This window comes from Ovis aries, chromosome 3 (genome assembly GCF_016772045.2).
Source record: "Ovis aries strain OAR_USU_Benz2616 breed Rambouillet chromosome 3, ARS-UI_Ramb_v3.0, whole genome shotgun sequence".
Lineage (NCBI taxonomy): Eukaryota > Metazoa > Chordata > Mammalia > Artiodactyla > Bovidae > Ovis > Ovis aries.
Window position 1 is genome coordinate 164,308,077 of NC_056056.1, and position 72,089 is coordinate 164,380,165.

Here is a 72,089-nt window from a genome sequence, read left to right on the forward strand (position 1 = left end):
CTGGTTGGGGCAGATCTCCTGGAAGAAGAAATGGCAACGTACTCTTGTATTCTTGCCTGGAGAATCCCATGGACAGAGAATCTTGGTGGTAGAGCCCATGGGATTGCAAAGAGTTAGACGTGACTGAGCATGCACTGCATGTGTGACACTTAAAATTCCACATATAAAGAAATTGGAGCAACTTATGGCTCCTACTCCTATACTTTCTGAATTTTACATATTGATGTCCTGAACTTGTTCTTGTTTTAACATACAGCATTTATAGGACATAATCTAAATTATGTAATTAAAATTATTTGTCTCTTTTGCAATTATATATAATAGATAATTATATTCATCATTTATTAAATTATTAGCTGCACATTTCTAAGTGTCACATAATTACTCTGCTTTCAATAATGACTACTTCAGAGTCTCTTGTGCAGATTTGTTTATTCAGATATTTCTCATAGTGATTTTAGTACCTAAGAACTCTCTGTTGTATGGTTCATGAGGTCATGTTGATGATTTATGTTTCAAAGTTGCAGAGAGATGATAACTCAATTTTATCTTGTGTTCCTTCTTATCAAAACATAAATTCCTTAATATGCTGCAATAAGATCATGCTATGTAAAGTCTATTACATAAATTCTGAAATATTTAGACAGCAGTTTTTCTTTGACATCAATAAAGAAATTTAACCGAGATAATTTGGCATATTGATAATTTAAGAGTGTATTATCACAGGTAAAGATCTCTCCTACTAGCTGGTGTGTATACTTTCAATTACAGTGTCTTTCAATTACTTTCATTTATCTTTCAATTACAATGTCTTTTCCTGTCCCTGCTCCACCAAAACCACATTGCTGCTTGATAGGTAATGTACTATAGCAGATTAAACATGACTTGAAATTAAAATCCAGACTCCACTGTTTGCTACCTGTAATGTATTGGTTAATTTACTAAGTATTCTTCTGTCTACATTTTAATATAACTGAAACATATTTATGGGATTGGTAAAGGCAGAATTATGCCAATAGAAATAATTTAAAAGAATATTGGTCAATGTATGGCAAAACCAATACAGTATTGTAAAGTAAAAAAATAAAATTTAAAAAATAAAATAAAATAAAACCCTCAAAGAAACAACAACAAAACAGAATATTGGTAATTTCAAAGCCCACTTTACAATTAAAGATAAATCATTTCTGAGGTTTTCATTTAATATTAGGCACATTTTTTCAAATTTTTAAAACAGTTTTTTTTTTTTTTTGTTCCTTAGTCAGTAGAAGTAATTATTTGCTTTCAATGAAAATAATGAAAAAGTGAATGTATTATCAGGGAAGGTTTTCTTTCTTTCTCCATTCCTTCTTTCTTCCCTTTTTATTTATCTATTTATTGACAAGCACACTGTTACTTGCTTCAAATACTAGTTATCAAATTCAGCAATATTATCTTCAATTGTCCCCTTGATCATAATTCCAATATTTACTTGCTTTTGCAACTATTTCTTTTGTTTAGGCTATCTCTGATATCTTTTAAAATCACTCAGTTGCCCCTGTGTTAACGTGTAATTGTCTTATGAGCATTTAAAATTTGATATTCTAAATCACTCATACATCTATTCTAATTTTGTAACTCATAATAAGTGATGTTATTTTAAAATTTATTTTAAATTAGATGCATCCCTTTTAAGTGAGTAGAAACAATATAGCTAATAAATCTTATCAGTGATTGTGAAGATTCTTCCATTTTTTATTTTATTTATTTATTTATTTTTGCTCATGTGTTTACTTATTTATTTATTTTTAATTGTATTTTTACTTTATTTTACTTTATAATACCATATTAGTTTTGCCATACATTGACATGAATCAGCCATGAGTGTACATGAGTTCCCAATCCTGAACCTCTCTCCGACCTCCCACCCCATATCATCTCTCTGGATCATCCCAGCACACCAGCCCCAAGCATCCTGTATCCTGTATTGAACATAGACTGGCGATTCATTTGTTACATGATAGTATACATGTTTCAGTGCCATTCTCCCAAATCATCCCTCCCTCTCCCTCTCCCTCAGAGTCCAAAAGTCCATTCTATATACCTGTGTCACTTTTGCTGTCTCGCATACAGGGTTATCATTACCATCTTTCTAAATTCCATATATATGTGTTAGTATACTGTTTTGGTGTTTTTCTTTCTGGCTTACTTCACTCTGTATAATCAGCTCCAGTTTCATCCATCTCATTAGAACTGATTCAAATGTATTTTTTGAAATGGCTGAGTAATACTCCATTGTGTATATGTACCACAGCTTTCTTATCCACTCATCTGCTGATGGACATCTAGCTTGTTTCCATGTCCTGGCTATTATAAACAGTGCTGCGATGAACATTGGGGTACATGTGTCTCTTTCAATTCAGGTTTCCTCAGTGTGTATGCCCAGCAGTGGGATTGCTGGGTCATAAGGCAGTTCTATTTGCAATTTTTCAAGGAATTTCCCACGCTGTTCTCCATAGCGGCTGTCCTAGTTTGCATTCCCACCAACAGGGTAGGAGGGTTCCCTTTCTCCACACCCTCTCCAGCATTTATTGCTTGCAGATTTTTGGATCGCAGCCATTCTGACTGGTGTGAAATGGTACCTCATTGTGGTTTTGATTTGCATTTCTCTAATAATGAGTGATGTTGAGCATCTTTTCATGTGTTTGTTAGCCATCCGTAAGTCTTCTTTGGAGAAATGTCTATTTAGTTCTTTGGCGCATTTTTTGATTGGGTCATTTATTTTTCTGGAGTTGAGCTGCATAAGTTGCTTGTATATTTTTGAGATTAGTTGTTTGTCAGTTGCTCATTTGCTTTTATTTTCTCCCATTCAGAAGGCTGTCTTTTCACCGTGCTTATAGTTTCATTTGTTGTGCAGAAGCTTTAAATTTTAATTAGATCCCATTTGTTTATTTTTGCTTTAATTTCCAGAATTCTGGGAGGTGGATCATAGAGGATCTGTGATTTATGTCAGAGAGAGTTTTGCCTATGTTCTCCTCTAGAAGTTTTATAGTTTCTGGTCTTACGTTTAGATCTTTAATCCATTTTGAGTTTATTTTTGTGTGTGGTGTTAGAAAGTGTTCTAGTTTCATTCTTTTTTTTTTTTTAATTTTTTAATTTTAGTTTTTTATTTTTTAAATTTTAAAATCTTTAATTCTTACATGCATTCCCAAACATGAACCCCCCTCCCACCTCCCTCCCCATAACAACTTTCTGGGTCATCCCCATACACCAGCCCCAAGCATGCTGCATCCTGCGTCAGACATAGACTGGCGATTCAATTCACATGATAGTATACATGTTAGAATGTCATTCTCCCAAATCATCCCACCCTCTCCTTCTCCCTCTGAGTCCAAAAGTCCGTTATACACATCTGTGTCTCTTTCCCTGTCTTGCATACAGGGTCGTCATTGCCATCTTCCTAAATTCCATATATATGTGTTAGTATACTGTATTGGTGTTTTTCTTCTGGCTTACTTCACTCTGTATAATCGGCTCCAGTTTCATCCATCTCATCAGAACTGATTCAAATGAATTCTTTTAACGGCTGAGTAATACTCCATTGTGTATATGTACCACCGCTTTCTTATCCATTCATCTGCTGATGGACATCTAGGTTGTTTCCATGTCCTGGCTATTATAAACAGTGCTGCGATGAACATTGGGGTACATGTGTCTCTTTCAATTCTGGTTTCTCGGTGTGTATGCCCAGAAGTGGGATTGCTGGGTCATAAGGTAGTTCTATTTGCAATTTTTAAAGGAATCTACACCGTTCTCCATAGTGGCTGTACTAGTTTGCATTCCCACCAACAGTGTAGGAGGGTTCCCTTTCTCCACACCCTCTCCAGCATTTATTGCTTGCAGATTTTGGATCGCAGCCATTCTGACTGGTGTAAGTGGTACCTCATTGTGGTTTTGATTTTGCATTTCTCTAATAATGAGTGATGTTGAGCATCTTTTCATGTGTTTGTTAGCCATCCGTATGTCTTCTTTGGAGAAATGTCTATTTAGTTCTTTGGCCCATTTTTGATTGGGTCGTTTATTTTTCTGGAGTTGAGCTGCATAAGTTGCTTGTATATTTTTGAGATTAGTTGTTTGTCAGTTGCTTCATTTGCTATTATTTTCTCCCATTCAGAATTTTCTTTTTCTGCTCTGATTGCTGTGGCCTAAACTCCCTGAACTATGTTGAATAGTAGCGGTGCAAGTGGGCACCCTTATCTTGTTCCTGACTTTAGGGGAAATGCTTTCAATTTTTCACCATTGAGGATAATGTTTGCTGTAGGTTTGTCATATGCAGCTTTTATTATGTTGAGGTATGTTCCTTCTATTCCTGCTTTCTGGAGAGTTTTTATCATAAATGGATGTTGAATTTTGTCAAAGGCCTTCTCTGCATCTATTGAGACAATCATTTGGCTTTTATTTTTCAATTTGTTACTGTGGTGAATTACATTGATTGATTTGCAGATATTGAAAAATCTTTGCATCCCTGGGATAAAGCCCACTTGGTCATGGTGTATGAGCTTTTTAATGTGTTGTTGGATTCTGATTGCTAAAATTTTGTTGAGGATTTTTGCATCTATGTTCATCAGTGATATTGGCCTGTAGTTTTCTTTTTTTGTAGCATCTTTGTCAGGTTTTGGTATTAGGGTGATGGTGGCCTCACAGAATGAGTTTGGAAGTTTCCCTTCCTCTGCAATTTTCTGGAAGCGTTTGAGTAGGATAGGTGTTAGCTCTTCTCCAAATTTTTGGTAGAATTCAGCTGTGAAGCCGTCTGGACCCGGGCTTTTGTTTGCTGGAAGATTTCTGATTACAGTTTCAATTTCTCTGCTTGTGATGGGTCTGTTAAGATTTTGCATTTCTTCCTGGTTCAGTTTTGGAAAGATGTACTTTTCTAAGAATTTGTTCATTTCTTCCATGCTGTCGATTTTATTGGCATATAATTGCTGATAGTAGTCTCTTATGATCCTTTGTATTTCTGTGTTGTCTGTTGTGATCTCTCCAATTTCATTTCTATTTTTATTGATTTGATTTTTCTCTCTTTGTTTCTTGATGAGTCTGGCTAATGGTTTGTCAATTTTATTTATCCTTTCAAGGAACCAGCTTTTGGCTTTGTTGATTTTTGCTATGGTCTCTTTTGTTTCTTTTGCATTTATTTCTGCCCTAATTTTTAAGATTTCTTTCCTTCTACTAACTCTGGGGTTCTCCATTTCTTCCTTTTCTAGTTGCTTTAGGTGTAGAGTTAGGTTATTTATTTGACTTTTTCCCTGTTTCTTGAGGTATGCCTGTATTGCTATGATCTTTCCTCCTAGCACTGCTTGGTGTGTTTTCATTTTCATTTGTTTGTATGCATATTTTGATTTCTTTTTGATTTCTTCTGTAATTTGTTGGTTATTCAGAAGGGTGTTGTTCAGCCTTCATATGTTGGAATTTTTATTAGTTTTTCTCCTGTAATTGAGATCTAATCTTAGTGCATTATGGTCAGAAAAGATGCTTGGAATTATTTTGATTTTTGAATTTATCAAGGTTAGATTTATGGCCCAGGATATGACCTATCCTGGAGAAGGTTCCATGAGCACTTGAGAAAAAGGTGAAATTCATTGTTTTGGGGTGAAATGTCCTATAGATATCAATTAGGTCTAACTAGTCTATTTTATCATTTAAAGTTTGCGTTTCTTTGTTAATTTTCTGTTTAGTTGATCTGTCCATAGGTGTGAGTGAGGTATTAAAGTCTCCCGCTATTATTCTGTTGTAGTTAATTTCCCCTTTCATACTTGTTAGCATTTGTCTTACATATTGCGGTACTCCTATATTGGGTGCATATATATTTATAATTGTTATCTCTTCTTGGATTGATCCTTTGATCATTATGTAGTGGCCTTCTTTGTCTCTTTTCACAGCCTTTGTTTTAAAGTCTATTTTATCTGATATGAATGTTGCCACCCCTGCTTTCTTTTGGTCTCTATTTGCGTGGAATATCTTTTCCAGCCCTTCACTTTCAGTCTGTATGTGTCCCTTGTTTTGAGGTGGATCTCTTGTAAGCAGCATATAGAGGGGTCTTGTTTTTGTATCCATTCAGCCAGTCTTTGCCTTTTGGTTGGGGAATTCAACCCATTTACCTTTAAAGTAATTATTGATAACTATGATCCCGTTACCATTTACTTTATTGTTTTGGGTTCGGATTAATACACCCTTTTTGTGTTTCCTGTCTAGAGAATATCCTTTAGCATTTGTTGGAGAGCTGGTTTGGTGGTGCTGAATTCTCTCAGCTTTTGCTTGTCTGTAAAGCTTTTGATTTCTCCTTCGTATTTGAATGAGATCCTTGCTGGATACAGTAATCTGGGCTGTAGGTTATTTTCTTTCATCACTTTAAGTATGTCTTGCCATTCCCTCCTGGCCTGAAGAGTTTCTATTGGAAGATCTGCAGTTATCCTTATAGGAATCCCCTTGTGTGTTATTCGTTGTTTATCCCTTGCTGCTTTTAATATTTGTTCTTTGTGTTTGATCTTTGTTCATTTGATTAATATGTGTCTTGGGGTGTTTCACCTTGGGTTTATCCTATTTGGAACTCTCTGTGTTTCTTGGACTTGGGTGATTATTTCCTTCCCCATTTTAGGGAAGTTTTCAACTATTATCTCCTCAAGGATTTTCTCATGGTCTTTCTTTCTGTCTTCCTCTTCTGGGACTCCTATAATTCGAATGTTGGAGTGTTTCATATTGTCCTGGAGGTCTCTGAGATTGTCCTCATTTCTTTAATTCGTTTTTCTTTTTTCCTCTCTGATTCATTTATTTCTACCATTCTATCTTCTATTTCACTAATCCTATCTTCTGCCTCCCTTATTCTACTATTTGTTGCCTCCAGAGTGTTTCTGATCTCATTTATTGTGTTATTCATTATATATTGACTCTTTCTTATTTCTTCTCGGTCCTTGTTAAACCTTTCTCGCATCTTCTCAATTCTTGTCTCCAGGCTATTTATCTGTGATTCCATTTTAATTTCAAGATTTTGGATCATTATCACTATCAATATTCGGAATTCTTTCTCAGGTAGATTCCCTATCTCTTCCTCTTTTGTTTGGTTTGGTGGGCATTTCTCCTGTTCCTTTACCTGCTGAGTATTCCTCTGTCTCTTCATCTTGGTTATATTGCAGCGTTTGGGGTGGCCTTTCTATATTCTGGGAATTTGTGGAGTTCTCTTTATTATGGAGCTTCCTCACTGTAGGTGGCATTGTATCAGTGGCTTGTCAAGGTTTCCTGGTTAGGGAGGCTTGTGTTGGAGTTTTTGTGGGTGAAGCTGGATTTCTTCTCTCTGGAGTGCAATGGAGTGACCAGTAATGTGTTATGAGACGTCAGTGGTTTTGGAGTAACTTTGAGCTGCCTGTATATTGAAGCTCAGGGGTGTGTTCCTGTGTTGCTGGAGAATTTGCATGGTATGTCTTGCTCTGGAACTTGTTGGCCCTTGGGTGGTGCTTGGTTTCAGTGTAGGTATGGAGACGTTTGATGAGCTCCTATTGATTTATGTTCCCTGGATTCAGGAGTTCTCTGATGTTCTCAGGCTTTGGACTTAAGCCTCCTGCTTCTGGTTTTCAGTTTTATTTTTACAGTAGCCTCTAGACTTCTCCATTTATACAGCACCGATAATAAAACATCTAGGTTAAAGATGAAAAGTTTCTCCACGTTGAGGGACACCCAGAAAGGTTCACTGAGTTACATGGAGAAGAGAAGAGGGAGGGGGTAGTTAGAGGTCACTGGAATGAGATGTGGTGAGATCAAAAGAAGAGAGAGCAAGCTAGCCAGTATTCACTTCCTTTTGTCCACTCCACAGTCTGGACCTCTCAGAGGTATTCACGGAGTTATACAGGGAAGAGGAGAGGGAAGAAGTCGACAGAGGTGGCCAGGAGGATAAAAGAGGGAAATGAAAAGGAGAGAGACAAATCCAGCCAGTAACCAGTTCCTTAGGTGTTCTCCACTGTCTGGAACACACAGAGATTCACAGAGTTGGATAGAGAAGAGAAGGGGGAGGAAAGAGACAGAGGCCACCTGGTGGAGAAAAAGGAGAGTCCAAAGGAGGAGAGAGTGGTCAAGCCAGTAATCTCGCTCTCAGGTAAAATTGGGTAGTGAAGTTTGGGTTTTTAAATGTACAGAATTGACAACAAAAACCAAATGCAAAGATTAAAAATCTAGAGTAGAGGTTGGATTTTCAAAAATACAATATTAAAGAAAAGAAGAAGGAAAAAAGAAAAAAAAAGAAAACAAGAAAAAAAAGCCACAAGAATTATTAAAAAAAACCACCACCAACAACCACACAAAGACTACATATGATGTTTGCTTTAAAAAATAGTCTTTTTTTTTTTTGAAAAGTAATAGTAGATTATAGAAATAAAAATTAGAGGAGAAATAGAGGACTTAACAATTTTAAAAAGTTAGAAAAGAAAAAGAAGAAAAAGAAAAGAAGAAAAAACAACCCCACAACAGCATCAACAAAAAACAAAACACACACACACACAAAAAGAAGAAAAAAAGGAATGATTGTAACAATAGTAAAGATATATCTGGCCCTTTCTCTGGTGGTGTGGGCAGTGTGGGGTCACTTCCAAGGCAGTTCCCTATGTTTAACTTCTTCTGTTTGCTGGTCTCTTCAGTGTCTGATTTCCATCCTGACACCGGGGCGGGGGGAGGGGGCGGTGGTGGACACTTTTATTTTTTTTTAGGCTCACTTGTTCAGCCGTGCTGTGGGGAGGGAGGGATGCTGCAAACAAATAGCAATGTCGTGTGCATGCAGTGTCTCAGCCCTGCTGGGCCTGTCCCTGCTAGCGGCGCACAAACCGCTCCGGCTCTACAATGCTCAGCCCAGAACTGTCTGAGGCCGGCCCTAGGCTGTGTGCACCTCCCCGGTCTAAGCCGCTCAGGTTTGGCACTCAGGTAGCCCTCAGAGGCACAGATTCGGTTGGGACTGCATTTTGTGCCCTTCCCAGGTCCGAGTATCTCAGGTGTTCGGCAAGCGCAGTCACTGCGACTTGTTGCCTTTCCTGTCTCTGCTGCTCAGTTTTCTGGATGTACCACTGGCACCCCTTGTGAGGCAGATGGTGACTGTCCAGCAGCCCCAGAAATCTTAGCAAAGAAGCCTCCTTGCAGTTTGGTAGGTAAAGTCTCTCTGGGGCTGCAATTGCCCCTTTCCAGCCTTTACTGCTCTGGCTGCCTGTCCCCGGCGGGGGATGGTCGGCAGCTGGCTATTTCCATTCCGTCCTTTGTTCTGTGTGTGGTCCTGGAGGTGTCTTATGTTCGAGCTTTTCACGTGGTAGCTATCCCACAGTCTGGTTTGCTAGCCCAAGTTAGTTTGTTCTGGTTAAGCATGGGGCATTCCTGCCAGATTCTTACAAAGCACTGCAGCCCTCACCTCCCTGCCCTGCCCCCACTTGTTAGTGGTGGATGCTGACATCTGTGCTGCTTTTCCACTGGGGGAGTTACTGTTGGGCTTGTAATCTGTTGGTTTTAATTATTTACTTATTTTTCCTTCCTGTTAGGTTGCCTTCTGTGCTTCCAAGGCTTGCCACAGACTCGGCAGGGAGAGTGTTTCCTGGTGTTTGGAAAACTCTCTTCTTAAAATTCCCTTCCTGGGATGGGCTTCCCTTCCTGGGATGGAGCTCCCTCCCCACCTCCTTTGTCTCTTTTTTTGTCTTTTATATTTTTTCCTGCCTGTTTTTGAAGACAATGATCTGCTTTTCTGGGTGCCTGATGTCCTCTGCCAACATTCAGAAGTTGTTTTGTGGAGTTTGCTCAGGATTGAAATGTTCTTTTGAGGAATTTGTGAGGGAGAAAGTGGTCTCCCCATCCTATTCCTCTGCCATCTTAGGACAGCCCTTCTCAGTCTTTAAATCTGAATTTATTGCAAAATAAAATCGATGCTTATTCCAATTTTCCAAAAGGCAAGAATCCTCTGAACCATGATTCAGTTTCAGTTCAGTTTATTCTCTTAGTCACGTTAGGCTGTTTGTGACCAAATGGACCTCAGCACAGCAGGCCTCCCTGTCAATCACCAACTCCCGAAGTTTACCCAAACTCATGTCCATTGAGTCGAAGATGCCATCCAACCATCTAATTCTCTGTCATAACCTTCTACTCCTGCCATCAATCTTTCACAGCATCAGGGACTTTTCAAATTAGGCAGCACTTCACATCATGTGGCCAAAATATTGGAGTTTCTGCTTCAACATCAGTTATTCCAATAAACACCCAGGACTGATCTTATTTAGGATGGACTGGTTGGATCTCCATGCAGTCCAAGGGACACTCAAGAGTCTTCTCCAACACCACAGTTCAAAAGCATCAATTCTTTGGCCCTTACCTTTCTTTACAGTCGAACTCTCACATCCATACATGACCACTGGAAAAATCATAGCCTTGACTAGATGGACCTTTGTTAGCAAAGTAATGTATCTGCATTTTGATATGCTGTCTAGGTTGATCATGGGCTTCCCTGGTGGCTGAAAGGGTAAAGCATCTGCCTGCAATGCAGGAGACCTGGGCTCAATCCCTGGGTTGGAAAGATCTCCTGGAGAAGGAAATGAAGCCCTCTCCAGTATTCTTGCCTGGAGAACCCATGGATGGAGGAGCCTGGTAGGCTACAGTTCAAGGGATCGCAAAGAGTTGGACACCACTGGCGATTTCACTTTCATTTTCAGGGAGGCCATAACTTTCCTTTCAAGGAGCAAGCATCTTTTAATTTCATGGCTGCAATCACCATCTGCAGTGATTTTGGAGCCCAGAAAAAAAATCAGCCACTATTTCCCCACCTATTTTCCATGAAGTGATGGAACCAGATGCCATGATCTTAGTTTTCTGAATGTTGAGCTTTAAGCCAACTTTCTCACTCTCCTCTTTCACTTTCATCAAGAGGCTTTTTAGCTCCTCTTCACTTTCTGCCATAAGGGTGATGTCATCTGCATATCTGAGGTTATTGATATTTCTCTCGGCAATCTTGATTCCAGCTTGTGCCTCTTCCAGCCCAGTGTTTCTCATTATGTACTCGGCATATAAGTTAAATAAGCAGGGTGACAATATACAGCCTTGACGTACTCCTTTTCCTATTAGGAACCAGTCTGTTGTTCCATGTCCAGTTCCAACTGTAGCTTCCTGACCTGAATACATATTTCTCAAGAGGCAGATCAGGTGGTCTGGTATTCCCGTCTCTTAAAGAATTTTCCACAGTTTATTGTGATCCACACAGTCAAAGGCTTTAGCATAGTCCATAAAGCAGAAATAGATGTTTTTCTGGAACTCTTTTGCTTTTTCGATGATCCAGTGGATGTTGGCAATTTGATCTCTGGTTCCTCTGCCTTTTCTAAAACCAGCGTGAACATCTGGAAGTTCATGGTCCACGTATTGCTGAAGCCTGGCTTGGAGAATTTTGAGAATTATTTACTAGTGTGTGAGATGAGTGCAATTGTGAGATAGTTTGAGCAATTTGGCATTGCTGTTCTTAGTCATTGGAATGAAAACTGACCTTTTCCAGTCCCATGGCCACTGCTGAATTTTCCAAATTTGCTGGCATATTGCTGGCAGCACTTTCACAACATCATCTTCTAGGATTTGAATAGCTCAGCTGTAATTCCATCACCTCCACTAACTTTGTTTGTAGTGATGCTAAGGCCCACTTGACTTCACATTCCAGGATGTCTGGTTTTAGGTGACTGATCACACCATTGTGGTTATCTGGGTAGTGAAGATCTTTTCTGTACAGTTCTTCTGTGTATTCTCAGCACCTTTTCTTAATATCTCTGCTTGTTAGGTCCATAACATTTCTGTCCTTTATTATACCTATCTTTGCATGAAATGTTCCCTTGGTATCTCTGATTTCTTGAGAGATCTCTAGTGTTTCCCATTCTATTGTTTTCCTCTATTTCTTTGCACTGATCACTGAGGAAGGCTTTCTTATCTCTCCTGCTATTCTTTGGAACTCTGCATTCAAATGGGTATATCTTTCTTTTTCTCCCTTACTTTTTGTTTCTCTTCTTTTCACAGCTATTTGTAAGGCCTCCTCAGACAGCCATTTTGCTTTTTTGCATTCCTTTTTCTTGGGGATGGTCTTGCTCCCTGTCTCCTGCACAATGTCATGAACCTCTGTCCATAGTTCATCAGGCACTCTGTCTATCAGACCTAGTCCCTTAAATCTATTTCTCACTTTCACTATATAATCGTAAGTGATTTGATTGAGGTCATACTTGAATGATCTAGTGAGTTTCCCCACTTTCTTCAATTTAAGTTTGAATTTGGCAATAAGGAGCTCATGATCTGAGCCACAGTCAGCTCCAGGTCTTGTTTTTGCTGACTGTATAGAGCTTCTCCATATTTGGCTGCAAAGAATATTATCAGCCTGATTTTGGTGTTGGCCATGTGGTGATGTCCATGTGTAGAATTTTCTCTTGTTTTGTTGGACGTGGGTGTCTGCTATGACCAGTGTGTTCTCTTGACGAAACTCTATTAGCCTTTGCCCTGCTTCATTCTGTACTCCAAGCCCAACTTTGCCTGCTACTCCAGATATTTCTTGACTTCCTACTTTTGCATTCCAGTCCCCTATCATGAAAAGGACATCTTTTTTGGATGTTAGTTCTAAAAGGTCTTGTAGGTCTCTATAGAACTGTCCAACTTCAGCTTCTTCAGGGTTACTGGTTGGGGCATAGACTTGGATTACGTGATATTGAATGGTTTGCCTTGGAAATGAACAGAGATCAGTCTGTCATTTTTGAGATTGCATCCAAGTACTGCATTTCGGGCTCTTTTGTTGACCATGATGTCTACTCCATTTCTTCTAAGGGATTCCTGTCCACAGTAGTAGATATAATGGTCATCTGAGTTAAATTCACCCATTCCAGTCCATTTTAGTTCACTGATTCCTAGAATGGTGACGTTCACTCTTGCCATCTACTGTTTGGCCACTTTCAATTTGCTTTGATTCATGGACCTAACATTCCAGGTTCCTATGCAATATTGCTCTTTACAGCATTGGACCTTGTTTCTATCACCAGTCACATCCACAACTGGGTATTGTTTTTGCTTTGGCTCCATCCCTTCATTCTTTCTGGAGTTACTTCTCCACTGATCTCCAGTAGCATATTGAGCACCTACCGACCTGGGGAGTTCATCTTTCAGTGTCCTATCATTTTGCTTTTTCATACTGTTCATGGGGTCCTCAAGGCAAGAATACTGAAGTGGTTTGCCATTCCCTTCTCCAGTGGATCAGTTTGTCCAAAATATTGATTTCACCAAAATTTATAACTGAAACACACAGTAATTTTTACCAGAGAAACAATAAATAATTTATTGTTTTACCTCTCTGTATTCTATCTTTTATCACTTCTTAGAAGTATAATTGTCTATTCTGTTTTGGATCCAATATTCTTAAAATATATATATATTCTCCATATATATATATATATATATATATATAAACACATTATGGAATGATCTATAGCATTTCCCTATGATATATCATAATGAAATGGCTGAACTTAGTCTTATATTAATGTAGGTACTTTCAATAGTATTAATTGTGATGGTATTTATCAGAACCTAATTTATTCAAACAGTATATGGCATTAGTATTTTTAGCTATAAATGTATAAAAGGATCATATAAGTGTATTAACTCAATAATGTACCTAAACAATGTGGATGATGACTGAGGCCACAAAATTAAAAGATATTTACTTCTTGGAAGAAAAGTTACAACAAACCTAGACAGTGTATTAAAAAGCAGAGACATCAGTTTGCCAACAAAGTTCTATATAGTCAAAACTATGGTTTTTCCAGCAGTCATGTGTGGATGTGAGAGTTGGACCATAAAGAAGGCTGAGTACCAAAGAATGTATGCTTTTGAACTGTGGTGCTGGAGAGATTCCTGAGAGTCCCTTGGACAGCAAGGATATCAACCTAGTTAATCTTAAAGGAAATCAACTGTGAAAATTCTTTGGAAGGACTAGTGCTAAAGCTGAAGCGCCAATAGTTTAGCCACCTGATGAGAAGAGCCATCCCTTTGGAAAAGACCCTGATGCTGGGAAAAATTGAGGGCAGGAGAAGGGGGAGACAAAGGATGAGATGCTTAAAAGGCATCACTGTCCCAATGACATGAGTTTGAGTAAACTCGCTGAGACAGCACAGGACAAGGAAGCCTGGTGTGCTTCATGGTGTGTCCATGATATCACGAAGAGTCAAGTATGACTTAGAAACCAAACAATATACATATGTACTTACATTGTATATATATATTTACTCATATATTTTTTTATTTATTTACATTAATATATAAGAATACACACACACACACACACACACACACACACACACATATATATATCCACAGCCTAAATTTTTTCTTTAAAAAAACTTGGAACTAATTTATGGAATATAGGAATATCTGATATACAAGCAAATATCAAATTTTATGTGTCAAACAATGTTAACAAGAGAAACATGAAAACAGGAAAAGCACCATCTTCACTATGAAAATTACCTGAGATAATTATCCTAGTGATGACACCAGATATGGAGATTGCTCTTGCAAACCATCCTTTCCACATGCAAGTCTGAAACTGCCAGCATTAGCAACCTATGCCCATCCCATGGGCTTTCCAGGTGGCGCAGTGGTAAAGAATCCACCTGCCAATACAGGAGACTCAAGAGACACACGTTTGATCCCTGGGTCTGGACAATTCCCTGGAGAGGGAAATGGAGACCCACTCCAGTATTCTTGCCTGGGAAATCCTATGGACAGGGGAGCCTGAAGGGTTACAGTTCATGGAGTCAAAAAGAGTTGGACACCACTTAGTGACTAAACAACAACAAACAATGGAAGAACTAGAGACAAAGGAAATGATTGCTGTCCAACTGTTTACTGACCCCATGGTCTGTAGCCTGCCAAGCTCCTCTGTCATATAAAGCTATGAAGTATCAAATTAGTAAGATACAGAAAAAGTGATGACTAGCAGCATATTTGGAGTACAAATCCCATTAGAAAAAAAAAATTAATGCAATCTTGAAGCCAATTATCTATGCATTAATACAAAGGAGATAGGCAAGATATTAAACCTAACTAAACTGCAAAGAAAAAAGTAGTAATAAAGCAGAAATTATAGAAAAACAGAAAAACAAAATAATGAGCAGAAAATGAAAGGCTGCAAGGCAAAAGAAAATAAGTGGATTACTGAGATAATTAAATCATTTTTGAGTGATTTAGAAGAAATCAAAGCATTGTATTGGGAAATAGAGAGCACATAACTGCACATAAATATAGACATAAAAGAAGGATAGTTATAATTTTGCCAGTAAGTTTGAAAATAGTGTTGTTCTATAAAATATATTATAACTGGTACAGAAAAAAATATAAAATCTGAATACTTGTATAGTTATTACAACTCATTAAAAAATCCAGAATCTAATGGTTTCAACAAAGCATTTAGCAAATATATATGAAAGAATTAATAGCTAGTTCTACACAGATTTCCAGGCATAGCTAAAAGAGTATGTACAAATTTTAAAAAATGAAAACTATAATCTTGATATAAGACTTGACAATGATATTACAAGGGGCTCTCAATGGTTAAACAAAGTCAAGTCCACTGGAAAAAGGAGCTTGTCCCTGGTCCTCACAGGTCAGCCTCCTCCAGCACAGAGCAGGCTGAAGAAAAGTGCAAACAGTAACTAAGTGGTCCATTACTTCATCAGTCAGCAGTTGAGAAGGATGTGATTACAGAGGACAAACAGGAGGTTTCTAAGGTACAGGAATTGTTCTATTTCTTGACCAGTAGTATGGATATCTGAATGACTATACACTGTTTTTCATGCAAAATGGAGTTCATTTAAAAATAAAAGTTTCATTTTAAAGCTATACAATAATACAACTCTATGGTAAGGTAAATTCCATTGGTAAATCCATATAAACAAACCATAATTTATTCCTAATATGGTTATATGCTTTTGAAAAGTCTTAGAGCAAAAATATAACTTGTTATAAGATATATTTATTAAGATCATGACCTTTACTATTTGCAAAAATACCGATTTATCACATATATATCACATACATACATTAGTAAAAAAAAAAAAAAAAGAAAAGTAAAGGGGATAAACATAAAATAATAAAATACCCAGAACTAAATCTATGTGTAGTTACGTAATAGTACTTTCTCAGTATGATTCATTCTCACATGAAGTTCTACATATAAAATCATAACTTTTATAAATTTTAATCAAATGCACTGTTTTAACCTCTTATATGTCCTAGACCAAAAATTTGAATAGTTCTTGACATGATAATAGGCAAATCCTATAATATAGTCTCCAATAACATAAATCCTAATAATAAATAAAGCTAGATTAGTTTAGATTGATCAAAAAGTTCATAGATGTTATGGAAAATCCCAAATGAAAGCAAAATAGGTTAATTATTAAAAGCTCATATTTTTAGGAAATGTAGTAGGGGATTAAATCTGTTTGTGTTTCTGTTAGTAAAATGGGAACCTGTCCTCTGTGTGATGCTGTTCTTCCATCTACCCTCTCAAAAAACAGTGTCCCTGCTGTCGTCTGTTTTTCTTGCGTTGCCAAAGTTCATTAAGTGAAAAAAAAAAAAAAGGTTAATTAGTGATGTCAGAACCTAGGTTACTGAGGATTATTTACTTTATTCATTCAGATGATCCCAGGGCACCTCTAGAAGACTGAGCAGAAGACTGTAAATATCCTTAATGTTGGAGTAGGAAAGTCAAATCCCTGCTTAGAACCATCATAGTTCTTCCAGATCCCAAAGGAATTCCTTTTGTTCTCCTCCTTACTTCAGGTACTCTTCCCTCATGACAGAGTCCAAAGGAAAGTGTTTCCAACATTTAAATTAAGAGAGTCTCTAAAGAGAGTCTCTACCTGATATGAAAACAGAAAATGCAGTATTGAAGACTCCCCAAAGATGACTAGAAAGAAAATTTAGGAAAAAAAGTCTGTCTGAGGAGGCCTTACAAATAGCTGTGAAAAGAAGAGAGGCCAAAAGCAAAGGAGACAAGGAAAGATATACCCATTTGAATGCAGAGTTCCAAAGAATAGCAAGGAGAGATAGAAGAAAGGCTTTCTCAGTGATCAGTGCAAAGAAATAGAGGAAAAGAACAGAATGGGAAAGACTTGAGATCTTTTCAAGAAAATCAGAGATACCAAGGGAACATTTCATGCAAAGATGGGCTCAATAAAGGACAGAAATGGTAGGGACCTAACAGAAGCAGAAGATATTAAGAAGAGGTGGTGAGAATACTCAGAAGAACTGTACAAAAAGATCTTCATGACCCAGATGATCATGACGGTGTGATCACTCACCTAGAGCCAGACATCCTGGAATGTGAAATCAACTGGGCCTTAGAAAGCATCACTATGAACAAAGCTAGTGGAGGTAATGGAATTCCCATTGAGCTGTTTCAAGTTCTGGAAGATGATGATGTGAAAGTGCTGCATTCAATATGCCAGCAAATTTGGAAAACTCAGCAGTGGCCACAGGACTGGAAAAGGTCAGTTTTCATTCCAATCCCAAAGAAAGGCAATGCCAAAGAATGCTCAAACTACCACACAATTGCACTCATCTCACATGCTAGTAAAGTAATGCTCAAAATTCTCCAAGTCAGCCTTCATCAATAGGTGAACCGTGAACTTCCAGATGTTCAAGCTGGTTTTAGAAAAGGCAGAGGAACCAGAGATCAAATTGCCAACATCCACTGGATCATCGAAAAAGCAAAAGAGTCCCAGAAAAACAACTATTTCTGCTTTATGGACTATGCCATAACCTTTGACTGTGTGGATCACAATAAACTGCGGAAAATTCTGAAAGAGATGGGAATACCAGACCACCTGATCTGCCTTTTGAGAAATTGGTATTCAGGTCAGGGAGAAACAATTAGAACTGGACATGGAACGACAGGCTGGTTCTAAATAGGAAAAGGAGTACGTCAAGGCTGGATATTGTCACCCGGCTTATTTAACTTATAAACAGAGTACATCATGAGAAACACGGGGCTGGAAGAAACACAAGCTGGAATCAAGATTGCCGGGAGAAATGTCAATAACCTCAGATATGCAGATGACACCACTCTTATGGCAGAAAGTGAAGAAAAACTAAAGAGCTTCTTGATGAAAGTGAAAGAGGAGAGTGAAAAAGTTGGCTTAAAGCTCAACATTCAGAAAACTAAGATCATGGCATCTGGTTCCATCACTTCATGGCAAAACAGTGGCAGACTTTATTTTCTTGGGCTCCAAAATCACTGCAGATGGTGACTGCAGGCATGAAATAAAAGATGCTTACTCCTTGAAAGAAAAGGAGTAAGTATGTATGTCAGTAAGTAAGTAAGTATGACCAATCTAGACATTATGTTAAAAAGCAGAGACATTACTTTGCTGACAAAGGTTCATCTAGTCAAGGCTATGATTTTTCCAGTAGTCATGTTGGATGTGAGAGTTGGCCTATAAAGAAAGCTGAATGCTGAAGAATTGATGCTTTTGAACTGTGGTGTTGGAGAAGACTCTTGAGAGTCCCTTGGACTGCAAGGAGCTCCAACCAGTCCATCCTAAAGATCAGTCCTGAATGTTCATTGGAAGGACTGATGTTGAAGCTGAAATTCCAATACTTTGGCCACCTGATGGGAAGAACTGACTCATTGGAACAGACCTTGATGCTGGGAAAGATTGAAGGTAGGAGGAGAAGGGGACGACAGAGGATGAGATGGTTGGATGGCATCACCAAGTCAATGGACACGAGTTTGAGTAAACTCCGGGAGTTGGTGATGGACAGGGAGGCCTGGCATGCTGTAGTCCATGGGGTCAAAAGACTCAGACATGACTGAGTGACTGAACTGAACTGAACTGAAAGATCCTGTGAGACCAGTGCAGAGGTGCATCTCCTTTATCACACACAGGCAAACACAGTAAGGAGCTGCCAGATGAAGCCAGGAAAAATTGTCAAATGAATAAGTACCATAAGGAAGCTAGGAGAACTATTGTCTCTTTTGAGAGATAAGAGAAAGAAATATGTGCCGTTATTTTCTTGTATGATGTACTTAAACTTTTTCAGTTTGTAATATGGAAACTTGTAATAGACATAGTATGAATTATCCAACAGTACTTTGTAAAATTCAGGTCATAACCAGGGCTATATTTTTACACTGAGAAGTTGGCACCCATGCAGTTTAATTCAAGAATACACAGAAAAACTCCTTTCAAATCCCTGGAATTTATACCCCAAAAGAATATTACACTGCTTAAAATGTTAACATTTTGTAAATTGTTAATCTAAATTCTAGACTTATTTTATGATGAAAAATTTAAGCAGAAATATTTTAATTTTTCCTCAGCGTCTATTTCATGCAGGCTAAGTCGCTTCAGTTGTGTCAGACTCTAGGTGACCCTATGGACTGTAGTCTGCCAGGCTCTTCTGTGCTTGGAGATTCTCCAGGCAAGAATACTGGAGTGAGTTGCCATGCCCTTCTACAGGGGATCTTTCCAACCCAGGGATCAAACCCTAGTCTCTTATGTCTCCTGAACTGGCAGGCATGTTGTTTACCGCTAGAGCCACCTCCTCCTGCTGCTGCTGCTGCTAAGTTGCTTCAGTCGTGTCCGACTCTGTGTGACCCCATAGACTGCAGCCCACCAGGCTCCCCTGTCCCTGGGATTCTCCAGGCAAGAATACTGGAGTGGGTTGCCATTTCCGTCTCCAATGTATGAAAGTGAAAAGTGAAAGTGAAGTCGCTCAGTCATGCCCGACCCATAGCGACCCCATGGACTGCAGCCCACCAGGCTCCTCCGTCCATGGGATTTTGCAGGCAAGAGAGCAACCTGGGAAGCCCTAAATATCTAACTTACTCAACAGACAGTAATTTGATGACTCAGCAAAGAGATAAGCTTTTTGCTGTTTATGAGGCACTGCAGAGGATAAAACAAGGTTAAGGAGAGTATTTCACTAACAATTTTGGCGTGGTGTGCATTCAGAAGGAGAAGTATTAGAAAAAGACGACCTCAGGGATAACAGATTTTAGTTACTTCACAGCTTATTCTACTTATTATGTATGGCCTTTTGCCATCTTGAAGTAGTTAAGAGAAAATTAATTCTTAGAGAAACCACAATCAAGGACAAGTCAAAGAATAAGGTACCATGAACTATTAGTATGCTGTCTTATTTGCTTAAAAGAGAAACTGTGAATAAATTGATTTTACCTAACAAAGGCAAAATAGGAATCACATAGCAAAAATGGACTGAAGAGATAGGAAAAATCTCACAGAGTTTGAAAACAAAGAACATTCTTTTTCTCTTCTTGTACAAGCTATTGATCGCTATGAGAGGCTCAAAAAGAGACTACTCCTTTAGGGGGTGGAAGGGTCACCAAAGGAAACAGTTTCCATTACATATCGATGTTTTGAAAAGTCTTAATTTAATTGCTAGGCTGTCACTAAATGATGTTGGACATTAGCTTTGTTAGTGTCTTCATCTTAGTTGCGCCAGATCTGTACATTTCCCTTTTCAGAGTTTTTCATTAGGTTCTCTGCATGAATGTCCATTTTCCTGTGATGATTCATTTAAGGTTGGCCTTGCCATATGTACCTCAAGGGATTTTATAAGGCACATGTCCAAAGGAAGAGAGGACTTAGTTTTTCCAGATGCAGAGGTTCATGTCAATTGTGGGAAATATTTTAAAACCAATGGCGTGAAAAATTGTACATTTAACCAACTAATCGATGTCTCCAGGGAGAGACTATTTAATTCAATGATGGAGAAACAACAGGAACCCAGAGACTGTTTTCAGATGTGACAAATTTTCCTGTCATTATAAATAATTAGTACCAGAACAGAAATAGACCTTTTTCTTCTTGCTGAAAAATATATATAATTGTCACAGATAATATCAACAAAATAAAACTCATAATACAGGGGAAGAAGCTGCCTTCTCCTCTTTCATGTGTATCTGAAATTATAATGTATATAGATATAATAAGTGATTGCATGTGATATCAAGGGCAGCCTGATTGGAAGGGAAGTGTAGATGTAAGTGATGATGTCCAAGTAAGGCAACACACTTCCTTAATTGTATGGGTGTATCTCAAGCATTAATATGCATATAAAACTCTTGATCATCATACCAAAATAGTCTAATTTTTATTTTTTTCATGGGCACCTAACCTCTCCACCCCACTACCTGGTTAAAAACTTTTAGGTCTCTCTGAGAAGAGAAATCTATATTGTGAACCTCCTTGATGAATCCTATTCAGAGTAACACACATAAAACAATGTAGTTAAATGCAAATTTTCATGGAAGAAGAGGGTAGCACATTAATAAATAGCTAGAGAATTCTAGTGTAAGTTGAATGAGGTATATAATACAGAACCTAGCTCTGTGCTTGACATATAGTAGACCCTGGATGGAATATTTCTATTTAAAATAGGCTGTCTCAGATTTCCCAATAGCCAGGTGGAAGCAACTGATGACATAGAAGTAAGTGGACATGCTTCAGTGGGAGGCAGGGGTGACAGAAAAGTTCGGTGTTGCTTCATTATATAAGAAGAGTAAATTCAGGAGAATTTCAGAGTGTAGGAGTCCAGGCATGGTTTGCACAGATCTCAGCCTATGGATAAGACTGGACCTGTGGCTCTTATGATTACAAGACTCCCTTTAGCCATAACCATCAGAAAACTTTAAAAATATGTATTTCTTACAGATCCTGGAAAGCATGTGGCACACTTGCTGCCACACACTGAGGTGATGGGAAGAGAAATGGAAAAGGGAGAGAGGAGACTAGGTATTCTTCTTCTATTGGGGTCCAAGATCAGGACTAGAGTCTCAAGGGCATACTCTTTAATGGTGAACTTAAGACACAGGTGAGGAATTTTAAAGTCTGGGAAGAGAAAAACAACAACAACAACAAGAGAACCAAATGATCAGTTATTCAGACAGTAAAGAAACTGCCTGCAATCCAGGAGACCCAGGTTCAATCCCTGGGTGGGGAAGATGCCCTGGAGAAGGGAATGGCTACCCACTCCTGAATTATTTCCTGGAGAATCCCATGGACAGAGGAGCCTGGCAGGCTACAGTCCATGGGGGTCACAAAGAGTTGGACAAGATTGAGCAACTAACACTTTCACTTCACTTTCAAGCTCTCTAGAACAAAGGAGCCTGACAGGAGGGGTGGAGGGTAACGTTGGCCTGGATCTTTACCTAGTCTGGTGACTGGAAATGTGTTTATTGAAGCCTTCTTTGAAGTGGATGCCCTGACTGTCAAAGCATAAGTCAGGCACCTGCATATATGGAAAGAAAAGTCAACAGTCAAGGCTTACCTTACAATACCATCAATACACAGACAAGTACACCTTGAGAAGTCAGGCAGAGAGAGGCTGGGCTTTTAGGTGGCGAGCTTGGAGAAAAGAGGCCATTAAGACAAACATCACCTTTGCCCTTTCATTTGTGGGAAGGTTTATGAAAGGATAAGACCAGTATAAATTAGGATAATGACAAGATTCTTGTCTTCTGAAAAATGAGAAGATATATTCACACTTATTTAATAGAATATGAAGATGGAAAAGATGATTAAAAGCAATATTGTATTTCTGAAGAGGAAGAAGTACAAAAGTTTATTAAATTTAAAGTTTGGATAAAGATTCATCTTAGAAAATAGGAAAAATTAAAAAACAAACTACAGGTCAAATATTAGGTAAATTTTGCCATTGAGACAATCAGTGGAAAACTGTCTTAAAACTCAACATTCAAAAAAAAAGACCATGGCATCCCATCGCTTCATGGCAAATAGATGGGGAAACAATGGAAACAGTGAGATATTTATTGGAGGGGGGGCTCCAAAATCACTCCAGATGGTAACTAGAGCCATGAAATTAAAAGATGATCACTCCTTGGAAGAAAAGCTATGCCAAACCTAGACAACATATTAAAAAACAGAGAAATTACTTTTTCAACAAAGGTCCAGATAGTCAAAGCCATGGTTTTTCCACTAGTCATGTATGGATGTGAGAGTTGGACCATAAAGAAAGCTGAACACCAAAGAATTGATGCTTTTGAACTATGGTGTTGGAAAATACTCCTGAGAGTCCCTTGAACTGCAAGGAGATCAAAACAGTCAAGCCTCAAGGAAATGAGTCCTAAATATTCATTGGAAGAACATGTTGAAGCTGAAGCTCCAATACTTTGGCCACCTGATGTGAAGAACTGACTCACTGGAAAATATCCTGATGTTGGGAAAGACTGAAGGCAGGAGGAGAAGGGGGTGATGAAGATGAGATGTTTGGATGGCATCACCAACTCAATGAACATGAGTTTGAACAAGCTCCAGGAGTTGGTGATGGACAGGGAAGCCTGGAGTGCTGCAGTCCATGGGGTCGCAAAGAGTTGGACACTACTGAGTTGGACTGAACTGAACTGAAGACAATTAGAATTAACATTTTGTTCTCCTTTCCAAATAATATTGCTTCTCTAGTAAGATAAACAATATTGACTGTATATCTGTGATTTAGTCATAGTCGGTTCATGAGACAATGAGATCAGTGGCTGTGAAAATGGAGCAGGAAACTATTTTGCAGTATGAGTAACCATTTAATAATAACTATGAAGTTGATAATTTGCTGAATATCGTTATGATCTCTATATAAGTCAGAGTTCTTTTTCGAGTGTGTCTGATTCCAAACTCTTGAGATTTTACTATATTTTAAAAACTCAACAGTACTCCCACCTCCCAGGGGTAATAGAAAATCCTTTCTATATTTGGCTTCTAATAGAGAATCAGTCTATGAATCCAAATCTACGCCCTAACCAGTAATGCTGAAGAAGCTGAAGCTGAATGGTTTTATGAAGACCTACAAGACCTTTTAGAACTAACACCCCAAAAAATGTCCTTTTCATTATAGGGGACTGGAATGCAAAAGTACGAAGTCAAGAAACACCTGGAGTAACAGGCAAATTTGGCCTTGGAATGTGGATGAAGCAGGGCAAAGACTAATAGAGTTTTGCCAAGAAAATGCACTGGTCATAGCACACACCCTCTTCCAACAACACAAGAGAAGACTCTACACATGGACATCACCAGCTGGTCAACACCGAAATCAGATTGATTATATTCTTTGCAGCCATAGATGGAGAAGCTCTATACAGTCAACAAGACCAGGAGCTGACTGTGGCTCAGATCATGAACTACTTATTGCCAAATTCAGACTTAAATTGAAGAAAGTAGGGGAAACTGCTAGACCATTCAGGTATGACCTAAATCAAATCCCTTATGATTATACAGTGAAGTGAGAAATAGATTTAAGGGCCTAGATCTGATAGATAGAGTGCCTAATGAACTATGGAATGAGGTTCATGACATTGTACAAGAGACAGGGATCAAGACCATTCCCACGGAAAACAAATGCAAAAAAGCAAAATGGCTGTCTGGGGAACCCTTACAATTACCTGTGAAAAGAAGAGAGGTGAAAAGCCAATGAGAAAAGAAAAGATATAAGCATCTGAATGCAGAGTTCCAGAGAATAGAAAGAAGAGATAAGAAAGCCTTCTTCAGCGATCAGTGCAAAGAAATACAGGAAAATAACAGAATGGGAAAGACTACAGATCTCTTCAAGAAAGTTAGAGATACCAAGGGAATATTTCATGCAAAGATGGGCTCGATAAAGGACAGAAATGGTGTGGACCTAACAGAACCAGATGATATAAAGAAGAGGTGGCAAGAATACACAGAAGAACTGTAATAAAAAGATCTTCACGACCCAGATAATCACGATGGTGTGATCACTCACCTAGAGCCAGACATCCTGGAATGTGAAGTCAAGCGGGCCTTAGAAAGCATCACTATGAACAAAGCTAGTGGAGGTGATGGAATTCCAGTTGAGCTATTTCAAATGCTGAAAGATGATGCTATGAAAGTGCTGCACTCAATATACCAGCAAATGTGGAAAACTCGGCAGTGGCCACAGCGCTGGAGAAGGTCAGTTTTCATTCCAGTCTCAAAGAAAGGCAATGCCAAAGAATGCTCAAACTACTGCACAGTTGGACTCATCTCACATACTAGCAAAGCAATGCTCAAAACTCTCCAAGCCAGGCTTCAGCAATACATGAACCGTGAACTTCCTGATGTTCAAGCTGGTTTTAGAAAAGGCAGAGGAACCAGAGATCAAATAGCCAACATCCGCTGGATCATGGAAAAAGCAAGAGAGTTCCAGAAAAACATCTATTTCTGCTTTATTGACTATGTCAAAGCCTTTGACTGTGTGAATCACAATAAACTGTGAAAAATTCTGGGAGAGATGGGAATACCAGATCACCTAACCTGCCTCTTGAGAAATCTGTATGCAGGTCAGGGAGCAACAGTTAGAACTGGACATGGAACAACAGACTGGTTCTAAATAGGAAAAGGAGTACATCAAGGCTGTATATTGTCACCCGGCTTATTTAACTTCTATGCAGAGTACATCATGAGAAACGCTGGACTGGAAGAAGCACAAGCTGGAATCAAGATTGTCGGGAGAAATATCAATAACCTCAGATATGCAGATGACACCACCCTTATGGCAGAAAGTGAAGAGGAACTAAAAAGCCTCTTGATGAAAGTGAAAGAGGAGAGTGAAAAAGTTGGCTTAAAGCTCAACATTCAGAAAACGAAGATCATGGCATCTGGTCCCATCACTTCATGGGATGTGGAAACAGTGGAAACTGTGTCAGACTTTATTTTGGGGGGCTCCAAAATCACTGCAGATGGTGACTGCAGCCATGACATTAAAAGACGCTTACTCTTTGGGAGAAAAGTTATGACTAACTTAGACAGCATATTCAAAAGCAGAGACATTACTTTTCCTACTAAGATCTGTCTAGTCAAGGCTATGGTGTTTCCACTGGTCATGTGTGGATGTGAGAGTTGGACTGTGAAGAAGGCTGAGCGCCGAAGAATTGATGCTTTTGAACTGTGGTGTTGGAGAAGACTTTTGTGAGTCCCTTGGACTGCAAGGAGATCCAACCAGTCCATTCTGAAGGAGATCAGCCCTGGGATTTCTTTGGAAGGAATGATGCTAAAGCTGAAACTCCAGTACTTTGGCCACCTCATGCAAAGAGTTGACTCATTGGAAAAGACTCTGATGCTGGGAGGGATTGTGGGCAGGAGGAGAAGGGGACGACAGAGGATGAGATGGCTGGATGGCATCACCGGCTCGATGGACGTGAGTCTGAGTGAACTCCGGCAGTTGATGATGGACAGGGAGGCCTGGTGTGCTGAGATTCATGGGATCACAAAGAGTCAGACAGGACTGAGTGACTGAACTGAACTGAACTAGAGAATCAGTACAAAAGAAACCAATCCAGCACTAATATACCACTAATATTGTTCAGTTGACTCCTGAATAATGAGATTTTGAACTGTGTGGGTCCACTTACAGGCAGATTTTTTTCAATAACTATAGTGGGAACACTTTTGGAGATTTGCTACAATTTAAAAAATTTAAAAATTCACAGAGGAGTCATCTACCCTAAAAATAACAACACATTTACAAAAAAGTTGTGTGTGTCATAAGTGCAAATATATATATGGATACTAGTCTATCTTTGTATATTCAGAAGGCTTTGTTGTTGTTCAGCCACTAAGTCATGTCCAATTCTGGAAACAAAACCTACCTACCTACCTACCAAATTGTTACTGCTCAGTTGATAAGTCATGTCCGAATATTTGTGACCCCCATGAACTGTAGCACACCAGGCTTTCCTGTCTTTCACTATCTCTCAGAGTTTGCTCAAACTCATGTTTGTGTGAAAAAAGATTCAAACTTAAAAAAATCAGAATGATGGTATGGGATCTCTTTGAAAAATGACTACCTGGGTCCCCAGTTGCTTGCCCATGATCATATATTGGTTAGTATTTTGACATGTGAAAAATGACTGAAATTTAATTAAAGAACATTTGACTCCAGGTAAAACAGCTACAAAACTGCACCATTGATTTCAAATGTAATAAAAGTTTTATAGGTGTTAGAAGAGCAAGGGGTCATTGGAATGAAGGCCAGGTTGAAGAAGCTTAAAGCATAAACTGAGCAGGGATGAGGTGAGAAGACAAGACACTAATATCTTGTCAAAGGCATTGAAAATAGGCAGAGCATGGAAGAATAATTTTGATGATATTTAAAAAGATGTCACTTCAGAGCTTCAGGAGCCACAGCCAATTATCTGAAAACTAACATGAATGCACATGAGCATATTTCTTTTGCAAATAACACAATCTTTCTTCACACTACAGATAAAATGAGTGTTCAGTCACGTAGTCATGTCCAACTCTTTGCGACTCCAAGGACAGTAGCCCAGCAGACTCTTCTGTCCATGGGATTCTCCAGGAAAGAATGCTCAAGTGAGTTGCCATTTCCTTCTCCAACAGATAAAATAGTAGTGCTTGAAACCAACTATGAATTAAGAATAGGAAAACAAGTAGAAAAGAATAAATGGACAGAGCAAAGTGTCATGATCCAGGCTTGTGTTTTGTCATTTTTCTTCTTTGTTTTCCAGGAGAAACACATCTTACTCTTTAAAGAATCCTTGGAAACTGACAGTTGAAGAGAATTCATCTTCATCGTCTGGATATTCCCATATCCAAGGTTTGTCTTGGATAAAAAAAGGTTAAATACACATGAAGTAGTATCATCCTTGACCCAGAGAGATGTTATGGGGAGGGAGGGGGGACGGGGGTTCATGTTTGGGAACGCATGTACACCCATGGGGATTCATGTCAATGTATGGCAAAACCATACAGTATTGTAAAGTAAAATAAAGTAAAAATAAAAGACAAAAAAAGAATAAAAAAAAAGAAGTAGTGTCATCTTTTTTCCCTATCTTTTTGTAAATTTAGTCCATGTCATGAATTAACAAAACGTTTGTAAATTTTGAGGGGCAATGATCTGAGAAAAAGTTGGTTTGATAATAACATAGATCCTAAAGGAAAAATCCACTCTCACACTTGTAAATTCAGAAAGACCATCAGAACAGTGATGATCCTAATTATAATGTGAAGGGCTAACTAAATGTAGACCAATGTGAAGGCATAAAGAAATGTAGACTGATGTGATGGGATAAGTAAATATAGACTGGTTTGTTTAGCTGTAACTGCAAAGTGTTTTGCTACAGAATTCATATACCAACCTCCTCATAAAATCTCTTTGATTTTCACTTGTCAATTGGATAGATTTCAAAACTCAGTGGTTAAAAACCACAGAGCAATAACAACTTTCATCCTTCTGGGACTGACAAATGACCCAAAACTGCAAATCCTGCTTTTCATCTTTCTATTTCTCACTTGCCTCTTGAGTGTAACAGGGAACTTGATGATTATCACCCTCACACTGGTAGACTCCCATCTTAAAACTCCTATGTACTTCTTCCTCAGAAATTTTTCCTTCTTGGAAGTCTCATTTACCACTGTCTGTATTCCTAGGTTTCTGTACAGTATATCAGCTGGGGACAGTATCATCACCTACAATGCTTGAACAAGTCAAATGTTTTTATTATTCTGTTTGGAGCAACAGAATTTTTTCTGCTGGCAGCCTATGTACTATGTACTAATGTACTATGACCACTATGTGGCCATCTGTAAACTCCCACATTACATGACCATCATGAACAATAGTCTGCACCTTCTTAATCCTCAGCTGTTGGGTTTCAGGTTTGATGATCATTGTCCCACCCTTAGCTTGGGTCTCCAACTGGAATTCCATGATTCCAATGCCATTGATCATTTTAGATGTAATGCAGGTCCCTTCCTAAAGATCTCATGCTCAGATACATGGGTAATAGAACAAATGGTTATCCTTGTGGCTGTATTTGCCCTCATTACCACCCTAGTGTGTGTATTTCTGTCCTACACATACATCATTAGGACAATTCTGAGGTTTCCCTCAGTCCAGCACAGGAAAAAGGCCTTTTCTACCTGCTCATCCCACATGATTGTAGTTTCCATCACCTATGGAATCTGTATCTTCATCTATGTCAAACCCTCGGCAAAAGAAGAGATGGCCATAAATAAAGGTGTCTCAGTGCCCACCACTGCTGTGGCCCCTTTGTTGATCCCCTTCAACTACACCCTGAGGAGTAAGCAAGTGAAGCAAGCTTTCAATAACTCCATAAAGAGGATTACATTTCTCTCAAAAGAATCCAGTTGTCATCAATCAGAGGAAAATGAAAATCTTCTAAATATTTAACTACAGCTTCTAATTATTTCATTGCTTTATACCTATAATTTCATCACTTTATCCTTCTCAAAGACATTTTATACTGCATCCTATGCATGTGGGAGTTGGACTGTGAAGAAGGCTGAGCACCGAAGAATTGATGCTTTTGAACTGTGGTGTTGGAGAAGACTCTTGAAAGTCCCTTGGACTGCAAGGAGATCCAACCAGTCCATTCTGAAGGAGATCAGCCCTGGGATTTCTTTGGAAGGAATGATGCTAAAGCTGAAACTCCAGTATTTTGGCCACCTCATGCAAAGAGGTGACTCCTTGGAAAAGTCTCTGATGCTGGGAGGGATTACGGGCAGGAGGAGAAGGGGACGACAGAGGGTGACATGGCTGGATGGCATCATTGACTCGATGGATGTGAGTTTGAATGAACTCCAGCAGTTGGTGAGGGACAGGGAGCCCTGGCATGCTGCAATTCATGGGGTCGCAAAGAGTTGGACACAACTGAGCGACTGAACTGAACTGAACTGAATCTCATCTTAATCAAACTTCTGTCAAACCAAACTCATACATGGTGTTTTCTGTTATTGTGAAACTATAAAATATACTTCCAAGTAATTAAACTTGTCTCCACTTCTGACCTAGTCTTTTCTTCAATGATCTAAGAGAAGTAGTAAAGTAATAATATTTAAAGTATATAAGATACACAGAAGATACATTAGGTAATAATAATGCTAATTTTACTAATAGTACTCTAAAATACAGTTATAAAAATTAAGACCATAAATCTAAGAATCAAATAAAACAGAAGTCAAAAACAATAAACATGTATTAAAAATAAATTTGTCCAAATAGGTATTCCAGGCTAATTAAAATAATGAAACAACAAACAGGAAATAAATATATATCAATGGGAGTTTCACAATGATCTGAATTCTAAAAAATGGAAGAATTAGAGGGCGTGTCCAACTCTTTGCGACCCCATGAATTGCAGCATGCCAGGGCTCCCTGTCCCTCACCAACTGCCGGAATTCATTCAAACTCACATCCATCGAGTTGAGGATGCCACCAAGCCATCTCATCCTCTGTCGTCCCCTTCTCCTCCTGCGTCTTAAGATGGCGGAGAAATAGGACGGGGAGACCACTTTCTCCCTCACAAATTCATCAAAACAACATTTCAACGCTGAGTAAATTCCACAACACAACTTCTGAATGCTGGCAGAGGACATCAGGCACCCAGAAAAGCAGATCATCATCTTCAAAAACAGTGAACCTCTCTGGGTGTCCCTCAATGTGGAGAAATTTTTCATCTTTAACCTAGATGTTTTATCATCAGCGCTGTATAAATGGAGAAGTCTAGAGGCTACTGTAAAAATAAAACTGAAAACCAGAAGCAGGAGGCTTAAGTCCAAAGCCTGAGAACATCAGAGAACTCCTGAATCCAGGGAACATAAATCAATAGGAGCTCATCAAAAGTCTCCATACCTACACTGAAACCAAGCACCACCCAAGGGCCAACAAGTTCCAGAGCAAGACATACCATGCAAATTCTCCAGCAACACAGGAACACACCCCTGAGCTTCAATATACAGGCAGCTCAAAGTTACTCCAAAACCACTGACGTCTCATAACACATTACTGGTCACTCCATTGCACTCCAGAGAGAAGAAATCCAGCTTCACCCACAAGAACTCCAACACAAGCCTCCCTAACCAGGAAACCTTGACAAGCCACTGATACAATGCCACCTACAGTGAGGAAGCTCCATAATAAAGAGAACTCCACAAATTCCCAGAATATAGAAAGGCCACCCCAAACGCTGCAATATAACCAAGATGAAGAGACAGAGGAATACTCAGCAGGTAAAGGAACAGGAGAAATGCCCACCAAATCAAACCAAAGAGGAAGAGATAGGGAATCTACCTGAGAAAGAATTCCGAATATTGATAGTGATAATGATCCAAAATCTTGAAATTAAAATGGAATCACAGATAAATAGCCTGGAGACAAGAATTGAGAAGATGCGAGAAAGGTTTAACAAGGACCGAGAAGAAATAAGAAAGAGTCAATATATAATGAATAACACAATAAATGAGATCAGAAACACTCTGGAGGCAACAAATAGTAGAATAAGGGAGGCAGAAGATAGGATTAGTGAAATAGAAGATAGAATGGTAGAAATAAATGAATCAGAGAGGAAAAAAGAAAAACGAATTAAAGAAATGAGGACAATCTCAGAGACCTCCAGGACAATATGAAACACTCCAACATTCGAATTATAGGAGTCCCAGAAGAGGAAGACAGAAAGAAAGACCATGAGAAAATCCTTGAGGAGATAATAGTTGAAAACTTCCCTAAAATGGGGAAGGAAATAATCACCCAAGTCCAAGAAACACAGAGAGTTCCAAATAGGATAAACCCAAGGTGAAACACCCCAAGACACATATTAATCAAATGAACAAAGATCAAACACAAAGAACAAATATTAAAAGCAGCAAAGGAAAAACAACAAATAACACATAAGGGGATTCCTATAAGGATAACTGCAGATCTTCCAATAGAAACTCTTCAGGCCAGGAGGGAATGGCAAGACATACTTAAAGTGATGAAAGAAAATAACCTACAGCCCAGATTACTGTACCCAGCAAGGATTTCATTCAAATATGAAGGAGAAATCAAAAGCTTTACAGACAAGCAAAAGCTGAGAGAATTCAGCACTACCAAACCAACTCTCCAACAAATGCTAAAGGATATTCTCTAGACAGGAAACACAAAAAGAGCATATAAACCTGAACCCAAACCAGTAAAGTATATGGCAACAGGATCATACTTATCAATAATTACCTTAAACGTAAAAGGGTTGAATTCCCCAACCAAAAGGCAAAGACTGGCTGAATGGATACAAAAATAAGATCCCTATATATGCGGCTTACAAGAGACCCACCTCAAAAAAAGGAACACATACAGACTGAAAGTGAAGGGCTGGAAAAAGATATTCCACGCAAATAGAGACCAAAAGAAAGCAGGAGTAGCAATACTCGTATCCGATAAAATAGACTTTAAAACAAAGTCTGTGAAAAGAGACAAAGAAGGCCACTACATAATGATCAAAGGATCAATCCAAGAAGAAGAGATAACAATTATAAATATATATGCACCCAACATAGGAGCACCACAATATGTAAGACAAATGCCAACAAGTATGAAAGGGGAAATTAACAGTAACACAATAATAGTGGGAGACTTCAATACCGCACTCACACCTATGGACAGATCAACTAAACAGAAAATTAACAAAGAAACGCAAACTTTAAATGATAAAATAGACCAGTTAGACCTAATTGATTTCTATAGGACATTTCACCCCAAAACAATGAATTTCACCTTTTTCTCAAGTGCTCACGGACCGTTCTCCAGGATAGGTCACATCCTGGGCCATAAATCTAAACTTGATAAATTCAAAAAAAATCGAAATCATTCCAAGCATCTTTTCTGACCATAATGCATTAAGATTAGATCTCAATTACAGGAGAAAAACTATTAAAAATTCCAACATATGGATGCTGAACAACACCCTTCTGAATAACCAACAAATTACAGAAGAAATCAAAAAAAGAAATCAAAATATGCATAGAAACAAATCAAAATGAAAACACACCAACCCAAAACCTGTGGGACACTATAAAAGCAGTGCTAGGAGGAAAGATCATAGCAATACAGGCATACCTCAAGAAACAGGGAAAAAGTCAAATAAATAACCTAACTCTACACCTAAAGCAACTAGAAAAGGAAGAAATGGAGAACCCCAGAGTTAGTAGAAGGAAAGAAATCTTAAAACTTAGGGCAGAAATAAATGCAAAAGAAACAAAAGAGACCATAGCAAAAATCAACAAAGCCAAAAGCTGGTTCCTTGAAAGGATAAATAAAATTGACAAACCATTAGCCAGACTCATCAAGAAACAAAGAGAGAAAAATCAAATCAATAAAAATAGAAATGAAAATGGAGAGATCACAACAGACAACACAGAAATACAAAGGATCATAAGACTACTATCAGCAATTATATGCCAATAAGATGGACAATGTGAAAGAAATGGACAAACTCTTAGAAAAGTACATCTTTCCAAAACTGAACCAGGAAGAAATAGAAAATCTTAACAGACCCATCACAAGCACGGAAATTGAAACTGCAATCAGAAATCATCCAGCAAACAAAAGCCCAGACGGCTTCACAGCTGAATTCTACCAAAAATTTCGAGAAGAGCTAACACCTATCCTCCTCAAACTCTTCCAGAAAATTGCAGAGGAAGGGAAACTTCCAAACTCATTCTATGAGGCCACCATCACCCTAATACCAAAACCTGACAAAGATGCTACAAAGAAAGAAAACTACACGCCAATATCACTGATGAACAGAGATGTAAAAATCCTCAACAAAATTCTAGTAATTAGAATCCAACAACACATTAAAAAGATCATACACCATGACCAAGTGGGCTTTATCCCAGGGATGCAAGGACTCTTCAATATCTGCAAATCAATCAATGTAATTCACCACAGTAACAAATTGAAAAATAAAAGCCAAATGATTGTCTCAATAGATGCAGAGAAGGCCTTTGACAAAATTCAACATCCATTTATGATAAAAACTCTCCAGAAAGCAGGAATAGAAGGAACATACCTCAACATAATAAAAGCTGCATAACACAAAAATAAACTCAAAATGGATTAAAGATCTAAATGTAAGATCAGAAACTATAAAACTCCTAGAGGAGAACATAGGCAAAACACTCTCAGACATAAATCACAGCAGGATCCTCTATGATCCACCTCCCAGAATTCTGCAAATAAAAGCAAAAATAAACAAATGGGATCTAATTAATATTAAAAGCTTCTGCACAACAAAGGAAAATATAAGCAAGGTGAAAAGACAGCCTTCTGAATGGGAGAAAATAATAGCAAATGAAGCAACTGACAAACAAGTAATCTCAAAAATATACAAGCAACTTATGCAGCTCAATTCCAGAAAAATAAACGACCCAGTCAAAAAATGGGCCAAAGAACTAAATAGACATTTCTCCAAAGAAGACATACGGATGGCTAACAAACACATGAAAAGATGCTCAACATCACTCATTATTAGAGAAATGCAAATCAAAACCACAATGAGGTACCACTTCACACCAGTCAGAATGGCTGCGATCCAAAACCTGCAAGCAATAAATGCTGGAGAGGGTGTGGAGAAAAGGGAACCCTCCTACACTGTTGGTGGGAATGCAAACTAGGACAGCCACTATGGAGAACAGTGTGGAGATTCCTTAAAAAATTGCAAATAGAACTACCTTATGGTCCAGCAAACCCACTGCTGGGCATACACACCGAGGAAACCAGAATTGAAAGAGACACATGTACCCCAATGTTCATCGCAGCACTGTTTATAATAGCCAGGACATGGAAACAACCTAGATGTCCATCAGCAGATGAATGGATAAGAAAGCAGTGGTACATATACACAATGGAGTATTACTCAGCCATTAAAAAGAATTCATTTGAATCAGTTCTGATGAGATGGATGACTGGAGCCGATTATACAGATTGAAGTAAGCCAGAAAGAAAAACACCAATACAGTATACTAACACACATATATGGAATTTAGGAAGATGGCAATGACGACCCTGTATGCAAGACAGCAAAAAAGACACGGATGTGTATAATGGACTTTTGGACTCAGAGGGAGGGGGAGAGGGTGGGATGATTTGGGAGAATGGCATTCTAACATGTATACTATCATGTAAGAATTGAATCGCCAGTCTATGTCTGACGCAGGATAAAGCATGCTTGGGGCTGGTGCATGGGGATGACCCAGAGAGATGTTATGGGGAGGGAGGTGGGAGGGGGTTCATGTTTGGGAACGCATGTAAGAATTAAAGACTTTAAAATTTAAAAATTAAAAAACTAAAAAAAAAAAATCTGAATGACAAAACTGAAAAAAAAATAAAATTTAAAGCTTCTGCACAACAAAGGAAAATATAAGCAAGGTGAAAAGACAGCCTTCTGAATGGGAGAAAATAAAAGCAAATGAAGCAACTGACAAACAACTAATCTCAAAAATATACAAGCAACTTATGCAGCTCAATTCCAGAAAAATAAACGACCCAATCAAAAAATGGGCCAAAGAACTAAATAGACATTTCTCCAAAGAAGACTTACGGATGGCTAACAAACACATGAAAAGATGCTCAACATCACTCATTATCAGAGAAATGCAAATCAAAGCCACAATGAGGTACCATTTCACTCCAATCAGAATGTCTGTGATCCAAAAGTCTGCATGCAATAAATGCTGGAGAGGGTGTGGAGAAAAGGGAACCCTGTTACACTGTTGGTGGGAATGCAAACTAGTACAGCCACTTTGGAGAACAGTGTGGAGATTCATTAAAAGACTGGAAATAGAACTGCCTTATGACCCAGCAATCCCACTGCTGGGCATACATACCGAGGAAACCAGAATTGAAAGAGACAGTTGTACCCCAATGTTCATCACAGCACTATTTATAATAGCCAGGACATGGAAACAACCTAGATGTCCATCAGCAGATGAGTGAATAAGAAAGCAGTCGTACATATACACAATGGAGTATTACTCAGCCATTAAAAAGAATACATTTGAATCAGTTCTGATGAGATGAATAAAACTGGAGCTGATTATACAGATTGAAGTAATCCAGAAAGAAAAACACCAATACAGTATACTAACACATATATATGGAATTTAGAAAGATGGCAATGATGACTCTGTATGCAAGACAGCCAAAGGGACACAGATGTGTATAACGGACTTTTGGACTCAGAGGGAGAGGGAGAGGGAGAGGGAGGGATGATTTGGGAGAATGGCATTGAAACATGTATACTATCATGTAAGAAACGAATCACCAGTCTATGTCCGATGCAGGATACAGGATGCTTGGGGCTGGGGCACGGGGATAACCCATAGAGATGTTATGGGGAGGAGACGGGAGGGGGGTTCATGTTTGGGAACGCATGTACACCCGTGGTGGATTCATGTCAATGTATGGCAAAACCAATACAGTATTGTAAAGTAAAATAAAGTAATAATAAAATTTAAAATAAATAAATAAATAAATAAATAAAGACTGAGAAGATAGGTCCAAAGCTCCCTTATATTTTAATACTTTGGTCCACTTCCTATAAATGCAACTTCCTATGTATAAGCATAGAACATTATTAAAACTAAATAATTGGGTTGTGCATGTTTGCTAAGTCACTTCAGTTCTGTTCTTCTGTTTGTGTCCCTATGATCTGTAGCCCACCAGGCTCCTCTGTACATGGGATTCTCCAGGCAAGAATAGTGGAATAGATTGCCATGCTTTCCTCCAAGGGATCTTCCCAATCCAGGGATCAAACCCATGTCTCTAACATTTCTGCATTGTCAGGTGGGTTCTTTACCAAGAGTTAAGTGGAAAGCACAGTAATTTTGTTACAGTATTAATTAAATTACATACTTTATTTCTATACATCAATGTTTCTATCAATATACCTTACCTGCTGAGGATCAAATCTTAAATCCTTCATTGAATTAGAGATTATGTTCCTTTGCTTTCCCCAATTTGTGAAAAAATCTTGTCTTTCCTTGTTTTTTCATGACCTTAATATATTTGAAGAGTACTGAGCAGGTAGTTTTTAGAATTCTTCCCAATTTTTCTGGTGTTTTCTCCAATCGTTTTGAGGTTGTATAGTTTCTGTGGACCACATTTTGTCATAAAGAAGGCTGAGCACTGAAGGATTGACACTTTTGAACTGTGGTGTTGGAGAAGACTCTTAGGAGTCCCTTGGCCTGCAAGGAGATTAAACCAGTCAATCCTAAAGGAAATATATCCTGAATATTCATTGGAAGGACTGATGCTGAAGCTGAAGCTCCAATACTTTGGCCACCTGATGTTTAGTGTTGATTCTTTGGAAAAGACCCTGATGCTGGGAAAAATTGAGGGCAGGAGAAGTGGGCAAAAGAGGATGAGATGATTAGATGGCATCACTGACTCAATGGACATGAGTTTGAGCAAGCTCCAGGAGATGGTGAAGGACAGTGAAGTCTGGCGTCCTGCAATCCATGGGGTCACGAGTTGTACAAACTGGGCAGATGAACAACAATAGCAACAAGCTTCTGTGGAAAATACTACAGAGGCAGTATGCTCTTTTCAGTACTTCAGGGAGAATATGTTATCTAGATGTCTTATCACTGATGTTAACTTTGTTAAATGCAGTTAATTGCTATCTTTTAGGCCTTTGCATCATAAAGATTTCCCTCTGAAATTGCTTTGGGGGAAATACACAGGTTGTAAGCTGTAGCAGAAGGTATCATTCTATGATCTTATGATTAGTTCTCAGTATTTCAGTGAGCCTAGAAGGGCCTTCATAAATGTTTTTGGTAAAGTCTTTTCCCTTGGGATATATAGTTCATTGTATGAAGAATAGTTGGGGATTATTTCAGAATGGTTCCTCTTCCTGTTTCTTGCCTGAATCAGGAGATCTTTCTTAGCTTCTCAGCTTGAACACCTGGTGGCTTTAGTGGAGGCAAAACCTACAGAAGAGTGGGGACCCCCTTTCAATGATAATTCTTAGATAGTTCTCACTCTCAGCCTAGTAAGTGCTCAGTCTCCAGTGATTTGTCAAAGTTTTGGTATGTTATAATTCCATGTTATTTTGTTTAAACTACATTTTAATAATTTTATTTTATTTCATTTGACCTGTGGATTGCATAGTAAGATATTTAGCTTGAAAAGAGTGGATTTTCCAGATATCTTGCCATATTAATTTCTAAATTAATTACACAATCTTCAGTAAACATACAATATATGACTTTAATCTTATAAATTTCTTGAGACTTATTTGTCACTCAGAATAAGATCTAGTAAGACAATGCATTATGTTATTTTGGAAATAATAGGTATTCTTTGATGTTGAGTGGAATGTTCTAAAAATGTCAGTTTGGTCAGTTTGATTGATAAGGTTGTTCAAATCTTTCATATATTTCCAATTAACAAAAAAACTTTTTCTATCAATTATTGAGTGAACTGAAACTTTTGACTGTAATTGCACATTTGAATGCTGGTGTCAGATTCAAATCTGTCAAATTGTGTTGAGTGTGCAACCAAAAGTTGATTATGTAGTTTGGTAAAAGTCAGTGAAATCATTCTGTGAAAATCACTTGGGTATATAGAACCTACAATGAAGTTTATTTCATGTTTTATTATTTGTAAATTAGATTAGTAAAATTTATACTATAACTGCATTTTTTTTTTCCTGATAACTGCTTGCTAAACATCAGCACACTGTTTCTCTGAACACATGCATTGAAGGGTCTGGACTTTATTGAGCACGAGATTCCATGAGTCATATCTATGTCAACAAATGCAAAGCAGTATTTACATTTATGTAGAATCTCTGAAGCAAAAACTAAAAAAATAAAAAGTCTCATAAGGCAAAGAGACAAGCAAAAATGTAATTCTGGAATAACTGGAAAATTCACACCTATGATGCAAACGTGATGGACAGGGAGGCCTGACATGCTGCAGTCCACGTGGTCACAAAGAGTCAGACACATCTTAGCGACTGAACAACAACAAAATGATGCCTGAGAGCCCAGTATACATTCCAATTCTACCTGAGGCTATTGTCAAATTGAGTAAAACACTCTCAACAAGCAGATGTAGTAAATGGTTTTGTTGAGACAAGAAAATGTAAAGGTCATATGGACGTTTTAGTTTTTTATTTTTTTAATTTAAAATCTTTAATTCTTACATGCATTCCCAAACATGAACCCCCCTCCCACCTCCCTCCCCATAACATCTCTCTGGGTCATCCCCATGCACCAGCCCCAAGCATGCTGTATCCTGCGTCAGACATAGACTGGCGATTCAATTCTTACATGATAATATACATGTTAGAATGCCATTCTCCCAAATCATCCCACCCTCTCCCTCTCCCTCTGAGTCCAAAAGTCCGTTATACACATCTGTGTCTTTTTTGCTGTCTTGCATACAGGGTCGTCATTGCCGTCTTTCTAAATTCCATATATATGTGTTAGTATACTGTATTGGTGTTTTTCTTTCTGGCTTACTTCACTCTGTATAATTGGCTCCAGTTTCATCCATCTCATCAGAACTGATTCAAATGAATTCTTTTTAACGGCTGAGTAATACTCCATTGTGTATATGTACCACTGCTTTCTTATCCATTCATCTGCTGATGGACATCTAGGTTGTTTCCATGTCCTGGCTATTATAAACAGTGCTGCGATGAACCTTGGGGTACATGTGTCTCTTTCAATTCTGGTTTCCTCGGTGTGTATGCCCAGCAGTGGGATTGCTGGGTCATACGGTAGTTCCATTTGCAATTTTTTAAGGAATCTCCACACTGTTCTCCATAGTGGCTGTCCTAGTTTGCATTCCCACCAACAGTGTAGGAGGGTTCCCTTTTCTCCACACCCTCTCCAGCATTTATTGCTTGCAGATTTTTGGATCGCAGCCATTCTGACTGGTGTGAAGTGGTACCTCATTGTGGTTTTGATTTTCATTTCTCTAATAATGAGTGATGTTGAGCATCTTTTCATGTGTTTGTTAGCCATCCATATGTCTTCTTTGGAGAAACGTCTATTTAGTTCTTTGGCCCATTTTTTGATTGGGTCGTTTACTTTTCTGGAGTTGAGCTGCATAAGTTGCTTGTATATTTTTGAGATTAGTTGTTTGTCAGTTGCTTCATTTGCTATTATTTTCTCCCATTCAGAAGGCTGTCTTTTCACCTTGCTTATATTTTCCTTTGTTGTGCAGAAGCTTTTAATTTTAATTAGATCCCATTTGTTTATTTTTGCTTTTATTTCCAGAATTCTGGGAGGTGGATCATAGAGGATCCTGCTGTGATTTATGTCTGAGAGTGTTTTGCCTATGTTCTCCTCTAGGAGTTTCATAGTTTCTGGTCTTACATTTAGATCTTTAATCCATTTTGAGTTTATTTTTGTGTGCGGTGTTAGAAAGTGATCTAGTTTCATTCTTTTACAAGTGGTTGACCAGTTTTCCCAGCACCACTTGTTAAAGAGATTGTTTTTACTCCATTGTATATTCTTGCCTCCTTTGTTGAAGATAAGGTGTCCATATGTGTGTGGATTTATCTCTGGGCTTTCTATTTTGTTCCATTGATCTGTATGTCTGCCTTTGCGCCAGTACCATACTGTCTTGATAACTGTGGCTTTGTAGTAGAGCCTGAAGTCAGGCAAGTTGATTCCTCCAGTTCCATTCTTCTTTCTCAAGATTGCTTTGGCAATTCAAGGGTTTTTGTATTTCCATAAAAATCTTGAAATTATTTGTTCTAGTTCTGTGAGAAATGTGGCTGGTAGCTTGATAGGGATTGCATTGAATTTGTAAATTGCTTTGGGTAGTATCCTCATTTTCACTACATTGATTCTTCCAATCCATGAACATGGTATATTTCTCCTTCTATTAGTGTCCTCTTTGATTTCTTTCATCAGTGTTTTACAGTTTTCTATCTATAGGTCTTTAGTTTCTTTAGGTAGATATATTCCTAAGTATTTTATTCTTTTCGTTGCAATGGTGAATGGAATTGTTTCCTCAATTTCTTTTTCTACTTTCTCATTATTAGTGTATAGAAATGCAAGGGATTTCTGTGTGTTGATTTTATATCCTGCAACTTTACTATATTCTTTGATGAGCTCTAGTAATTTTCTGGTGGAGTCTTTAGGGTTTTCCATGTAGAGGATCATGTTATCTGCAAACAGTGAGAGTTTTACTTCGTCTTTTCCAGTTTGGATTCCTTTTATTTCTTTTTCTGCTCTGATTGCTGTGGCCAAAACTTCCAGAACTATGTTGAATAGTAGCGGTGAAAGTGGACACCCTTGTCTTATTCCTGACTTTAGGGGAAATGCTTTCAATTTTTCACCATTGAGGTTAATGTTCATATGGACGTTTTAAACATTCACACTCTCAGAAATTGCTAATTTTTTTTCATATTTTTCATTAGGTGCAACCCTGTTTCTATAAACAATTCTTAGAAGAGCTCATTTTTTAATGGTGAGAAAATAAACTCAAGTATTGAGTTTCTAATAAATATTAAGGAAAAGTGCTCTGATGGAAATTATTACATTTGCTTATACATTCCTTGTACAAGAAGATAGAAAATAAATGCGTAGATGAATACTAAATGAAAATTTATTCTTACTAGTGTAAAGGTATAATAAGAACTTATGGAGAAGATTTATTATGTCAAGGTTTCAATAGTGCAAATGTGCTTATATCCACAAACCCCAAAGTTCACAAAATTCTGAGATAATTTATACACACACATATGTATATATATAAATATATAAGAATGTAACTATAAAAACACTGAAAAACATTTCAAGATATCATTACTATATCAGAAAATTTGAGAACTATCTGGGTGAAGCATATGTTTAAATTGTCTAAAAAGCCAAAGACGTGCTATCGAATTTTAGGCAGAAAAAGCCATGCCAGGTTATTTCAATTGGAGTATTTGATGAGCTCCAGACTAACCATTGGCAAATTAAAAGCAAATAATGGGCTGTGGGTCAATCACCCGTGTTGTTAGTTAAAGATGATTCATGTTGCGGTATTGGGGTCTTACAGAAATGTCAACTCCATATTTGTAGTAACTTTGAAATTTAGTCCAAAAAGCATATTAAATATTAAAATATGGACTTCACAATGAAGTTATAATGTCAGTGCCCCAAATAGAATAGATCAGCATACATAATGTAAAAAGCATAGGAGATACAAAGATAAATAGAAACACACTAGATGGAGGAGACTTTATTCTCACAGAAGCATTGTTTTAATACTCTGTGCTGCTGCAATGGGAGAAATCATTTTTTAGAATTGCTTGATGATAACTTGTATTTAGCTCTTTATTGATGCCCATAGGGAAAGCTCTTCAATGATTGTTAAATCTAAATTTTGGAATTTTTATTCACTGCCATTCCAGTTTATGTGACATCAGATCACTTGTGCACAGAAAATTTTCAGGGCATGTAAATATAAAGAAGATTGTGAATCAATTGAGATCAAAATGGAGTAGAAGGAGACTAAAACCTGAAGGAAACAAAAGTTTAATATAGTAGTGGATGCAGAAATATAAGAATATTAACTGTGTTATAAGATTCCATTTAAAGTTCGGGACATGCATTTCTTTACAATTAAAATTTACTTGAGAAGCATTTCTTGACCAAGTTCTTAAAGGACTGCTTTACCTGCTGGTTCCTTAAGGAGTAAATGAAAGGATTTAGCATTGGGGCAACAGAGGTATTAAGCACTGCTATACCCTTGGTTAAAGCCACTCCTTCTTTGGCTGAAGTTTTGACATACATGAAAATGCAACTTCCATAAGAAATGGAGACAACAATCATGTGTGAGGAACAAGTGGAAAATGCCTTTTTCCTTTGCTCAGCAGAGGGGATCCTGAGAATTGTTTTAAGGATGTATACATAGGAAAGAATCACTAATGTTAGGGTTACCATGAGTGTGAATACTGCCAGGAAAAATGCCATGAGCTCTAGGAAGGCTGTGTCTGTGCAGGAGATCAGTAGCATGGGGGAAGAGTCACAGGCGAAGTGGTCAATGATGTTGGAATCACAGAAATCCAATTGAAGTCCCATGATCACAGGTGGGAAGATAATGAGAAACCCAGCCAGCCAAGAACTAATGACAAGCTGGTTGCAGATTCTGCTATTCATTATTGTTGTGTAATGCAGTGGCTTACAGATAGCCACGTAACGATCATAGGACATGACAGTCAAAAGGAAAAATTCTGTTGAACCAAAGAGTATGAAGAAAAACACTTGAGTCATGCAAGAATTATAGGAAATGGTCATATCCCCTGTCACAATGCTGACCAGAAATCTAGGAATACAAACTGTTGTGAATGAGATTTCTAGGAAGGAGAAATTCCTAAGGAAGAAATACATGGGTGTTTTGAGGTGTGGGTCTACCAGAGTAAGGGTGATAATTGTCAGGTTTCCACTTATACTCAGTATATATGTGCAAAATAGAAATAGAAAAATCAAAACATTTAGCTCTGGATCATCTGTTAATCCCAGAAGAATGAACTCTTTCACAGAGGTGTGATTTTTCATTTCTTATTACTGACTTATTCCAAGTCTATAAATGCAAAAAGAAGCAAGATTTAGTGAGTATGGTTTTACAGATTTTACCTTTTTAAAAATCACTTCTGTTGGTTTAAGAAATGTATGCGTGTGTGTGCTTTGTCATTATGTCATGTCCCACTCTTTGTGACCCCACGGATTATAGCCCACCAGGCGCCTCTGTCCACAGAGATTCTCCTGACAAGAATACTGGAGTTGGTTGCCATGCCCTCCTCCAGGCGATCTTCCCAACCCAGGGATTGCACCCAGGTCTCCCATATTGTGGATGGATTCTTTACTCTCTGAACCCCAGGGAAGCCCAAGAATATGAAGTGGGTAGCCTATCTCTTCTCCAGGGGAACTTCCTGACCCAGAAATTGAACTGGGGTCTCCTGCATTGCAGGTGGATCTTTACCAGCTGAGCTACCAGGGATGCCCATATATATGTATATAAATAATGGAGAAGTAAATTAGACACCAAATTTTACTGAATTTTGAAAATAGATCTAAGCCAGGAGAAGAAAACTTACATCTTCTAGACCACCAGCCTTTTCATATTGAGTGAGTCACTTGATAGGACTAATCATATCTGTGTAAGAAAAATATACCTATCACATGTGTTTCAGTTTCTTTTCAGAGTTTGATCATATGCATAAAAATTTAGGTAGAACATTATAAAATAATCCTCAATCAACATTTTTCTGAAAATAAAACATTTTGAAATTTGTCTTTTCAGAGAGTTAGTTTCCACATGTTTAAATCTTTAATATCATTCTTGCCTACATAGAAAATTAATAACAACAAAAGGATCAGAGCCATAAAAATTAATATGCATATATTCCTAGATAAGCTGAGAAGTTCAAGTTTTTCTTTCGAGTTAAATAACAATATATTACTTTTCAGAAGAGATTCTTACAAGCAAAGTTAATTGATCTAAGTATAAATTCATTAGAAAATGAGAAAAATTAATGAGGTGCTATAAGAAAAATATACTTACAATTATATAATCCCATGTGGTAGCGATTTGACTGTTCAAACCCAAATAATCTGTTGCTTTAATTTGAGTGTCAGTGTGGAATCTTTACTTATGGTTATTTCATAGACTTTCCAACTTGTTTCTGCCTTTGATTTTTCTATGCAATAACATATTTACATAGCATGTAGGTGGAATTTGGCAATATGATCCTGGCTGCGTAGTGTGAGATGGACATATTGAAGGATAAATCCAGTAGAAAATGTATTCCTGAAATTGACAGGTCCTAACAGAAAAGTGACATAGTCCCAGTTGTTGGTTGAAGGTGTTCCAGCCAGAAGACAAGCAAAGAGTTCAAGAGGTCCCTCAGGAAAGGATTGGTGACAGTGACAGAGGCTCTGTGGCAGTCCCACGTAGTCAATTCATGTTGAGTCTGAAAGGCTGAGACTCGGATAGTGTTGCAAGATTTTTATTGAGTAACACTGTCTCTGATACTAGCTCGTTGTTTAGGAAGACAGCTAGAAGTGCTGGAGATGGGAGAGGGTAGCAGCCAAATGAAAATTTGTCTTAAGTGTTTAAATAGTTGCACAGTAGAACCAACCAGAGGCCAAGCTTTCCTGAAATGTGGGTCAGACTCAAAGAACTAAAAGATAACAGAAAAAGGGAAAGGAAAAGAAGCAAGTGTGATTAGTGCAGTAGTTACTTTCATGAAACAGGCAAAGAAAGGCGATAAAGTTATGTACTTTGCTAGTTAATAAAGTGAAGCTCCTAGTTCCTAAGGAGAGAGCTCAAACTTTCTGAGTGAGAATCAAAAAATAGAAGCTCTGGAAAAGAGATGTAATGCATGGTATATTAGTAGAAACTTGTGAGAAAAAATGCACTTGAAACTATTCCACATTTCACCATCTAAGCCCAGGCATTTAGTACCTCATTTCCCAAAATTTTCATAAAAGTAGCAGTGGCCTAACCTTAGATGCAAGGAATATCTAGTAATATAATATCTTACTTGGCTCTCAGTAACCTTTGTGAAAGAAGGATGGTTTATAATTTTTGTTTTCACTTGTTTACCTTCCAGGGGTGAGGACTAGAATGTCTAACTACTGTTTCCAAAACAAACAGACTGGTTTTTACCTGTTTTTTTTTTTTTTTCTCTTCTCCTCAAAATAGCCACAGGGGATTGTTTTAGTGAAACAGAATTCAAATGCCTCTGGAGAGATATGGTGCTTATTAGTTCAACATAAATTTAGTTGAATAATTTTAATTAGGTGTCCTTGGGAAATAATTTAGAAAAAAAAAACATTAAATGTCAGAGGACAACTGCAAAAAGTAACAGCTAAGAAGTACCAATCTTTGAAATTTTGGATTTTGTATTATCAGTGTTATTTTATTTTTGCTTGATATAAATGTCTGCTGAGGTACTATATTTCAATTAATGTAAACTTGTGAAGAAGCAGAAAATAGTAAGAGGAAAGTGCAACCAGGAGACTCAATGCACTGTTCAAATGTTTTGTTATAAAGTTATTCAGGATTCCTTTACATGGGTAATTAATGTATCGGTCTCATGTGTTAATTTTTTCAATTTTTCTTAGATCAGTGTGAGTTCATGGATATTTATTTTATACCTTGAATTATAACCATTGCTAATTTATCTTGTTGCTAGATTTTTCTCAGCTTTGGCCATTGGGAACCCTTTCAATGGGCTGCTGCTTTTTTGACCTACTGCTATCATGGTGCTTAAAAAAAAAAAAGGCCCTTCTTTATTTTCTGGAATTATAAGATGCTTCAGGATCATCATGTATATTCCTTACCACAGCCCTCAGTTATTTCTTCAATGATGCCTGGATTCTTTAGGATTAAAGTGTTAGTCACTCAGTCCTGTCTGACTCTCTGTGACCCCCATGAATGTAGCCCAACAGGTTCCTCTGTCCATGGAATTCTCCAGGTAAAAATACAGGAGTGAGTCGCCATAGAAACCAGGAGTCCGGGTCTGGGTGTGTTCATGGCTGTCATGTGCCATTGATTTTAGGTCCTCTAACAGGACAGAACCAGGAAAAACGTATGAGACTGAGAACCTGTGTATCAATATGTATGTATAATCTTTATGCCACCTTCTGGATTTATACTAAACTAAAAACGAATCTATATTGTTATCTTCATTACCAGATACATTATAATAACTTTAGGTCTTCTTCTCTGTAAGCTCCCACTGCAAAAGTAAGATTCTTCGCATCCACTATCCATATACTTAAATCTTCAATACCTGTCTATTTATATAATATTATCAAAATTATTGACCTATACAATGATGGGAAAACCCTTTATTAACTAGATTGTAGAATTTATGTACCTTTTCTTTGTTTTTAGTCTTACAAATTTCAATCATTTTGAAGCTACTTAGGTCAGCAACTTGCAACCCTATTCCCTTCAGTGAGATTATTGCAGACATTTAAGATACAGCAGCCATGAAATTAAAAGACTCTTACTCCTTGGAAGAAAAGTTATGACCAACCTAGATAGCATATTCAAAAGCAGAGATATTACTTTTCCAACCAAGGTCCGTCTAGTCAAGGCTATGGTTTTTCCAGTGGTAATATATGTATGTGAGAGTTGGACTGTGAAGAAAGCTGAGCGTTGAAGAATTGATGCTTTTGAAATGTGATGTTGGAGAAGACTCCTGAGAGTCCCTTGGACTGCAAGGAGATCCACCTAGTCCATTCTAAAGGCGATCAGTCCTGGGTGTTCTTTGGAAGGAATGATGCTAAAGCTGAAACTCCAGTACTTTGGCCACCTCATGCGAAGAGTTGACTCATTGGAAAAGACTCTGGTGCTGGGAGGGATTGGGGGCAGGAGGAAAAGGGGAGGGCAGAGAATGAGATGGTTGGATGGCATCACCAACTCAATGGACATGAATTTGAGTGAACTCCAGGAGTTGGTGATGGACAGGGAGGCCTGGTATGCTGCGATCCATGGGGTCGCCGAGTCGGACATGACTGAGCGACTGAACTGAGCTGAACTGAAGATACAGTTGTTTTGGGAGTCGTATTCTGCATTCCAGTCTGTGATCCCCCAACCTCTTAAGTGATTTTTTTAAACATTTGTGTAAATTAAGATTTACTACCCCACCCCCCCACCCCCGCCCCAAAAGAACCTTTTCGGTTACACTGTGTCTTCGTTTCTGCAGGAGAGCTTTCTCTAGTTGTGATGAGAGAGAATTATTCTCTTAGTTGTGTGCACAGTCTCCTCATTGCAGTGGCCTCTTTTGCGAAACACAGGCTCTAGGGTGTGGGCTCAGTAGTTGTGATGCATGGGCTTGGTTGCTTCGAGGCATGCAGATCCATTTAGACCAGCATCAAATAGATGTTCTCTAATTGGCAGTTGGATGTTAACCACTGGGCCACCAGAGAAGCCCAAGGTTTACTCTTTGGAATGCAATTTCTATAAATTTTGAAAAATGCATAGGACCATGAATTCATCGTTACAATATTAAACAAAATAGTTTCTTTGCCTTAAAGTCCGCATGCATGTCATCTATGTAATCTTCTATTTCTCAACAATCCCTGACAGCCATTGATCTTTTTAGATCATGTATTGGTTTGGTTTTTCTAGAATATCATATAACTGAAATCATACATTATGTTGCCTTTTCAAACTGGTTTCATTCAGTTAGAAATGTTTATTTATGGTTCATCTATGTCTTTTCACCGTTTGATAGCCATTACTTTCTTTCATTGAATATATAGATGAACCACTTTTTTTTTTTCATCCATTTCCCTATGTAGGAGCATCTTGAATATTTCTAGTTTTTGGTGATTATAAATAAAGCTTCTAGGAAATGTTTGAACTCACTTTTTGTGTAGACTTGAGTTTTCAAATCAATTGAGTAAGTATCTAGAACTGCAATTGAAGGATTATGTGGAAGCTCATACTTAGATTCTTTTATTCTTTTTGACACTTAGCTTTTGAGATATCAGTTCCCCCCTGGGGACTGAACCTGGGCCATGGCAATGAAAGCCCAGAATCTTAAGCACTTGGCCACCAGGTAACTTAGAAACTCCCCATATCTTAAAAGAATTTTTTTATTTTTTTTCTTCTTTTTTAAAATATAAATTTATTTAATTTATTTGGAGGCTAATTACTTTGCAATATTGTATTGGTTGTAAGCCAGAAAGAAAAACACCAATACAGTATATTAACACATATATATGGAATTTAGAAAGATGGTAACGATAACCCTGTATGCGAGACAGCAAAAGAGTCACAGATGTATAGAACAGTCTTTTGGACTCTGTGGGAGAGGGAGAGGGTGGGATGATATGGGAGAATGGCATTGAAACATGTATAATGTCATATATGAAACGAATCGCCAGTCCAGGTTCGATGCATGATAATTTTTTTTTGTTGTTTAATTGGAAATAATTGCTTTACAGTACTGTGTTGGTTTCTACCGTATGTGAGTATAGGTATAGTCTTTTAAGAAACTGAGAAATGTCTCCGAAAGTGATATATCATTTTGTGTTACCATTTTCAGTGAATGAAAATGTCAGACTTCCTGTTACCTGCATTATCTCTAGCAATTGGTATTGTTAATGTTTTACAGTTGAGTCATAATATGTGTATAAAGATAGCTCATTATTGATTTAATTTGCAATTATCTAAGAACAGTGATGCCTAACATCTTTTCATTTTAATCCTTTAGATTCAAGGAACTAGATCTGATAGACAGAGTGCCTGAAGAACTTGGACAGAGGTTCCTAACATAGTATAGAAGCCAGTGACCAAAACCATCTCAAAGGAAAATAATGCAGAAGGAGAGTGGTTGTATGAAGAGGCTTTACAAATAGCTGAGAAATGAAGAAAAATAAAAAGCAAGGGAGAAAAGAAAAGATATACCCAACTGAATGCAGAGCTCCAGAGAAAAGCAAAGAAAGAAAAGAAACCTTCTTAAATGAACAGTGAAGAGAAGTAGAGGGAAATAAAAGAATGGAGATGACTAGCGATCTCTTCAAGAAAATTGGAGAGTTCAAGGGAATATTTCAGGCAAAGACGAACATGATAAAGGACAGAAATGGTAAGGACCTAACCAAAGCAAGAGAGATTAAGAAGAGGTGGCAAGAATACATAGAAGAAATATAGAAAAAATTCCTTAACGATGTCTTAAAATAACCATGAAGGTGTGGTCACGCACCTAGAGCCAGACATCCTGGAGTGTGAAGTCAAGTGGGCCTTAGGAATTATGACTATGAAGTAAACTAGTGGAAGTGAAGGAATTCCAGTTGAGCTATTGCAAATCTTAAATGATGGCTCTGTTACAGGGCTACACTCGATATGTAAGAGAATTTGGAAAACTCAGTAGTGGCCATAGGACTGGAAAAGGTCAGTTTTCATTCCAGTTCCAAAGAAGAGCAATGCCAAAGAACGTCAAGCTGCCATATAATTTCACTCATTACACATGCTAGCAAAGTTATTCTCAAAATCCTTCAAGCTAGACTTCAGCAGTATGAAAATGAGAACTTTCAGATGTGCAACCTGAATTTAGAAAAGACAGAGAAAGCAGATCAAATTGCTAATATCTGTTGGATGTTAGAAACAGCAAGGAAATTCCAGAAATATATGTACTTCTGCTTTATTGACTATGCTAAAGCCTTTTACTCTGTGGATTACAACATACTGGGGAAAATTCTTAAAGACATTGGAATACCGGACTACCTAACTCATCTCCTGAGAAACCTATATGTGGTCAAGAAGCAACCGTTAGAATTGGACATGGAATAAGTGACTGGTTCAAAATTGAAAAATAGTATAACAAGGTTGTATTGTCATACTGTTTTTTTTAACTTCCATGAAGAGTACATCATGTGAAATGTTGGGCTGGATGAATCACAACCTGGAATCAAGATTTCTTGGAGAAATATCAACAACCTCAAATATGCAGACAATATCACTCTAGTGGCAGGAAGTGAACTAAAGAGCCTCTTGTTGAGGGTGAAATAGGAGAGTGAAAAAGCTAGCTTAAAACTTGATACAGCCACTCTGGAAGATAATATGGAGATTCCTTAAATATCTAGGAATAAAACCACCGTATGAACAAGCAATCGCACTCCTAGGCATATAACCTGAGAAAACCAAAATTGAAAGAGACACATGTATCCAATTGGTCATTGCAACACTATTTACAATATCTAGAATATGGAAGCAACGTAGATACCCATTGACAGATGAATGGATAAAGAAGTAGTGGTATATATACACAATGTAATATTACTCAGCCGTAAAAGGGAACACATTTGAGTCAGTTCTAATGAGGTGGATGAACCTAGAACCTATTATACAGAGTGAACTGAGTCAGAAAGAGAAAGATAAATATCATATTCTAACACATATATATGGAATCTAGAAAAATAGTACTGCAGAATTTACTTACAGGGCAACAATGGAGAAACAGACACAGAGAATAGACTTATGGACATGGGGAAGGGGGAGGAGAGGGTGAGATGTATGGAAAGAGTAACATGGAAAATTACATTACCATATATAAAATAGATAGCCAACTGAATTTGCTTACGGCTCAGGATACTCAAATAGGGGCTCTGTATCAACCTAGAGGGGTGGGATGGGAAGGGAGATGGGAGGGAGGTTCAAAAGGGAAGAGATATATGTATACCTATGGGTGCTTCATGTTGAGGTTTGACAGAGAACAGCAAAATTCTGTAAAGCAATTATCCTTCAATAAAAAATAAATTAATTAAAAGAAAAAAATAAAAACACTCAACATTGAAGAAAATAAGATCATGGCATTTGGTCCCAAAATCTTCATGGTAAGTATAGAAGGGATAAAAAAAAGGAATCATTGTCAGATATTTTCTTGGGCTGCAAAATCACTGCAGATTGTTACTGCTGCCATGAATTTGAAAGACACTTACTCCTTGGAAGAAAAGTGATAACACACCTAAACAGCATATTAAAAATCAGACATAACTTTGCAGGCAAAGGTCTCTATTGTCAAAGCTATGATTTTTCCTGTAGTCATGTATGGATTTGAGGGTTGGACCAGAAATAAGGCTGTTGTTGTTCAGTTGCTCACTTTTTTGTGACTCTTTGGGACCCCCATGGACTACAGCACACCAGGCTTCCCTGTCCTTCATCATCTCCCAGAGTTTGCTCAACTTGATGTCTGTCAAGTCAGTAATGCCATTCAAGAATCTCATTCTCTTGACCCCTTCTCCTCCTGCCCTCAACCTTTCCCAGCATCAGACTATTTTCCAGTGAATCAGCTCTTCACATCAGGTGGTCAGAGTATTGAAGCTTCAGCTTCAGCATCAGTCCTTCCAATGAATATTCAGGGTTGATGTCTTTAGAATTGACTGATTTGATCTTCTTGCTGTGCAAGGGACTCTCAAGAGTCTTCTCCAATGCCAAGCTCAAAGGCATCAATTCTTTGGTGCTCAGTCATTTTTCTAATGTCCACCTCTCACATCCGTACATGACTACCGGAAAAAACATAGCTTTGACTATATTGACATTTGTTGGCAAAGTAGTCTGCTTTTTAATATGCTATCTAGGTTTGTCATAGCTTTCCTTCCAAAGAGCAAGCACCTTTTAATTTCATGGCTGCAGTCAGCATCTGCAGTGGTTTTGGAGCCCAAGAAAATAAAGTCTGTCACTGTTTCCATTGTTTCCCTATTTGCCATGAAGGGATGGGACCAGATGCCATGATCTTAATTTTTTGAATGTTGAGTTTTAAGCCAGGTTTCTTCACTCTCCTCTTTCACTTTCATCAATAAGCTCTTTAGTTCCTTTTCTCTCTGTCCCATTAAAGTGGTATCATTTGCATATCTGAGGATGGTGATATTTTCTCCTGGCAATCTTGATTCCAGCTTGTGAGTCATCTAGCCCAGTATTTCGCATGATGTACTCTGTATAGAAGTTAAATAAGCAGGCTGACAATACACTCTTGATGTACTCCTTTCCCAATTTGGAACCAGTCTGTTGTTTCTATGTATGGTTCTAACTATTGCTTCTTGTCCTGCATACAGTCTTCTCAGGAGATAGGTAAGGTTGTCTGGTATTCCTTTCTCTTTAAGAATTTTACAGTTTCTTGTGATCAACACATTCAAAGGCTTTATTGTCATCAGTGAAGTAGATAATTATCTGGACTTCTCTTGCCTTTTCTATGATCTTGTGGAGGCTGGTAATTTGATTTCTGGTTCCTTTGCCTTTTCAAAACCCAGTTGTACATCTGGAAGTTCTTATTTCCCATACTGCTGAAGTCCAGCCTGAAGGATTTTGAGCATAATCTTGCTAGCATGTGAAATGAGTGCAGTTGTATGGTAGTTTGAATATTCTTTGACATTGCCTTTCTTTAGGATCAGTGTGAAAATTGGCCATTTCCTGTCCTGTGGTCACTGCTGAGTTCCCAATTTGCTAGCATATTTAGTCCAGCTCTCTAGCAGATTCATATTTTAGGATTTGAAATAGTTCAGCTAGAATTCCATCACCTCCATTAGCTTTGTATATGATAATGCTTCCTAAAGCCCACTTGACTTTGCACTCCAGGATGTCTACCTCTAGGTGTCTAGCCGCACCATCATGGCTATCCAGGTAATTAAGAACTTTTTTTTTTTTTCCTGTGTATTCTTGCTTGATCTCTTTTGCTTGTTATATATTCTTGCCATTTCTGTCTTTTATTGTGCCCAGGTATGCATGAAGCATTTCTTGGTATCTCTAATTTTCATGAAGCAATTTCTAGTATTCCCATCTATTATTTCCCTGTATTTCACTGCATTTTTCACTTATGAATGTTTTCTTATTTCTCCTTATTATTCTCTGGAACTCTGCATTCAGTTGGGCATATCTTTCCCTTTCTCCTCTGCCTTTCACTTCTCTCTGTCTTTTTTTCCTTTATCCCTAAATTTTATTTATTTTTTAAATATTAATTTATTTACTTTAATTGGAGGTTAATTTCTTTACAATATTGTATTGGTTTTGCCACACATCAACATGAACCCACCACAGGTATACACGTTTTCCCTATCCTGAACCCCCCTCCCTCCTGCCTCTCCATACCATCTCTCTGGGTCATCCCAGTGCATCAGCTCCAAGCATCCAGTATCATGCACCGAACCTGGACTGGCGATTCGTTTCATATATGATATTATACGTGTTTCAATGCCATTCTCCCAAATCATCCCTCCCTCGCCCTCTCCCACAGAGTCCATAAGACTGTTCTATACATTTGTGACTCTTTTGCTGTCTCACATACAGGGTTATTGTTACCATCTTTCTAAATTCCATATATATTTGTGTTAGTATACTGTATTGGTGTTTCTCTTTCTGGCTTACTTCACTCTGTATGATCGGCTCCAGTTTCATTCACCTCATTAGAACTGATTCAAATGTATTCTTTTTAATGGCTGAGTAATACTCCATTGTGTATATGTACCACTGCTTTCTTATCCATTCATCTGCTAATGGGCATCTAGGTTGCTTCCATGTCCTGGCTATTGTAAACTGTGCTGTGATGAATATTGGGTTAAACGTGTCTCTTTCAATTCTGGTTTCCTCCGTGTGTATGCCCAGCAGTGGGATTGCTGGGTCATAAGGCAGTTCTATTTCCAGTATTTTAAGGAATCTCCACACTGTTCTCCATAGTGGCTGTACTAGTTTGCATTCCCACCAACAGTGTAAGAGGGTTCCCTTTCTCCACACCCTCTCCAGCATTTATTGCTTGTAGACTTTTGGATCACAGCCATTCTGACTGGTGTGAAATGGTACCTCATGGTGGTCTTGATTTGCATTTCTCTGATAATGAGTGATGTTGACGATTTTTTCATGTGCTTGTTAGCCATCTGTGTGACATCTTTGGAGAAATGTCTATTTAGTTTTTTGACCCATTTTTTGATCAGGTTGTTTAGTTTTCTGGAATTGAGCTGCATAAGTTGCCTGTATATTTTTGAGATTAGTTTGTCACTTGCTTCATTTGCTATTCTGAAGGCTGTCTTTTCACCTTGCTTATAGTTTCCTTTGTTGTGCAGAAGCTTTTAAGTTTAACTAGGTCCTATTTGTTTATTTTTGCTTTTATTTCCAGTATTCTTGGAGGTGGGTCATAGAGGATCCTGCTGTGATGTATGTTGGAGAGTGTTTCCCCTATGTTCTCCTCTAGGAGTTTTATAGTTTCTGGTCTTACGTTTAGATCTTTAATCCATTTTGAGTTTATTTTTGTGTATGGTGTTAGAAAGTGTTCTAGTTTTCTTCTTTTACAAGTGGTTGACCAGTTTTCTGAGCACCACTTGTTAAAGAGATTATTTATAATCCATTGTATATTCTTGCCTCCTTTGTCAAAGATAAGGTGTCCATAGATGCATAGATTTATCTCTGGGCTTTCTATTTTGTTCCATTGACCTATATTTCTGTCTTTGTGTCAGTACCATATTGTCTTGATGACTGTGGCTTTGTAGTAGAGCCTGAAGTCAGGCAGGTTGATACCTCCAGTTCCATTCTTTTTCAAGATTGCTTTGTCTATTGGAGGTTTTTTGTATTTCCATACAAACTGTGAAATTATTTGTTCTAGTTCTGTGAAAAATACCGTTGGTAGCTTGATAGGGATTGCATTGAATCTATAGATTGCTTTGGGTTGTATACTCATTTTTACTATATTGATTCTTCTGATCAATGAACACAGTATATTTCTCCATCTATTAGTGTTGTCTTTGATTTATTTCACCAGTGTTTTATAGTTTTCTGTATATAGGTCTTTAGTTTCTTTAGGTAGATATATTCCTAAATATTTTATTCTTTTCATTGCAATGGTGAATGGAATGTTTCCTTAATTTCTTTTTTTATTTTCTCATTATTAGTGTGTACGAATGTAAGGGATTGCTGTGTGTTGATTTTATATCCTGCAATTTTACTATATTCATTGATTAGCTCTAGTAATTTTCTGTGGAGTCTTTAGGGTTTTCTATGTAGAGGATCATGTCATCTACAAACAGTGAGAGTTTTACTTCTTCTTTCGCAGTTCGGATTCCTTTTATTTCTTTTTCTGCTCTGATTGCTGTGGCCAAAACTTCCAAAACTATGTTGAATAGTAGTGATGAGAGTGGGCACCCTTGTTTTGTTCCTGACTTTAGGGGAAATGCTTTCAATTTTTCTCCATTGAGGATAATGTTTGCTGTGGGTTTGTCATATGTAGCTTTTATTATGTTGAGGTATGTTCCTTCTATTCCTGCTTTCTGGAGAGTTTTTATCATAAATCGATGTTGAATTTTGTTAAAGGCCTTCTCTGCATCTATTGAGATAATCATATGGCTTTTATTTTTCAATTTGTTAATGTGGTGAATTACATTGATTGATTTGCGAATATTGAAGAATCCTTGCATCCCTGGGATAAAGCCCACTTGGTCATGGTGTATGAGCTTTTTAATGTGTTGTTGGATTCTGATTGCTAGAATTTTGTTAAGGATTTTTGCATCTATGTTCATCAGTGATATTGGCCTGTTGTTTTCTTTTCTTGTGGCATCTTTGTCTGGTTTTGGTATTAGGGTGATGGTGGCCTCATAGAATGAGTTTGGAAGTTTCCCTTCCTCTGCAATTTTCTGGAAGAGTTTGAGGAGGATAGGTGTTAGCTCTTCTCGAAATTTTTGGTAGAATTCAGCTGTGAAGCCGTCAGGACCTGGGCTTTTGTTTGCTGGAAGATTTCTGATTACAGTTTCAATTTCCGTGCTTGTGATGGGTCTGTTAAGATTTTCTATTTCTTCCTGGTTCAGTTTTGGAAAGTTGTACTTTTCTAAGAATTTGTCCATTTCTTCCACGTTGTCCTTTTTATTGGCATATAATTGCTGATAGTAGTCTCTTATGATCCTTTGTATTTCTGTGTTGTCTGTTGTGATCTCTCCATTTTCATTTCTAATTTTATTTTTCTCCCTTCTTTTGGACTCTGTGGGAGAGGGAGAGGGTGGGATGATTTGGGAGATTGGCATTGAAACATGTATAATATCATACAAGAAACGAATTGCCATTCCAGATTCAATGCATGATACTGGATTCTTGGGGCTGTTGCACTGAGATGACTCAGAGGGATGGTACGAGGAGGGAGGGGGTGTTCAGGATGGGGAACACGTGTATACTTGTCATGGATTCATGTTGATGTATGGCGAAACCAATACAATATTGTAAAGTAATTAGCCTCCAATTAAAATAAAAAAATTTTTATTAAAAAAACACATCAAGTGTATTATTTTGAATAATACATGATTACATGGTGTCTTGATATTTATAACATTAAAAATGATTATGGAAAGATATGTAAACAAGAACACAAAAATCATGAAAGTCTTGTTAATCACAAAATATTTATGCTATAATGAATAAAAATGTTGCATAAAATTATTAAATAGTAGCTTCAAAATTTTCTTTATATATTGCATATAAATATGTGGTTTAATTTTATTTATACATAGTACATAATTGAGATTATTTGTATAAGCATAATTATGTACTATTAAGGTCAATTTATATTTTTTAAAAAAAGCTATCAAAGAAGTACTTACATTTATGGTAAATATGACTGGTTAGTCAATATCACTTCTAATAGCTTCTTTAATTTGCTTCAACTAAGTACTTTGGGATTTTTCAAGAGCTTTTGCATTGTTTCCACTCTGTCATCATATATTTGTAAACAAATAACCAAAATATCAATAATGAAGAATAACCGTAAAACCCCCCTCTCCAATGTTTACAAAAAGGGTATGTAGCTACACACTTCTAAATAGTTAAGCAAATGTCTCCAAAGATCTCAGTTCCTAGGATTATTTCCTACCTATTGTCACTTAAAGAAGTATTATCTCAGTACTTGATATAATTGAAATGAAAGCTGATGTGATGTCTTTTCAAGCTTGGTGAGCAAGATGATACAATTTTTATGCAGAAGTAATATTATTCCAGTTAGCCATTCTTTTATCTGCTCTATTACAATGGACTCAGGGGGATCAATTGATGAAAAAACAAAATGCACAATGGAGATTGGTATCAAGACACCAATCACTAAACAGTGGTCCAAATTAGTAAACAATTTCAAATAAAATATTTAGGTGAGAGTGGCCTGAAATCAGAGCTGGAAAATATATAGAAAGAGATACATTTTCATAATAATCCAAAACTTCATAAGGAGTAGAAACAATAACCAAGCAGCAGAGATAAGCAGGTCTTAAGCAGCAACAGACTAGGCTGTGAACAAGTGCTGCTCAGTTGTGTCTGACTGTTTGCAACCTCATGGACTATATATAGCTCAGCAGGCTCCTCTGTCCCTGGAATTCTCCAGACAAGAATACTGGAGTGGGTTGTCATTCTCTTCTCTAATGGATCTTCCCAACCCAGGGATAAAACCCAGGTTTCTGGCATTCCAGATGGTTTCTTTACCGACTGAGCCACCAGGGAAGCCCCATGAAAAAGTGGGTTTTTCTCTAATCATAAAGAAAACATGAAAAATTCATTGTGATGTTTAAGACATCCATTATTCTAACACTATAAGGTATCAATTATTCTACACTATAGAGATGTCAGGCTTATTTTTAAGTTTTTATATATTTTCATTGAATGTTGACATAAAAAACCTGATCATGATTAAACCCATTACCATTGAGTCATTCAATAATTATTTTTGACACTTTTTCTGAGGATATAGAGATGACAAAGATAGCTTTTTACATAATTTTCACTTCTTACAAAAAAGTGTGAGAATTCTACATTGTTTCTGAAATCTCAAATTCCCTTTCTCTTGTCCAATATAAGCAATATTCTTTCCCAGCATTTTCTTGCTCACTGCTTTGATCTGAGAAGATGTCTATAATATTCTATTCACATTGTTTTTGAAATTTATATTATGTTGCTTTTTAATCCAAGAGTTCCTTAAAACATATAGCTTAAATTAAATGAAACATAGGGTTATTTAATGATCTTAATAGAAATTCCTGAATAAAGAATTTTAAATTATTTTTACTGTTTCTTTGGGAGACAAATGAAGTTATTCATGGTATATGATTAAGTAATACACAGAACATACTGAAGAAAGAGACTATTAAAAAGAACTTCATAACGTGACATAAACATACTCACGTTTAATTATAAATGTCACAATAGCTTTAATCTGATGTTTATCTATAAACCACAGTGTCATTTAAAATTACACATCATGGACAACCTGTCACTAAATAAAGCTACATGGAAAATTAATGTATAAGTCCTCATCTTAGCTTGCGTACATATGCAAATATCCTATTTCCAAATAAGGTCAAAGCTTCAGACTCCAGATGGACATGAATTTTTTGAAGAGCACTATGCAAACCAGTCAAGTACTGAAAACAAATACTTCTTAGCACAATGTTAATAACTTATATCTCCACTGAGCATAGCAATTCATATGCTTTCAAAGTTTTTTTTTTAATAGAATCTGCTTTTTACCAGTGTTTTCAATGATGGACTATATGAATGTACATGCTCTTAAGAAACGATACCTTAAGTCTGGGCTTTCAGGACCGTTTCAAGCAGTAAAATCGCCAATAAAAATACAAATATGTAAAAATTATGGTATGAGATAGGCCATGAAAAAGGAATATGTTTAAGATGTAGAGCTGAAAAAAGAAAGGAAAGCATTACTTTGTTTAACCTCAGCTGGAAATGTGTGTAAAGGTTTCTTGAATCCAAGACTTAACATGTTTCAATAGCAGATCTCCCACTTTAATCGTCAAACTCATGTCCCTTTTTCCTCTGTTAAAAACGACACTGGAAAGACATACTTGTTTCTACTCTGGACATCTTAGAGAAAAAGTTTGTTGTGTTAATGAATAGCTTTGTTTTTTTTTTTTTTTTTTTTAGTTTTTTATTTTTTAAATTTTAAAATCTTTAATTCTTACATGCTTTCCCAAACATGAACCCCCCTCCCACCTCCCTCCCCATAACATCTTTCTGGGTCATCCCCATGCACCAGCCCCAAGCATGCTGCATCCGAGAATAATTATTTTATAATATTGTGAAGTCTTTTGCCATACATCAACATGAATCAGCATTAGGTATACATATATTCCCTCTTTCTTGAACCTCCCACCCACCTCCATCCCCATCCCACCCTGCTAGTTGTCACAGACCACTGTCTTTGAGATCCGCATGTCACGCTGTCATATCATGTCACCCTCTCCTTCCCCAATCAATAGCTTTGAATATGCTGAATAAATTCCAATCTATCTGTCTCTTTAATCTATATGTTTAAAACTCTACTTTTTGTAAAGGAACTTATGCTATTTCAACTTCTTTTGTAATAAGTTAATTTGAAATTGAAATGTGTTAATCACCTGAGAATCCAGTGGTATTTCTCTCATCTACCCTAGGTGACATGGAAAATCCAGAATTTTTGATAAGTGCACTCGTTTCAGTATATTCAGCATGATATAAAATTATGTTTCTTTCCCCCATGCCATGGGAATTCATCCAAACCTAAGTTTCCATATTTATAGTAAAATAAATCAGCAATTAGTTAAAATAATCTAGCATCATGTAAAGCATGGTGACTATAGCTAATAATTCTGTGTTATGTATTTGAAAATTGCTAAGAGAGTAGATCTTAAAAGTTCTCATCACAAAAATTGATTGTAACTATTTGTGGTGGTGGGGTGTTAACTAGACCTATTTTGGTGATTATTTTGTGATTTATACAAATATCTAATCATTATATTGTACCCCTGAAACTAATGCAATGTTATATGTCAATTCTATTTCAATAAAAATAACTTTAAAAAGGAAAGAAAACATAAAATAGATGGAATTCTGTCCATTAACATTTTTATGGCCTTGGAAAAGATAGCCACTCTATTATCTGATGGTTGGAATAATAGTTTAAATCCACAGTGAACTGGAGCCTATTATATAGAGTGGAGAAGAGTTTTGAATCCCAGCATTTCAGAGGCCAAAGATAATCTACATTCCTCTGCTGTTGCTGCATTTTATCTGGCTTGGTTTCATTGTCATCATTAATAAAGGATCAGGAAAAAGACACAAGTGTTCACTGTCACCACTATTATTCAACATAGCTTGGAAAGTCCTAGTAACAGCAATCAGAGAATAAAAAGAAATAAAAGGAATCCAGATCAGAAAAGAAGAAGTAAAATTCTCAGTTTGCAGATGATATGATACTGTACATGGAAAACCTTGAAGATAGTATCAGAAAATTACCAGAGCTGATCAGTGAATTTAGCAAAGTTGCAGGATACAAAATCAATACACAGGAATCACTTGCATTTCTATAAACTAAGAACAAAAATCCAGAAAAAGAAATTAAGGAATCAATCCCATTCAATATTGCAACAATAAGTATTAAATATCTAGGAATAAACTTACCTAAGGAGACAAAAGAACTGTACACAGAAAATTACAAGACACTAATGAAAGAAATCAAAGACAACATAAACAGATGGAGAGATATTCCATGTTCATGGGTAGGAAGAATCAGTATAGTGAAAATGACTATTCTACCAAATGCAATCTACAGACTCAATACGATCCCTATCAAATTACCAATGGCATTTCTCACAGAACTAGAACAAAATTTCACAATTCATATGGAAGCACAAAAGACCTGGAAGAGCCAAAGCAGTCTTGAGAATGAAGAATGGAGCTGAAAGAATCAACGTTCCTGACTTAAGATTATACTACAATGCTGCAGCTATCAAGACAGTATGGTACTGGCACAAAAACATAAATATAGACCAAAGGAACAAGATAGAAAGCCCAGAAATAAACCTATGCACCTATGGGTACCTTATTTTTGGCAAGAATATACAATGGGACATTGACAGCCTCTTCAATAAATGGTGCTGGGAAGACTGGACAGCTACATGTAAAAGAATGAAATTATAACACTTCCTAACACCATACACAAAGATAAACTCAAAATGGATCAAAGACCTAAATGTAAGACCAGAAGCTATAAAACTCTTAGAGGGAAACATAGGCATCAAAGCAAGATTCTCTATGACCCACCTCTTGAGTAATGGAAATAAAAGCAAAAGTAAACAAGTGGGACCTGATTAAACTTAAAAGCTTTTGCGCAGCAAAGGAAACTATAAGCAAGGTGAAAAGACAACCCTCAGAATGGGAGGAAATAATAGCAAATGAAACAACTGACAAAATATTAATTTCCAAAAGATACAAGCAGCTCATACAACTCAATGCCAGAAAAACAAAGAACCCAATCAAAAAGTGAGAAAAAGACCTAAACAGGCATTTCTCCAAAGAAGACATACAGATGGCTAAAAAACATGAAAAAATGCTCGACATGGCTCGTTATTAGAAAAATGCAAATCAAAACTACAATTAGGTATCACCTCATACTGGTCAGAACAGCCATCATCAAGAAGTTTACAAACAATAAATTCTGGACAGGGTGTGGAGAAAAGGGAATGCTCTTGCACTGTTAATAGTAATCTAAATTTTTTTTTTTAATTTTAAAATCTTTAATTCTTACATGCATTCTCAAACATGAACCCCCCTCCCACCTCCCTCCCCATAACATCTTTCTGGGTCATCCCCATGCACCAGCCTCAAGCATGCTGCATCCTGCGTCAGACATAGACTGGCGATTCAATTCACATGATAGTATACATGTTAGAATGTCATTCTCCCAAATCATCCCACCCTCTCCCTCTCCCTCTGAGTCCAAAAGTCCGTTATACACATCTGTGTCTCTTTCCCTGTCTTGCATACAGGGTCGTCATTGCCATCTTCCTAAATTCCATATATATGTGTTAGTATACTGTATTGGTGTTTTTCTTTCTGGCTTACTTCACTCTGTATAATCGGCTCCAGTTTCATCCATCTCAACAGAACTGATTCAAATGAATTCTTTTTAACGGCTGAGTAATACTCCATTGTGTATATGTACCAAAGCTTTCTTATCCATTCATCTGCTGATGGACATCTAGGTTGTTTCCATGTCCTGGCTATTATAAACAGTGCTGCGATGAACATTGGGGTACATGTGTCTCTTTCAATTCTGGTTTCCTCGGTGTGTATGCCCAGAAGTGGGATTGCTGGGTCATAAGGTAGTTCTATTTGCAATTTTTTAAGGAATCTCCACACTGTTCTCCATAGTGGCTGTCCTAGTTTGCATTCCCACCAACAGTGTAGGAGGGTTCCCTTTTCTCCACACCCTCTCCAGCATTTATTGCTTGCAGATTTTTGGATTGCAGCCATTCTGACTGGTGTGAAGTGGTACCTCATTGTGGTTTTGATTTGCATTTCTCTAATAATGAGTGATGTTGAGCATCTTTTCATGTGTTTGTTAGCCATCCGTATGTCTTCTTTGGAGAAATGTCTATTTAGTTCTTTGGCCCATTTTTTGATTGGGTCGTTTATTTTTCTGGAGTTGAGCTGCAGAAGTTGTTTGTATATTTTTGAGATGAGTTGTTTGTCAGTTGCTTCATTTGCTATGATTTTCTCCCATTCAGAAGGCTGTCTTTTCACCTTGCTTATATTTTCCTTTGTTGTGCAGAAGCTTTTAATATTAATTAGATCCCATTTGTTTATTTTTGCTTTTATTTCCAGCATTCTGGGAGGTGGATCATAGAGGATCCTGCTGTGATTTATGTCTGAGAGTGTTTTGCCTATGTTCTCCTCTAGGAGTTTTATAGTTTCTGATCTTACATTTAGATCTTTAATCCATTTTGAGTTTATTTTTGTGTGCGGTGTTAGAAAGTGATCTAGTTTCATTCTTTTACAAGTGGTTGACCAGTTTTCCCAGCACCACTTGTTAAAGAGATTGTCTTTACTCCATTGTATATTCTTTTTTTTTTTTTTGCATTATCTTGCTTCTTTTTTTTTTTTTTTTTTAATTTTAAAATCTTTAATTCTTACATGCATTCCCAAACATGAACCCCCCTCCCACCTCCCTCCCCATAACATCTTTCTGGGTCATCCCCATGCACCAGCCCCAAGCATGCTGCATCCTGCGTCAGACATAGACTGGCGATTCAATTCACATGATAGTATACATGTTAGAATGTCATTCTCCCAAATCATCCCACCCTCTCCCTCTCCCTCTGAGTCCAAAAGTCCGTTATACACATCTGTGTCTCTTTCCCTGTCTTGCATACAGGGTCGTCATTGCCATCTTCCTAAATTCCATATATATGTGTTAGTATACTGTATTGGTGTTTTTCTTTCTGGCTTACTTCACTCTGTATAATCGGCTCCAGTTTCATCCATCTCATCAGAACTGATTCAAATGAATTCTTTTTAACTGCTGAGTAATACTCCATTGTGTATATGTACCAAAGCTTTCTTATCCATTCATCTGCTGATGGACATCTAGGTTGTTTCCATGTCCTGGCTATTATAAACAGTGCTGCGATGAACATTGGGGTACATGTGTCTCTTTCAATTCTGGTTTCCTCGGTGTGTATGCCCAGCAGTGGGATTGCTGGGTCATAAGGTAGTTCTATTTGCAATTTTTAAGGAATCTCCACACTGTTCTCCATAGTGGCTGTACTAGTTTGCATTCCCACCAACAGTGTAGGAGGGTTCCCTTTCTCCACACCCTCTCCAGCATTTATTGCTTGCAGATTTTTGGATCGCAGCCATTCTGACTGGTGTGAAGTGGTACCTCATTGTGGTTTTGATTTGCATTTCTCTAATAATGAGTGATGTTGAGCATCTTTTCATGTGTTTGTTAGCCATCCGTATGTCTTCTTTGGAGAAATGTCTATTTAGTTCTTTGGCCCATTTTTTGATTGGGTCGTTTATTTTTCTGGACTTGAACTGCATAACTTGCTTGTATATTTTTGAGATTAGTTGTTTGTCAGTTGCTTCATTTGCTATTATTTTCTCCCATTCAGAAGGCTGTCTTTTCACCTTGCTTATATTTTCCTTTGTTGTGCAGAAGCTTTTAATTTTAATTAGATCCCATTTGTTTATTTTTGCTTTTATTTCCAGCATTCTGGGAGGTGGATCATAGAGGATCCTGCTGTGATTTATGTCTGAGAGTGTTTTGCCTATGTTCTCCTCTAGGAGTTTTATAGTTTCTGATCTTACATTTAGATCTTTAATCCATTTTGAGTTTATTTTTGTGTGCGGTGTTAGAAAGTGATCTAGTTTCATTCTTTTACAAGTGGTTGACCAGTTTTCCCAGCACCACTTGTTAAAGAGATTGTCTTTACTCCATTGTATATTCTTGCCTCCTTTGTCAAAGATAAGGTGTCCATATGCGTGTGGATTTATCTCTGGGCTTTCTATTTTGTTCCATTGATCTATATGTCTGTCTTTGTGCCAGTACCATACTGTCTTGATGACTGTGGCTTTGTAGTAGAGCCTGAAGTCAGGCAAGTTGATTCCTCCAGTTCCATTCTTCTTTCTCAAGATTGCTTTGGCTATTCGAGGTTTTTTGTATTTCCATACAAATCTTGAAATTATTTGTTCTAGCTCTGTGAAAAATGTGGCTGGTAGCTTGATAGGGATTGCATTGAATTTGTAAATTGCTTTGGGTAGTATCCTCATTTTCACTACATTGATTCTTCCAATCCATGAACATGGTATATTTCTCCTTCTATTAGTGTCCTCTTTGATTTCTTTCATCAGTGTTTTACAGTTTTCTATCTATAGGTCTTTAGTTTCTTTAGGTAGATATATTCCTAAGTATTTTATTCTTTTCGTTGCAATGGTGAATGGAATTGTTTCCTCAATTTCTTTTTCTACTTTCTCATTATTAGTGTATAGAAATGCAAGGGATTTCTGTGTGTTGATTTTATATCCTGCAACTTTACTATATTCATTGATGAGCTCTAGTAATTTTCTGGTGGAGTCTTTAGGGTTTTCCATGTAGAGGATCATGTCATCTGCAAACAGTGAGAGTTTTACTTCTTCTTTTCCAATTTGGATTCCTTTTATTTCTTTTTCTGCTCTGATTGCTGTGGCCAAAACTTCCAGAACTATGTTGAATAGTAGCGGTGAAAGTGGACACCCTTGTCTTGTTCCTGACTTTAGGGAAATGCTTTCAATTTTTCACCATTGAGGATAATGTTTGCTGTGGGTTTGTCATAGATAGCTTTTATTATGTTGAGGTATGTTCCTTCTATTCCTGCTTTCTGGAGAGTTTTTATCATAAATGGATGTTGAATTTTGTCAAAGGCCTTCTCTGCATCTATTGAGATAATCATATGGTTTTTATTTTTCAATTTGTTAATGTGGTGAATTACATTGATTGATTTGCGGATATTGAAGAATCCTTGCATCCCTGGGATAAAGCCCACTTGGTCATGGTGTATGATCTTTTTAATGTGTTGTTGGATTCTGATTGCTAGAATTTTGTTGAGGATTTTTGCATCTATGTTCATCAGAGATATTGGCCTGTAGTTTTCTTTTTTTGTGACATCTTTGTCAGGTTTTGGTATTAGGGTGATGGTGGCCTCATAGAATGAGTTTGGAAGTTTACCTTCCTCTGCAATTTCTGGAAGAGTTTGAGGAGGATAGGTGTTAGCTCTTCTCGAAATTTTTGGTAGAATTCAGCTGTGAAGCCATCTGGACCTGGGTTTTTGTTTGCTGGGAGATTTCTGATTACAGTATCAATTTCCGTGCTTGTGATGGGTCTGTTAAGATTTTCTATTTCTTCCTGGTTCAGTTTTGGAAAATTGTACTTTTCTAAGAATTTGTCCATTTCTTCCACGTTGTCCATTTTATTGGCATACAACTGCTGATAGTAGTCTCTTATGATCCTTTGTATTTCTGTGTTGTCTGTTGTGATCTCTCCATTTTCATTTCTAATTTTATTGATTTGATTTTTCTCTCTTTGCTTCTTGATGAGTCTGGCTAATGGTTTGTCAATTTGATTTATCCTTTCAAAGAACCAGCTTTTGGCTTTGTTGATTTTTGCTATGGTCTCTGTTGTTTCTTTTGCATTTATTTCTGCCCTAATTTTTAAGATTTCTTTCCTTCTACTAACTCTGGGGTTCTCCAATTCTTCCTTTTCTAGTTGCTTTAGTTGTAGAGTTAGGTTGTTTATTTGACTTTTTTCTTGTTTCTTGAGGTATGCCTGTATTGCTATGAACTTTCCTCTTAGCACTGCTTTTATAGTGTCCCACAGGTTTTGGGTTGTTGTGTTTTCATTTTCATTCGTTTCTATGCATATTTTGATTTCTTTTTTGATTTCTTCTGTGATTTGTTGGTTATTCAGAAGTGTGTTGTTCAACCTCCATATGTTGGAATTTTTAATAGTTTTTCTCCTGTAATTGAGATCTAATCTTAATGCATTGTGGTCAGAAAAGATGCTTGGAATGATTTCGATTTTTTTGAATTTATCAAGTTTAGATTTATGGCCCAGGATGTGATCTATCCTGGAGAAGGTTCCATGAGCACTTGAAAAAAGGTGAAATTCGTTGTTTTGGGGTGAAATGTCCTATAGATATCAATTAGGTCTAACTGATCTAATGTATCATTTAAAGTTTGCGTTTCTTTGTTAATTTTCTGTTTAGTTGATCTGTCCATAGGTGTGAGTGGGGTATTAAAGTCTCCCACTATTATTGTGTTATTGTTGATTTCCCCTTTCATACTTGTTAGCATTTGTCTTACATATTGTGGTGCTCCTATATTGGGTGCATATATATTTATAATTGTTATATCTTCTTCTTGGATTGTTCCTTTGATCATTATGTAGTGGCCTTCTTTGTCTCTTTTCACAGCCTTTGTTTTAAAGTCTATTTTATCGGATATGAGTATTGCCACTCCTGCTTTCTTTTGGTCTCTATTTGCGTGGTATATCTTTTTCCAGTCCTTCACTTTCAGTCTATATGTGTCCCTTGTTTTGAGGTGGGTCTCTTGTAAGCAGCATATAGACGGGTCTTGTTTTTGTATCCATTCTGCCAGTCTTTGTCTTTTGGTTGGGGCGTTCAACCCATTTACGTTTAAGGTAATTATTGATAAGTATGATCCCGTTGCCATTTACTTTATTGTTTTGGGTTCGGGTTTATACACGCTTTTCGTGTTTCCTGTCTAGAGGATATCCTTTAGAATTTGTTGGAGAGCTGGTTTGGTGGTGCTGAATTCTCTCAGCTTTTGCTTGTCTGTAAAGCTTTTGATTTCTCCTTCGTATTTGAATGAGATCCTTGCTGGGTACAGTAATCTGGGCTGTAGGTTATTGTCTTTCATCACTTTAAGTATGTCTTGCCATTCCCTCCTGGCCTGAAGAGTTTCTATTGACAGATCAGCTGTTATCCTTATGGGAATCCCCTTGTGTGTTATTTGTTGTTTTTCCCTTGCTGCTTTTAATATTTGTTCTTTGTGCTTGATCTTTGTTAATTTGATTAATATGTGTCTTGGGGTGTTTCGCCTTGGGTTTATCCTATTTGGGACTCTCTGTGTTTCTTGGACTTGGGTGATTATTTCCTTCCCCATTTTGGGGAAGTTTTCAACTATTATCTCCTCAAGGATTTTCTCATGATCTTTCTTTCTGTCTTCTTCTTCTGGGACTCCTATAATTCGAATGTTGGAGCGTTTCATATTGTCCTGGAGGTCTCTGAGATTGTCCTCGTTTCTTTTAATTCGTTTTTCTTGTTTCCTCTCTGATTCATTTATTTCTACCATTCTATCTTCTATTTCACTAATCCTATCTTCTGCCTCCGTTATTCTACTATTTGTTGCCTCCAGAGTGTTTCTGATCTCATTTATTGTGTTATTCATTATATTTTGACTCTTTTTATTTCTTCTAGGTCCTTGTTAAACCTTTCTTGCATCTTCTCAATCCTTGTCTCTAGGCTATTTATCTGTGTTTCCATTTTGATTTCAAGATTTTGGATCATTTTCACTATCAATATTCGGAATTCCTTCTCCGGTAGATTCCCTACTTCTTCCTCTTTTGTTTGGTTTGGTGAGCAACTCTCCTGTTCCTTTACCTGCTGAGTATTCCTCTGTCTCTTCATCTTGGTTATATTGCTGCGTTTGGGGTGGCCTTTTTATATTCTGATAATTTGTGGAGTTCTCTTTATTATGGAGCTTCCTCACTTTAGGTGGGGTTCTATCAGTGGCTTGTCAAGGTTTCCTGGTTAGGGAGGCTTGTGTTGGAGTTTTGGTGGGTGGAGCTGGGTTTCTTCTCTCTGGAGTGCAGTGGAGTGACCCGTAATGGGTTATGAGACATCAAAGGTTTTGGGATAATTTTGAGCTGCCTGTATATTGAGGCTCAGGGAGTGTTCCTGTGTTGCTGGAGAATTTGGGTGGTATGTCTTGTTTTGGAACTTGTTGGCCCTTGGGTGGAGCTTGGTTTCGGTGTAGGTATGAAGGCATTTGATGAGCTCCTATTGCTTAATGTTCCCTGAATTCAAGAGTTCTCTAATGTTTTCAGGCTTTGGGTTTAAGCTTCCTGCTTCTGGTTTTCAGTTTTATTTTTACAGTAGCCTCTAGACTTCTCCATCTATACAGCACTGATGATAAAACATCTAGGTTAAAGATGAAAAGTTTCTCCACATTGAGGGACACTCAGAGAGGTTCACTGAGTTACAAGGAGAAGAGAAGATGGAGGGGGTAGTTAGAGGTAACTGGAATGAGATGCGGTGAGATCAAGAGAGGAGAGAGCAAGCTAGCCAGTAGTCACTTCCTTATGTGCGCTCTATAGTCTGGACCGCTCAGAGTTATTTACAGAGTTATACGGGGAAGAGGAGAGGGAGGAAGTAGACAGAGGTGACCAGGAGGATAAGAGAGAGGAATGAGTAGGAGAGAGACAAATCCTGCCAGTAACCAGTTCCTTAGGTGTTCTCTACCGTCTGGAACACACAGAGATTCACAGAGTTGGATAGAGAAGAGATGGGGGAGAAAAGAGACAGAGGCCACCTGGTGGAGAAAAAGGAGAGGCCAGAGGAGGAGAGAGTGGTCAAGCCAGTAATCTCGCTCTCAGGTAAACTTGGGTAGTGGAGTTTGGGTTTTTAAATGTACAAAATTGACAACAAAAACCTAAGAGCAAAGATTAAAAATCTGGAGTAGAGGTTGGATTTTCAAAGATACAATATTAAAGAAAAGCAGAAGGAAAAAGGAAGAAAGAGAGAGAAAAAAAAGAATTATTAAAAAACAAACAAACAAAAAAAAACCAAAAAAAACACCAACAACCATCCAAAGAGTATATATGGTGTTTGCCTTAAAAAAAAAAAAAGTCTTTTTTTTTTTAAATAGTAATACTAGGTTATAGAAATAAAAATTAGAGGAGAAATAGAAGACTTAACAATTTAAAAAAAGCTCGGAAAAAATGAAAAAAAAAAAGCAAAAAAAAACAAAAAAAAAAAAAAGAATGATTTTAAAAATATTAAAAAATTAAAAATATATCTGGCTCTTCTCTGATGTTATGGGCCGTGTGGGCTCACTTCCAAGGTGGTTCCCTCTGTTTAACTTCTTCTGTTTGCTGGTTTTTAGGCTCACTAGTTCAGTCGCGCTGTGGGGAGGGGGGATGCTGCAAACAAATAGCACTGTTGTGTGCACACAGTATTTCTGCCCCGCTTGACCTGTCCTTTCTCGCAGCGCACAAACCGCTCCGGCTCTACGATGCTCAGCCGGGAACCGTCTGGGGCCGGCCCTAGGCTGCATGCACTTCCCCGGTCCAAGCCGCTCAGGTTCGGCCCTCAGGCAGCCCTCAGAGGCACAAATGCGGCTGGGACTGCGCTTTGTGCCCTTCCCAGGTCCGAGTAGCTCAGGAGTTTGGCGAGCGCGATCGCCGAGGCTTGTCACCTTTTCAGCCGCTGCTGCTTAGCTCTCTGGGTGGACCGCTGGTGCACCCCGTGAGGCAGACTGTGACTGTCCAGCACCCCCAGAAGTCTTAGCAAAGGAGCCTGCTTGCAGTTAGGTAAGTAAAGTCTCTCCGGGTCTGCAATTGCCCCTTTCCAGTCCTTAAGGCTCTGGCTGCCTGTCCCCGGAGGGGAATGGTCTGCAGCCGGCTTTTTCCGCTCCGTCCTTTGTTCTGTGCTCGGTCCTGGCGGTGTCTTATGTTCGAGCTTTTCGCGTGGTAGCTATCCCACAGTCTGGTTTGCTAGCCCAAGTTAGATCGTTCTGGTTGCGCGTGGGGCGTTCCTGCCCGATTCTTACAGAGCTCTGCAGCCCGTGCCTCCCGCGCGTCCCTGCCCTGCCCCCACTTCCCAATGGCGGATGCAGGCGTCTGTGCTGCTTTTCCGCTGGGGGAGTTACTGGTGGGCTTGTAATCTCTTGGTTTTAATTATTTATCTATTTTTCCTTCCTGTTATGTTGCCCTCTGTGTTTCCAAGGCTCGCCACAGACTCGGCAGGGAGAGTGTTTCCTGGTGTTTGGAAACCTCTCTTCTTAAAATTCCCTTCCCGGGCCGGGCTTCCCTTCCCGGGCCGGAGCTCCCTCCCCACCTCCTTTGTCTCCTTTTTCGTCTTTTATATTTTTTCCTACCTGATTTTGAAGACAATGGTCTGCTTTTCTGGTTGCCTGATGTCCTCTGCCAGCCTACAGAAGTTGTTTTGTGGAGTTTGCTCGGCGTTGAAATGTTCTTTTGAGGAATTTGTGAGGGAGAACGTGATCTTCCCGTCCTATTCCTCCGCCATCTTTCCCTCCCTCCCCCAGTAATCTAAATTGATACAGCCATTATGGAAGATGGTATGGAGACTCCCTAGAAAACTAGGAATAGAACCACCATATGATCCACCAATCTCACTCCTAGGCATATACCCTGAGGAAACCAAAATTGAAAAAGACACATGTGTCCTATTGTTCATTGCAGCACTATTTACAATAGCTAGAACATGGAAGCAACCTAGATGTCCACTGACAGATGAATGGATAGTTTTGGTACATATACACAATGGAATATTACTCAGCCATAAAAGGAATGCATTTGAGTCAGTTCTAATGAGGTGGATGAACCTAGAACCTATTATACAGAGTGATATGAGTCAGAAAGAGAAAGATAAATATCATATTCTAACACATATATATGGACTCTAGAAGAATGGCACTGAAAAATTTATTTACAGGGTAGCAATAGAGAAACAGACATAAAGAATAGACTTATGAACATAGGAAAGGGGAGGAGAGGGTGAGATATATGGAAAGAGTAACATGGAAACTTACATTACCCTATATAAAATGGATATCCAACAAGAATTTGCTGTATGGCTCAGGAAACTCAAACAGGGGTTCTGTATCAACCTAGAGGAGTGGGGTGGGGAGGGAGATTGAAAGGAAGTTCAAAAGGGAGGGGATACATGTATATCTATGGCTGATTCATCTTGATGTTTGACAGAAAATAACAAAATTTTGTAAAGCATTTAACCTTCAATAAAAATAAATTAAAAAGAAAAAATAAAAATTTTGCAAAAAGAGCAACAATTTGTGAAATTTTTCATATATAAAGTTATTTTTAGTTTTTTTTTTTTGATGTTCACCATCTCCTGGATAATTCCTGGCATGTATATGTGTTATAAGCTTAAAAAATAGTTTAGGAGTGACAAATGCACACATGAAGATAATAGCTCCTTCATGTTAGGTAATGACAGTGTCCCTAAACAATGCATGGCCAGCTTCATGAAGCAGAGGGATATGGATCCTTTTCTTGGCAAGGGAGTCTTTGTGGTGCTTCCAAATTCAGGTTTTGAGTCATCTGAATCTATAGACGCTTCATACTAATTCTCAGTCCCCAAACTTTCCCAGTCACATGAGACTAATAGTTACGTGAGACA

At 37.8% G+C, this 72,089-nt stretch overlaps 1 protein-coding gene and 1 pseudogene across 1 annotated transcript; one reads left to right on the forward strand and one right to left on the reverse strand.

The window, feature by feature from the left end:
* The first annotated feature begins 27,102 nt into the window (after positions 1-27,102).
* On the forward strand, positions 27,103-29,247 carry LOC114113783 (olfactory receptor 6C2-like; annotated as a pseudogene).
* An 8,516-nt stretch (positions 29,248-37,763) lies between these two features.
* Positions 37,764-43,403, reverse strand: LOC101122678 (olfactory receptor 6C76-like). Its single transcript, XM_004022887.3, has 2 exons — positions 42,498-43,403; positions 37,764-37,781 (listed from the first exon to the last, which is right to left on the reverse strand). The coding sequence occupies exons 1-2, from the start codon at positions 43,401-43,403 to the stop codon at positions 37,764-37,766; spliced, it is 924 nt and encodes a 307-aa protein (XP_004022936.2).
* Positions 43,404-72,089: the final 28,686 nt, after the last annotated feature.

What these genes read in the sequence shown, in the direction of transcription:
- LOC101122678 (XM_004022887.3), bottom strand. Translation starts at nt 43,403, where the DNA reads ATGAAAAATCACACCTCTGTGAAAGAGTTCATTCTTCTGGGATTAACA.